We start from the raw sequence: 72,089 nt of genomic DNA, 5'->3' as shown, positions 1-72,089 counted from the left end.
TCCACTTTGAATATGACCTTGTCTAAACAAGATAAGAGTCAGTGAACTCAAAAGGCTTCCATAGCCTTGGAAACTCATGACTGGTGCATAGGGAGATTACTGATGCCATAAACAGGAGTGTCAATTTGTAAAGTCAACAACAGGAGTCACTGTGCACTTACTCCTCATGTAGGATCTCTGTCCTTAATGTGCTGTACATTGAGACTTAATGCTATAATGAGTACTCAAACAGTATATTTCGCTTTGTGTTTCTATGGGGGTGCAAACTGTTGAAATCTTTACTTAATGTATACTAAACTGATCTTCTGAAAAAAAAAAAAAAAGAAGAAGAAATTATCAATTCCCAACTTGACTCTCACTGGGATTAAACATGACAATAGGTCTGATCTGATTTCGTCATCATTTAAAAAATCATCTATTATTTTTCACTGTATGTTTGTGTGGGAGCAAACTGTTGAAATCTTTACTTAATGTATGCTAAACTGATCTTCTGTATATAAAGAGAATCGAAAATGAATCCTCATGTGAATGGAAGGGGAGAGGGAGTGGGAAAGGGGAGGGATGCGGGTGGGAGAGACGATATGGGGGGGAAGCCATTGTAATCCATAAGCCGTACTTTGGAAATTTATATTCATTAAATAAAAGTTAAAAAAAATAGTGAAAAAAAAAAAAAGAAGAACGGGCCATCAAAAACAAAGGTACCTTTCTCTGAAGGGAGGAGAGAACTTCCACTTTGACTATGGCCTTGTCAAAATAAGATCAAATTCGGTGTGTTCAGAGGGCTTACATGGCCTTGGTAACTCATGACTAGGGCCTGGGGAGATTTTTGACACCTTAAACAAGAGTGTCAATTTGTTAAGTCAACAACAGGAGTCACTGTGCGCTTACTCCTCATGTAGGATCTCTGTCCTTATGGGTAGTTCAATGTGAATTAATGAAATGACTAGTGTTCAAACAGTAGTTGGCAATTTGTGTTCTGTGTGGGGGCAAACTGATGAAATCTTTACTTAATATGTACTAAATTGATCTTCTGTATATAAAGATAATCGAAAATGAATCTTGATGTGAATGGAATGGGAGAGGGAGCGGGAGATGGGAGGGTTGTGGGTAAGTGGGAAGATATGGGGGGGGGAGCCATTGCAATCCATAAACTGTATTTTGGAAATTTATATCTACTAAATAAAAGTTTTTTTTAAAAAAGAAAAAAATACATAGAATCTGCACTTCATAGGAGTATTCGTCTGCTGGATGAAGCTCCATGGGATCACACAAGTTTAACTTTAGTGAGTAATCAGTGGGACAAATATTTACATGGTTAGGAAAGGTAATGGCTTTTAAACAGTCAAGAAACAGATATATTAATATTTATAACAGTGAAAATTATAAAAATAAAAATATAGATTTAAGCAATGATGTACACATCAATCATTATTTCAGAATTGTTATCTATTTGTCTTTAATTTTGTTAGTCATAATGACATATTCAAAAGGTTAGCACCAGCTGAGGACTGTTAGAATTTTTAATCACCCTTTTTGGTTGTGTATAGAATTTTAAACATTGTATGTAGACTGTAATTCTTTGCTCATCAGCTTCAGTCATAGCTGTTCGACTTACTACTGTTTCAGTATGGTATTAGTGTCCCTATGTTACTTCTAAAACCCCTTTCTCAATTGGCAATTAAGTCTTCTTCATGTTATCTACTTATTAATTCTGAATATGCGAAATTCGATTCCACAATTATATCCTTTTATGAATATTATTAACAGGAGAATTGAATTAATAATTGCATGTGTATAAAAGAAACAATTGATAGAAAACTTTTTAAATGTCAAGTTCAAATGAATTTTAATATTTAGAATTTCATTACACTTATGAGAATCATGCTACCAAGGACCATAGTTTACTTTAAAAGGCTATATTCTCTGAATTTTAATGGATTCTTGTTTTTTTTCTAGTGAGAGAATGTCAGAAGACTGACTTCAGCTGACTACCAGTTAATGACACAATTTCTAATAAATCCTAACATGACATACTGTTTTGCAGGTACCTCATGCTCACCATGACAAAAACAAAACCAAATCAAAGCAAAACACACAAATGCAAGTTTATTTCGCATATGTAATTTCAATCTGCACTTTCTTAGAACTTTGTCTTTCTCTTGTGTTTGTACATTTCTCAAGCTAAAAAAGACTAATAATTTGGAAGTGGACAATTTCTTTGTGTCTTCAATATATGCATCTGAAAATGTCATTAGTTTTCCTCACTCTTAACTGATAGTTTTGTTGGTGGTAATTATTTTAAGCTTAAAATTATTTTCTTTCACTTTTAAATTTATAATTACATTTTCATTTTTATTATTTTTTGCTTACTTATGAAAAGACTATGCCTTATTAGTTCTCTCATATATTCTCATTGTTATACTTTCTTTTCTGAAGTTTCATAAATGATAGTTTTTTTCTCTGATGGCATTAGGTTCATATGCTTTCCTTTAAATCTAAATACTCATGTCTTCAGTTCAAATATTTTTTTTTCTTTTTATTTCACAATTTATGCCTCTAGATATTCTTGGTTCTTATTTTCTGGAGCAATTATTAGATAGTAAGTATGAAAGAATGTAATTTTTAATTAATTTAATTCTGACAAATTATGGTATGCTGCATTGCTGGCAATGTTAACTTTAGGGTGAGAGAAAAGAAGCTAGCAGACAGAATGAACCAACTTTAAATGTGCCAGGAGTAGTTGGTAGATGCACTGGAACACATGGTCTCACATTAGTGTCTTAGTTTCCTAGGCTGTCACAGCCAATTACTTTGAAATAATTGGCTTAAAATAGTAGAAATGTATTTTGCTTTTTTTCTGTAGGTCAGAACGCTCTGCTTTCTCTGAAGTTTCAAGATGTGAGTGCTTCTTTGCCTCTTCCAGGGTTTGCTGGCTCCAGGCATTACTTTGAGGCATAACTCCAATCTCAGCCTTAGTTTTTACATGGCTTCTCTCTGTGTCCCTCTATATGTTAAATCTCTCTCCTTTCTTATCATAGAGATTTCAGTCACTAAATGTAAAACCCACCCTACTCCAGGATGATCTCATTCTGCAATCCTTAATTACAGTTTTAAAAACCATGTTCCAAGAAAGGTCATTGTCACAGGTACTGAGTTAGGACTTAACTTCTGTTTTTCAAGGAAGGAATTCAGGTAACCGCATGCATACCCTGCATCCAGATAGGCAGATCACTCAAAATCTTGAGAAGTGCCCCAGTGTCAGCCCGAGGAACACCAGTGCCTTTGTCAGTGGTACAATCATTATAACTCCTATATTAGACCCATGAATTGATACCCCTAGTACTTTTTGTGTGGGTCTTTCAACAGCCTTTGGCAGTTTAATCACCTGTAATGTGCTATATTCTACTGAACACAGAAAAGGTCCTTTAAGGGTCTCCAAAAATTCACTTTTGCACATCATTCCACTAGCTGGTACCCAGCCCTATAAGCTCATGCTAACTTCTTAGCAGAATCTAAGCGCTAATTTTTCTAGATAGAAATACTTTCACATTTTGTTTAGGTTCCCCTTCCTGGTCCTGCATTCTACAATTCTGTAATGTAGAAAAATAATAGGATTTATCTTACCATTTTTCTACCATGCATAATTCTTGCCTGATATCCAGTTCCTTGGTATCATAAATATTGACTCTCTCAGTCAATCTTGGCTGAAATAAATTTTGTATTTTTAAGTATTTTACTGTAATAGAAAAAGACTGAAAATCAATGATATGATAATTAATTTCAGGAATGTAAGAAAATTATAAGAAATAAAAAATCTTTCCCAAAAAATAACTAGCAACATAAATAAGATAGTGATGTAAAGAAATGAAATAAACAAATGCTAAATAAATAAAGCCAAAAGTTAGTACTTTACAATCTATAACAGAATGTATAAATAACATAATAAAGTTCTTATATGGCAATGGCAAATGAAACATAATTTTTAGATCTGAAATTTCTGAAAAATTAACAGAAAAATGAATTAATTCTACAATTGAAATTATACATAAATATTATGAAACTACAGAAAAAGAAGTCTCTCAAACACAGAAATAAGAAGAAAATGAGACTATGATATCTCCTACAGCTGCTCAATCAGTGCTTTAAAACTTCCCTTTAAAGACATCTCTAGGGCAGAGATTGTGGTGCAGGGGATTAAGCCGCCGCATGTGACATCCACGGCCTCTATTGGAGTGCCTGGGTTCTAGTTCCTCCTCTGGTTATGACCCAGCTTCCTGCTAATGCACACCCAGCAAGGCAAGAGATGAGGACTCAAATAGTTGGGTCCCAGCACCCATGTGAAACCCAGAAGAAATTCTTGTAGCTGTCTGTGGCCTGATCCAGCCCTGGCTGTTGTAATGCATTTCGGCAGTGGACCAGAAGATGGAAAACCTCTCTCTTATCTCTCTTTCTGGGTGTGATTTTGTGTGTATGACTTTTCCTTTTAAACAACTAATAAATAATCATTGTTTAAAAAGACATCTCCAGGCTTAAATGCCTCTTTTGCAAATGGCATACAAAGAAATTTCAGGACTAAAAATCACGTATCTTTCTAAAAATTAGTTCATTCAACATTTTTGATTAATATATAATACTTGTACATTTTAATGGGGTACAATGCAATATTGCAAGCATGTATTACCATGTGAACTTGTCAACTAGTTTTCCACTTGCTTATCTTTTCTTTGTGTTTAAAGCCTACCAGTCCCTATTGTCTAGTGTTTCATTAAGTACACAGCAGATAATTGTGAACTATACATGATTTGAACTTAGAACAATGATGATTATAGACTCAAAGAGTGATGTGAGGAAGGAAAGAAGATTGGAAAATGGGTACCAAAACATACTCAGATAGAGGTAATAATACTGTGACTACAGTCCACAGTAACAAACTACATAATGTGAAAAAAGCTGGAAGAGAGGATGAGGAAGAATCCAATACAAAAAATAAAACTTGATTTTTATGAACTCTTTCAAGGATTAAAAGGAAACTTGCCTCTCCTAAGTTTTTAGTGAGTTTAATAATTGGGAATGAAGTTTAAATCCTTATCCAATAGATGTACATAGTTTAACAATATAATAATGTGTAAAAAAGATAATATATTATAATTAATTTGGCTTTATTTCAGAAATACAAGATTGATTTTGCTTTAAAATATCAAGCATTATGGTCCAACATTAAAAAATTGAACAATGTTTACATTTATTGATTTTTATTTACTTGAAAGACAGACAGATATGGAGTGTTCTTTTATCCAGCAATTCACTTCCCAAATGCTTGGAACAAGTGAAGCTGAGCCTTCTTGACATCAGAAATCCGGAACTCATTCCAGAGTTGCAGGGACTCAAGTACTTGAGTCATCACCTATTGACTCTCTGGGTGCTTCTTTTTCTCTCTCTCTCTCTTTCTCTGTAAGGCAGTAATAGAGGGAGAGAAAAAGAGAGAGGGAGAGAATATTCTATTCACTGGTTTACTCCCCAAATGGCCACACAGCTGAGGTTGGGCCAGGTTGAAGCCAGGAGCCAAAAACTTCATTGGGGTATTCAGTGTGGATGCCAGGAATTCAAGTGCTTGACCCATAATCTGCTACTTCCTGGAAACAGCTGGGATTCCAAATGCTGGCATGGTAAGTGTCAGTTTAGCCCACTGCACCACAATGCTGGCCATTAGCCCCTGCTGTTGTAGGCATTTGGGAAGTAAACTGGTATAAAGGTGGGATCTCTGTTTGACTTATCTCTCTTTTTCAAATAAACAACCTTTTGTAGCTCAGGAACTTTATATAAACTGGAAGTCAGTGGTGAAATCATGGTGGTGGTTAGAAAATATTTGAAATGTTCCTCCCTATTTTTTTCCTTTATTTTTTTTAGTAAAAAGAAAATACATCATCAAATATGAAGTTTAACATGTAAAAAGCAAAATAACCTTAGTATAGTGGGAATATACACAAGAGATATAAATAATAATTTAATGAAAAAGTGACAATTTCACCTCTAAACAGTAAATTTTGAAGTAATCACAGATCATTAAAACTATAGTATTATAACATTCTTTCCTTAAAAAATAAAATTTGAAAAGCAGAGTTACACACAGAGAGAGATGGACACTTTGCTTCCAATTTTTGGGCTATTGTGAACAATGCTGCTATTAATATAATGGTGCAGGTACCTCTTTGATACATTGAATATCATTACGTTCTTAGAATTATGTCTGCAAATCACATTGAACCTTTTAAACTAATTAAATTTTAAAAATCAAAAAGGAAAAAATATTTGAAATCTAGCAATAAGAAAGCATTTATATTTTGAAGACTATAACTGAAGTAATACTTGGAGGGAAATTTGGAGCTTTCAATAAATACCTCAAAAAGATAAAAATTGAACATTAATATTTAAATGTTTATTTCATGAAGCCAGAGAAAAATAACAACTTAAATATAAAGAATATCATCCTTTTAACTTCTTTTCAATATTTCATAATGGATGGCTTCCAAATTTCACAAAAAGCATAAACTTTCAATTATTCTGAAAACTAGTTCTATGGTTAAGATATTAGATGTGAATTTATTGTTCAGTCTAAAATCTATTACAAAAAATGACAAGTTTAAAAGACATGGTTTATGAAATGAAGAATAATAAGAAGTGTGTTTATTTACACAAAAAGAATTGGGAGGAATGCATACAATGATCACAAAATAAAAGTTATTTCAAACAAAGAAACAATTAGAAACTATTTCAACAAAAGAAACAATTAGAGCCAGGTGTTTTACCTAACAGTTAAAATGCTGTTTGGGACCAACAACCCATATCAGAGCGCCTGGGTTGTAGTCCCAGCTCTGCTCTGGATTTCAGAGTCCTGTTAGTGTGCACCCTGGGCAGTAGCAGGTGGCTGGGTCCCTAATACCCAAATGGAAAACCTGGATTGGTTTCTTGGTTCTTGGTTTCATCCTGGTCAACCTCCAAGCTTTTGCAGGCATTTGGCAAGTGAACCAAAGAATAGAAATGTTCTCTCTCTCTCTGTATCCCTCTTTCTCTACATGTTAAGTAATTAAAAATAAGTAAATACATTTTTAAAAATGTGAATTTGTTAAAATTAAAATGAGGGAAACAATTTGAATGTTTCCTTATTTATTTAGTATCCATAATTATCGCAAAATATGGACATTTCAGTGAGTGATTATATTTACTTGAAGTATAGGTTTTTGCTATATATTTCCAATAACTCATCAATATCTTACTTTGAGTTATGTGATTACCAGTTTCTTTGATTTTTTTCCTATGGCATTTTCCATGCTATTATTATCATATACATTAGCAATTTTAAAATAAAATTCCACTGAGGACATATTAATTATCAGTTATGTATATTTTCTTAATTCTCTTAAGAACGATGGACAGAGATAATGTTCATACATTGTTTATCAGATGTAAAAAAGGAATTTTCTATGGAAATGTTAAGAAATATTGATTCAATTATTATTCAGGCTAACTTTTTCCTCCATCTATAGTTTTTCATTAATTTCTAAATAATTGGTAAAAGATAAAAAAATCCTGTAATAAGTTGTGAAAGGAGTAAAATGTTATCATTTGAAGACATTCTAAAAGTTGCTCATTAAGTAAGGTAGGTGCATTCCCAAATGCCATTTATGAAAAGGAGATATACAGAAATGTGTTAGGAATACAGTTGACATACATTGTCTCAAATTGTTGGTAGTAAACTTTAATAACACGTGGACACAGATTTGAAGTGAAATCAAAAAAGAAAATGTTAATATATATAAAATATTTTATCAGTCAATAATGCACCTTAGCAAATGAACCAAATATATTTATTTCAGAATTTACTGAGTTGAATATTTGTGATTTAAATATATTTACTTTTAAAATAATTTTAATTATACCCTGGACTATATAATTGGAGCTTATGAATTATTTCATTATATTTTATAATGATTTATTAGTATTCTTTGAAAGGCAGTTACTGAGAGAAAACTAGACGTGAGAGAATGAGAGAAAGAAAGAAATCTTACATATGCTGGCTTGCTCCCCAAATCACCTTAGGCGGCTTGGGCAAAGCTGAAACCAAGAGCCTGGAGCTCCATCAGGTTCTTAAGTGGGTGTCAGGGGCCTTTTCAGGCACCTTAGCAGGGAGCTCAATTGGTGATCCTATTTGGGATATTGTCACTACCACTTGGGGCTTAACATGCTGGGCCCCTGAAGCTTGTTAATATTTTAAAAACACATGTATATAATTTAAAAACTGAAATGTCTCTTCATATTGTTCCATCCTAAACTTGTCAGAATTCTAAAATACATTGTTATACACATTATTCTTTACACAATGACACTTCAAGCATGGTTTTTCAAAACAAAAAAAGCATTAAACATTACTATAACTTGGAATTACAGTTTCATTCTTTGCAACTTCAAAATGTACTCTGAAGTTTGGAACGATTTGGAAAGCCTTGTGAACATTATATCTTTTTTACATAGTTCAACTGTTTTAAAATACTTACTAATGGGTTTGGAACCAAGCGTCAACAAACACAAAGTGCAAATTAAGTCTTATCATTAATAGGAGTAAATATCCACAAATCTGAACAGAAAGGCTCCTTATATTCTAAACTTTGAAGTTTATATGAGAAATAAATTAACCATAAAATTAGAGTGCAGGCAGCTTTCTGAAGAAAAAGTCTTAAAGGTATTCTAAAATACTTTAAAGGCAATATTTTCTTAACGAATTTAGGCAGACACATATGTTGAATGATGCAAATTGAAAATTGGCAAGATTTAGATTCCCATTAAAATTAACCTTTGCTTATGTCGCTCCCCCTCTTCGTGGAGGAACGACACAGGACCCTGCGCTGTTCTTTCCTGTTCTTTCGTCTGCTCGGCCCTCCCCGGGTTTGCTGCTGGTTCTTCCCAGGTTGGCTACTGTCCCTTCCACCTCCGTGGAAGGGCAGTTCCCCCTGGCCGCATTCCCCACTTCCGCAGGGGAGCGGCACACCGCCGGCCGGCTCTCTGGGGGCTGCACGGGTTCCCTTAGATGTTCCCCATAGATGTTCCTCGTGCATGCCGTCTCTCTCCTCCCTTATAGTCCTCTTCTGCCAATCCTAACTCGGCTGCCCACACGCCGAGTACGCTGCTCTCCAATCAGGAGCAAGTCCTACAGTTTATTGGTTGAACTGGAGGCAGCTGGGTAGAAGCTGTTTTCTCCTCTCCCAGCGCCATATTGTAGGAGAGCAGATGCATAGAATAAGTCTTAATTCCAGCAACTTAGTCTAGTCCGAGCTGCTCCCCACAGAGGAGAGCAGATGCATAGAATAAGTCTTAATTCCAGTAACTTAGCCTAGTCCGAGCTGCTCCCCACAGATCCCCCTTTCTTTTTATTTTTTTGGCGTTGATACGCGCCTGTCTTCGGTGTCCCGCAGCACACACTCTGCTCTACTTGCTAGAGTTGCCACAGGTTCTTACAAGTCCTATCAATCAGGAAAACCGAATCCGGGTCCTCTCTTCGCCATGTTGTGAGGAGGTTTTTAGGCGCTGATGCGTGCCTGTGTTCGGTGCCCTGCAGCGCATGCTCTGCTCTGCCTGCAGGGGACTTACAAGACCTATCAGGCAAACCGAATCCAAGCCTTCTCATTGCCTTATTGTGGGGGAGACTTATTAGTGTTGGTTCGTGCCTATCTTCGGTGACCTGCAGCTCATACTCTGGTCGAGCTTTGCTGGCGCTTACCGCCTTAAATCAGGCAGACCGAATCCAAGCCTCCTAATTGTTGCATTGTGGGGAAGCTTTACTGATGTTAATTCGTGCCTGTCTTCGGTGACCTGCGGCTAGCCGCCCAGGTGCTCATCGCCTCACTAATCGGGCAGACCGAATCCAAGCCTTCTAATTGGCATGTTGAGGGGAGGCCTTTCTATTTCTCTATTTCTCTATCTCCGGGCATTCCTATTTCTCCCATTTTACTTCTATCTTCCAGCATTCCTATTTCTCTCACTTTACTTCTAAAACTTCTGTTTCTCTTATCCCTGCGGCTTTCCGGCGCCCGCCCCGAGACTGCTTCTCGGCGGCTTCCCGGCTCTGAGCCGCTTCAGCCCGCGCTTCTCCGATCTGCGCGGCTTCCCGGCTTTGCGCGGCTTCCCGGCGCCTCGCCCCGCGGCAGCTTCACGGCTCTGCGCGGCTTCCCGGCGCCTCGCCCCGCCGGCGGGTTCCCGGCTCTGCGCGCACGCTCCGCGGTCTCCACGCACTTCGCGCCCGCACCACGGCCTCGCGCCAGCCCCGGCGTTCCCCATCTATTCACGCCCCGTGCTCTCTCTGCACGCGGCGGCTTCCGCGAATGTTTCCGCCACCACCGGCATTCAGTCCAAGTTCCCCGGACTAACCTGGCAAATTCCAACCTGGCGGCCCACGTCTCTGCCTCTGGTTCCAGATCTTCGCCTCTTGCTCCCCGGGGTGACTTGAAGAATTCCAAGGTGGCTTAAGTCTTCGCCTCGGCCTGCACTCGCGGCTTCATCCTCCCTAACATTTTTCTCTACCCGGTACGTTTCCCTAAGTTTTCTTCCAACAATATTCCTCTCATTTCTCCTGGCTTCTCCCCACAGTCCGTATCCGAGTCCAAGCCTCCTCCAGGTTTCACTTTCGCTTTCAATCTCCTAGCTTCCCCGCCATAGTCCGCATCCGAGTCTATGAAAGCTTTCACTTTCGCTTTCAATCCTAACTTCTTTCCCACAGTCCATATCCGAGTCTATGCCTAGGCTTTCAATAGCTTCTTCTGGCACCTTTCTCGTCCGGCTTTCCCCTAGGCTCTTCGCTAGTCTCTCTCTCCGGTATTTTCCTGCTTCTTGCCGTTTCTTCCCTCCTAGGTTTCCTATCCGTCCTAGGTTTCCTATCCGAGCTAGGTTTCCTATCCGAGTCACGTTTCCTATCCGAGTCACGGCACCATTATGTCGCTCCCCCTCTTCGTGGAGGAACGACACAGGACCCTGCGCTGTTCTTTCGTCTGCTCGGCCCTCCCCGGGTTTGCTGCTGGTTCTTCCCGGGTTGGCTACTGTCCCTTCCACCTCCGTGGAAGGGCAGTTCCCCCTGGCCGCATTCCCCACTTCCGCAGGGGAGCGGCACACCGCCGGCCGGCTCTCTGGGGGCTGCACGGGTTCCCTTAGATGTTCCCCATAGATGTTCCTCGTGCATGCCGTCTCTCTCCTCCCTTATAGTCCTCTTCTGCCAATCCTAACTCGGCTGCCCACACGCCGAGTACGCTGCTCTCCAATCAGGAGCAAGTCCTACAGTTTATTGGTTGAACTGGAGGCAGCTGGGTAGAAGCTGTTTTCTCCTCTCCCAGCGCCATATTGTAGGAGAGCAGATGCATAGAATAAGTCTTAATTCCAGCAACTTAGTCTAGTCCGAGCTGCTCCCCACAGAGGAGAGCAGATGCATAGAATAAGTCTTAATTCCAGTAACTTAGCCTAGTCCGAGCTGCTCCCCACAGCTTAAATCTGTTGGAGAGCGGTTGGCCTTGATGTAAGCTTCTGCTACACTATAATTATTGAAACAGATAAGATGTTCCCTAGCCTCCCTGCTCCCTTAAGCCTAGCTGTTCACAGAAGACTCAACAAAATGATTACCACAGTCATGATTCCTTCCCCAGAGATGAGGAGAACAATTATTTTGTGGAAATCTGAAGGACTACAAAGAACAGATTAAAAGTGGAGACAAATGAGGATGTTTAAAGTTATATTTTTTAATCACAAGGAATTTGTATTGGTTTTTATAAAGCCCTCTTTTTAAGCTTTCAATTTTTAGATAAATATGTATAAGAATATATGTTTGGATAGCTTTTCTATAACATAATCAGAAACAAGGGAAATGTCTTAAATACATGGACACTAATCCTTTTTGGGGTGACAATATATAAACAGGAATCTTTTAAATATAAGCCATGAAGCAGTCTCATCAAGATTTGGCTACATAATATGAGACCATGTTGTGAGAGTCTAATCATGTTAAACATGTTAATGCCTAACTTAACCTAGCACTATTAAAATTTACAAAATATTGAAATTTCTTCTGTATTTTAATTTTATCTAAGAAAGCAAGACATATTTTATAAATCCAAACAAGATGTTGCTAGATGTCCAGTTCTCTAATGAATTCGAACCACTTAGCTTAACAATGTACCACTTTTTAAACCTGTTTTATTAATGAATTTTCAACTGAACAACTCAGACAAGGTTTTGCTTTGTTTTGTTTAACATTTTTGTTTTGTCGAAAAGAAAAGTTTATTTTGGTGCAATACTATTTTGAGATATATGCATAGTCTTTTCTTTTTCTTTTTTTCCCAAAGAAACCATTGAAGAATCAAAGATGGATGTCTTTTACTTAGATTGAGTTACTCAAAGAGGATTCAGTTAAATTCATTTATATAAAGTTCCTCTTTTAATATGTTGATATTTATTTCAAAAACAAAATGGTCACTATTCAGATTCCTATTTAAAATAATGTTTAATTATTTTTATTGATCTCTAGCCTATATTTCCTAACGTCTTTTCTTTAGAAACCCTACAGATGAAAAATGTAAAGTATACATATTTAAATATTCTAGACACATTTAAATTGGTAAAAATAATACTCATATAATCAGATTGTTTTTTCTATCATCAAGCTCAGATGGAATTAAACCTATTCCCATGTCCTAGCTCCTTTATTTTAGCTCAAATATTTGTTTCTACATCTATAGAGAGATCCTAAGTGATTTATGGTGTGTTACACATTTTTAAATGTGAAGCACAGATTTTCAAACAGTTTATATTCGTCTGTAGTTATCATTTAGGCTTAAACCTATGTTTGATATTTTCCACCATACTTTATATACTGATACACTTAATTTCAGATTGTTCACTTTAGCTTTTGTGTAATTTTCATTGTTCTAACATTTCTCCTTTTTGTATGATATTAAGCTACAACTATTTGTTGCCAGAACAGAATCTAGTGTAAAGATTCATAACAGCTGTATCTCTAGATTCATCCACATGTGGGAGAACTGTTGTTTTTCTGAGAAAATTCATTAGAGCTCTAGCTGTTGGCTTCTCAGCTCTCCTATCATTGCTAAATTGCATTCCACTGAGACCTGGGCCAAGAGCTCCTGTTGCTCCACATCTGCAATTGTAATCTTTGGCCAACGGAAGGGTGTAAATTGCTGTATTCTTGTTGCTTTGATTTGCTTTTCCATGGTTACAAGAGAGATTGAGTATCTCTCCCTGTAGACACTAGCCATTTTGGTTTCTTCATCTACAAGTTGCCTAATCACATCTTTAACCAAATTTTACTTTGTTATGACAGATTGCCTGTCTTTTGCGTTCTCCATATAGCAGAGATCATGAACATAACTGATCCTTCGAAACTTAGAAGGTTTATGGGATAACATTTTATAGTGAGATGTGAGAGAAAAATTGAAGCCATATTCCTGTTTTTGCACAAGCTGTGGACAGATGTATGGGCTTTGGCTGAGTTAAACTCTTTTCCTCCAGTTGTTTTCTTACAAGTCATAATTTTGGGGATGCCATATACAATATAGCTATCATCAGTGGTTTCCTGTAAAAAATTTTTGTGAATGACTGCCAACTCACAACACAAATGAGATGATATGGTGGTGGCCTTGCCTGTCATTCCTCCAGTCCAATTCTTCTTATTAACACCATTATACTTAAATATATCAATAGTATCTTCTCTCCTGACCAAAACATGGTTAAAAAATTGAGTCTTTTTGCTTTATAGACTTTTTTGGATTCATGTATGTATTTGTTTAAGGTTTATTGTATTACAATATGTTCTCCAGTCTGTTTTATCTTTACTTCTTTTATTGGTGATGCTTTTAAATTAATCAGTGTTTGGCATTTTAATTAAGATATAGCAATATTTTATTTTTAATTTTGATTATGCAAAACACCTCTTATTTACACTGACTTTATAAAAATGCTCTCCTAAATTTTCATTAAAATGGTTCAAAGTTTTGATGTCATAGTCATGTATTTTTAAAAAGTTACCTATATAACATTTAATTAATTCAATTAGTAAAATGTTATATTTTTCCAAGCAGGTCATATACATACTTATTTGACACAAAGTTAGACATTTTAGTTATGTTTTTTACATATGACACATCTTAATTTGAAGGTCTATTTACTGATGTTATGTAGAACATATTTTCATTGATTAAAACTATTTATAAAAGAGGGTTTCAAATAGTTTATGGAAAATGAAATAAAAAGATAATTACATTTTCTGTGAAGTTTTTGAATACTTATAACATCCAGTAAACTTACTTACATTATTAAAGTGATTTGTTTACAATCATTGGAAATTTATAATATTTATACATATGACAGTTTATTTTTAAGCTTAGAGTCATCTTCTAAATTTTCACTTTTTACTCTGTCACCTTGGAACTTCAATGCTCTGATGCACACAGAAACAAATACTTAGAACCTTGTATCTTTTACAATATTAAAGATAATATGTTTTGGTTAGATAATCTTGTTCAAGAGTTAATTTCCTTTCTAGTCTTAAGAAGTACCATTTAGTTGTGAGAATCAAATATTGATAGCAATACATTTCAATTAAAGTATAATTTTTTTTAACTTGTATTTAATGAATATAAATTTCCAAAGTACAGCTTATGGATTACAATGGCTTACCCCACCATAACTTCCCTCCCACCCACAACCATCCCCTTTCCCGCTCTATCTCCCCTTCCATTCACATCAAGATTCATTTTCAATTCTCTTTATATACAGAAGATCAGTTTAGTATATATTAAGTAAAGATTTCAACAGTTTGCACCCACATAGAAACACAAAGTGAAAAATACTGTTTGAGTACTAGTTTTACTGTTAATTCACATAGTACAACACATTAAGGATAGAGATCCTACATGAGAGTAAGTGCACAGTGACTCCTGTTGTTGACTTAAAAAATTGACACTCTTGTTGATGGCATCAGTAATCACCCTAGGCTCTTGTCATGAGTTGCCAAGGGTATGGAGGCCTTTTGAGTTTACCAACTCTGATCATATTTAGACAAGGTCACAGTCAAAGCAGAAGTTCTCTCCTCCCTTCAGAGAAAGGTACCTCCTTCTTTGATGACCTGTTCTTTTCACTGGGATCTCACGAGTGGAGATCTTTCATTTAGGTAATTTTCTTTTTGACAGAGTGTCTTGGCTTTCCATGCCTGAAAGACTCTAATGGGCTTTTCAGCCAGATCTGATTGCCTTAAGGGATGATTCTGAGGCCAGAGTGCTGTTTAGGACGTCCTTCATTCTAAGTCCGCTGTGTATCCTGCTTCCCATGTTGGATCGTTCTCTCCCTTTTTTATTCTATCAGTTAGTATTTTCAGACACTAGTCTTATTTATGTGATCCCTTTGACTCTAAGTCCTATCATTATGATCAATTGTGAACAGAAATTGATCACTTGGACTAGTGAGATGGCATTGGTACATGCCACCTTGATGGGATTGAATTGGAATCCACTGGTATGTTTCTAACTCTACCGTTTGGGGCTAGTCAGCTTGAGCATGCCCCAAATTGTACATCTCTTATCTCTCTTATTCCCACTCTTATACTTAACAGGGATCATTTTTTCAGTTAAGTATCAACACTTAAGAATAACTGTGTATTAATTACAGAATTCAAACAATGGTATTAAGTAAAACAAACAAAAAATATATTAGGAGGGATAAAGTATTACGTTGTTCATCAACAGTCAGGGCAAGGGCTGATCAAGTCATGGTTTCTTATAGTGTCCATTTCAGTTCAACAGGTTTCTTTTTTGGTTCACAGTTAGTTGCAACAATCAGGGAGAACATATGATATTTGCCCCTTTGAGACTGGCTTAATTCACTCAGCATGATGTTTTCCAGATTCCTCCATTTTGTTGCAAATGACCGGATTTCATTGTTGTTGACCGCTGTATAGTATTCTATAGAGTACATATCCCATAATTTCTTTATCCAGTCTACCGTTGATGGGCATTTAGGTTGATTCCAGGTCTTAGCTCTTGTGAACTGAGCTGCAATAAACATTAAGGTGCAGATTGCTTTTTTGTTTGCCAATTTAAATTCCTTTGGGTAAATTCCAAGGAGTGGGATGGCTGGGTTGTATGGTAGGGTTATATTCAGGTTTCTGAGGAACCTCCAGACTGACTTCCATAGTTGCTTTACCAGTTCACATTCCCACCAACAGTGGATTAGTGTCCCTTTTTACCTGCATCCTCACCAGCATCTATTGTTGGCAGGTTTCTGAATGTAAGCCATTTTAACTGGGGTGAGGTGAAACCTCATTGTGGTTTTGATTTGCATTTCCCTGATTGCTAGTGATCTTGAACATTTTTTCATGTGCCTGTTGGCCCTTTGGATTTGTTCTTTTGAAAAATGTCTATTGAGGTCCTTGGGTCATCTCTTAAGTGGGTTGTTAGTTTTGTTGTGGAGTTTCTTGATCTCTTTGTAGATTCTGGTTATTAATCCTTTATCTGTATCATAGTTTGCAAATATTTTTCCCATTCTGTCGGCTGCCTCTTCACTTGTCTGACTGTTTCTTTTGTAGTACAGAAATTTCTCAATTTGATGCAATCCCAAATGTTAATTTAGGCTTTGACTGCCTGCGCCTCTAGGGTCTTTTCCAGGAAGTCTTTGCCGGTGCCAATATCTTGCAAGGTTTCTCCAATGTTCTCTAACAATTTGATGGTGTCAGGTCGTACATTTAGATCTTTAATCCCTGCTGAGTGGATTTTTGTATAAGGTGTAAGGTAGGGGTCTTGCTTCATGCTTCTGCATGTGGAGATCCAGTTTTCCCAACACAATTTATTGAATAGACTGTCCTTGCTCCAGGAATTGGTTTTAGATCCTTGATCAACTATAAGTTGGCTGTAGATGTTTGGGTTGATTTCTGGTGTTTCAATTCTGTTCCATTGGTCTATCCATCTGTGTCTGTACCAGTACCATGCCAAGATGGCGGAATAGTGAGGGCGCGCACAGATAGTCCAGGAAAAGATAGTTCAATAAAAGTGGAGTTACTGAAGTCTCAGGAAAAGGCTTGGGAAAAAATTACAGAGAAAATTTTTCCGGATCTAGTGGATGTGACACAGAAGACCTACGGGGAGTGCAAGGACGCCCACAGCGCGGAAGCCCAGGTGCAGAAGCCGAGACGTGGATGCCGAGGCACAGAAGCCGAGCCACAGAGTCTGCGCGCCATCGCTGGAAGGGGAGGTGAGACAAAAAGCTCAGTAACCCAAGTCATTGGCGGGGAAAGGCAGAAAGAGCCTAGAGGGCCAAAGCAGAGTGCAGGACTGGAAGAGGAACAAACAGGACTAGAACCCAGTGCACATATGGGATGTTGGCACCGCAAGGTGGAGGATTAACCTAGTGCACCACGGCACCAGCCCCTCCCACTGTTATATTTAACAGGGATCACTTTTCAGTTAAATAAGAATAATTGTGTGTTAATAGAAGAGTTCAACCAATGGCATTAAGTAGAACAAAAAAAATACTAAAAAGAATAAAGTATTAAGTTGTTCCTCAACAACCAGGACAAGGGCTGATCAAGTCATTGTTTCTCATAGTGTCCATTTCAATTCACATATTTCCTTTTAACTGCTCAGGTAGTTGTCACTAATCAGGGAGAACATATGATATTTGTCCCTTTGGGACTGGCTTATTTCACTCAGCATGATGTTTTCCAGATTCCTCCATTTTTTGCAATTGCAATCCCATCAAGGTGATATGCACCAATGCTATCTCATTAGTCAAAGTAATCAGTTTCAGTTCATAATTGATCATAATGATAGGATTAAGAGTCAAATGATCACATAAACAAGACTAGTGTCTGCTAATACTAACTGAAGAACTAAAGAAGAGAGAAAAATACAACATGTGAAGTGGGGTATACAGCAGACTCATAGAATAGCAGATGTCCTAAACAACACTCTAGCCTCAGAATCAAACCTTAAGGCATTTGAATCTGGCTAAAAAGCCCATGAGAGTATTTCAGGCATGGAAAGCCAAGACACTCTGGCAAAAAAAAAAATAAAATAAAATAAAACCTAAATGAAAGATCTCTATGAGTGCGATCCCAGTGGAAAGAATGGGACATCAAAGGAGGTACTTTTCTCTGAAGGGAGGAGAGAACTTCCACTTTGGCTATGACCTTGTCTAAATAATATCAGAGTTTGTGAACTCAACAGGCTTCCATAGCCTTGGCAGCTCATGACAAGAGCCTTGGATGATTACTGACGTCATAAATACAAGTGTCAATTGTTAAATCAACAACAGTAGTCACTATGCACTTACTCCTTATGTAGGATCTCTATCCTTAATGTGTTGTACTATGTGAATTAACGGTACAACCAGTACTCAGATAGTACTTTGTACTTTGTGTTTCTGTGTGGGTGCAATCTGTTACTTAGTATGTACTAAACTGATCTTCTGTATATAAAGATAATTAAAAATGAATTTCAATGAAGAATGAGATGGGAGAGGGATTGGGAGATGGGATGGTTGCATGTGGCAGGGTGGTTATGGGGGGGAAAAGCCACTATAATCCAAAAGTTGTACTTTGGAAATTTATCTTTATTAAATAAAAGTTAAAAAACAAGAATTCAAACAGAAACCAAAATATGAATGAAATAAAAATCAGGATGTCTCTCAGTTACATATGTAGATGAATAAAATATTAATATGTATCAGCAAATTCAATATATAAATATATTAATTAAATCATGCTTCTCAAAAAGCATATTCTAGAAATATTAGAATGATAGTTTTTAGTGCTGAATTGCAACTTCTACAAATTACTTTTTATAAAGAAAACTCCTGCTTCTTTTTGTTAATGTAGTGTGCCCTTTAGCACACAATTTATCAGTAATCTTTTATCCAGAGTTAATTTAATTTTCATTATCAAGAAAAAATGTTGAAATTCTTGGGACCAAGAGTATCATATTTCAGATTTTGAAATATTTTCTTTTTCTTTTTCCTGGCAGAGTTAGATAGTGAGAGAGAGAGGGAGAGAGAGAGTTATAGACAGTGAAAGAGAGACAGAGAGAAAGGTCTTCCTTCTGTTGGCTCACTCCCCTAATGGCTGCTACGGCTGGTGTTGCGGTGATCCGAAGGCAGGAACTGGGTACTTCATTATTATTATCCTTATTATCATTGGTAGGTTTCACAACTAAAGCCCATGCGGGTGCAGGGACCCAAGCACCTGGGCCATCCTCCGCTGCATTCCACAGCAGAGAGCTAGACTGGAAGAGGAGCAACTGAGACTAATACCTGGCACCCCAACCAGGACTAAAACCCAGGGTGCCGGCGCCTCAGGCGGCAGATTAACCAAGTGAGCCATGGCGCTGGCCTGGAATATTTTCATATGCATAATGAGATGTATTGATTTTAGGGACAAGACATGTCAATTTTTTTAACTTTTATTTAGTAAATATAAATTTCAAAGTACAGTTTATGGATTACAATGGCTCCCCCCCCCATAACTTCCCTCCCACTTGCACCCCTCCCATCTCCTGCTCCCTCTCCCATTCCATTCACATCAAGATTCATTTTCAATTCTCTTTATATACAGAAGATCGATTTAGTATATATTAAATAAAGATGTTATCAGTTTGCACCCACACAGAAACACAAAGTGTAAAATACTGTTTCAGTACTAGTTATAGCATTACTTCACATTGGGCAACACACTAAGGACAGATCCCACATGAGAAGTAAGTACACAGTGACTCCTGTTGTTGACTTAACAATTTGACACTCTTGTTTATGGCATCAGTAATCTCCTTAGGCTCTAGTCATGAGTTGCCAAGGCTATGGAAAACTTTATATGCATCTTATAATATTCAAATATAAATTTTGTATGATTATATTTAATGCATCTGTGTTTTTTAAGATTTTTAAACATCGAATTGTCAAGTTAATTTATTTATTTTCTTTTGAATGGCGGAGAAAGAGAAATAGAGACAAATCTACAGAGATCTTCCATCTACTGATTCACTAACCAAATGTTTACAACAGCTGGGATTGGGACAGGTTGAGGCCAGGAGCTAGAACTCAATCTGGAAGTCCCTTGTGGGTGGCACTGTCTCAAATACTGGCATTAGAAGCAAATCTGATACTTGAATCCAGGCGCTCAGTTATGGAATGCAGGTATCCCCAATGGCATTTTAATCACTGTGCCAATTCTCCACCCCTGCATCTGCATTTTGACTGTTATCTGTCTCCTGAGGTTAGATGTGAAATTTTCCACAAATTTTGAATTTCAGAAACTTGGATTAAGACTGTTCGATTACATTAAACAATACCAGTTACAGATTATATAAAAATTATCTTTAAATTTTTTAAGCTTATTTACAGTGGACAGGGATACAATAAATACAATTATTGTTAATTTTTTTTCAGATTTTCATTGTTTTGGATTACCAAAATAAATAAAAAGGCAAGTAAATAATTTCAGAAATTATCGCTTTCTGATTACATGATTACTTTGAAGATGTTCATTTTGCAGACATAAGCAACATTGAGCTATATTTGTTAATACTTTAAAACTATGACAAAAAACAGCCAAATCAATGGAATAAAATGAACATAAATATGAGGACCTCAAATTAATTATCTAAAATGGCTTTTTCTATAATGTTCAGAAAATGTATGAACTTGCGGAACCATGTGTGTTTGGATGGTTAATTTTTAATGGCAAGTCTTTGGTTATTATCATTAGTAGATTTCACAACTAAAGCCTACAGATATGAATATTTTATTTTCAAAGATAGATCAATAAAAACCAGGTCTACAAACTCTTTCCTCAATACTAGTTATGAGGCTGAAGTTTCAAATAGTGGTAAAATGGAAGAGATTAATATAAATTCTGCAAAATAAAGTATACAGAGGAAAAGACAATAGGAAAAAAAAGAGAACTAGAGAGATATAGAAGACAGGGAAGAGTGCTAGTTCAGAGAATGGGGCAGAAGAAACATTTGATAAGGTAATTCCAAGGAATTTGTCAAAACTGCTGAAAGATATCAATTCAAAGAATAAAAAAGAAACCCTGAGATCACCAAACAAAAAACAAACTATACTGCAATACAGTTGTTCTCAATGTTTGATTCCAGGTCCACCATTATCAGTATTACCTGTGACTTGGTTAGTGTTACAATTTCTATCTTCCTTTCCTTCCTTCCTTCCTTCCTTCCTTCCTTCCTTTCTTCCTTCCTTCCTTCCTTCTTTCCTTTCTTTCTTTCTTTCTTTCTTTCTTTCTTTCTTTCTTTCTTTCTTTCTTTCTTTCTTTCTTTCTTTCTCTCTCCTTCCTTCCTTCCTTCCTTCCTTCCTTCCTTCCTTCCTTCCTTCCTTCCTTCCTTCCTCTTTCTTCTTTCTTCTTTCTTCTTTCTTCTTTGTATCTCTCTCCCTCCTTCCCTCCCTCTGACACTCCCTCTCCCCCATTCACTTTCTTCTTGCTTTCTTTCTTTTTCCCTTTTTTAAAAGAAAATTATAGTAACTCCCACAAATAACAGATGACATGTAATATTTATTTTTCTGGGTCTGGCTTATGTCACTTAGCATAATGATTTCCAGTTCCAACAACTTTGTTACATATCTCAGAATTTCTTCCTCTTCATGGCTGAATAATATTCCATCATGTGTGTATATATATATATATATATATATATCATTTTCTTTATCTAATCATCAGTTGATGGACACCTAAATTGATTCCACATTACTGCTATTGAATTGCGCTACTATGAACATGGAATTTCAGTTACCTCTTTCATATGCTGATGGGGTATTTCCAAATGCTATTTCCGTATGCTATCTGAATATTTAGATATTTGCTTTGGATATTTCCAGGATTTGGATATGGGTCAAGAGAGGATCTATTTTTAGCTTTCTGAGGAATCTCCATACAGTTTTTCAGGGTGGTTGTAACAATGTATAACAGTACATGTTCTCCACAGTCTCACCAACATTCATTTTTTTTTTTTTCAATTTTTGGATGATAGCCATTCTAACTGGGTTTATGTGAAACATTGTGGCTTTTATTTGTGTTTCCCTGGTGGCTAGTGATCTTGAGCATTTTTTTCATGTGAATGTTGACATTTGATTTCTTTGAGCAATGTCTGCTCATATCATTGCCCATTCCTTAACTTGGTTGTTTGCTTTGTTGCTTTTGAGTTTCTAGATCTACTTACATATTCTGGATACTAATCTTTTACTGGATGCAGTTTGCAAATATTACCACTCATTCTGTCTGTTGTCTTTTCATTTTGTTAATTGTTTGCTTTGCTGTGCAGAAGCTTCTTAGCTTGATGTAAAGATATGAATTGCCTATTTTTGCTTTTATTGCCAGTAGTTCTGGGATCTTACCCAGGAAGTCTTTGCTAGGCTAATACATTGTAGAGTTACTGTACAATTCTTAAACTCCACTGAAGGTCTGCTGAATCAGAAACTCTAGAGATGGGGTGGGGCACAACAATCTGGATGTATTGAAGCCTCTCCAAGGGAATGCTTCCTAGCCACCACTGATACAACCTGACAAAAGTGGAAAACATAAAACACAACAAATCTTAGTATATCGAAAACATTGGAAAATTTGACCAATTTTATAACACAACTCTAACCTAACACATAGGCAAATATTTTATCAAACAATAACAACTTTAATGTATAATATTTTCTAATTGCTAAGCATGAGGGTGGTCAGGAAAATAGCCGGATATGACAAATGCATCAACGATGTTGTCAAAGTTCATAGATGAAGTATTTTATATATGATCAATGTTAGCTTTTATTTTTCATGACCACTTTTCACTTCACAGAATAATATATATTTACTTGGCTGTGAAATCTTCTTTAAAACATTTTTGTTAAATGTTTCTTTGATTACAAACTCCTTAGTAGTTTTAGGATGGAGGGTTCATGTAAACCAATATCTCCTTTAAATCACATGTGAATAATTCTCCTACATTCCATAAGTTACTTATTTTACAGAGATATTTTGAACTATCTAAATTAAGTGCATTCTTTGCCAAAATTAAGAGAATGTTGATCACTAACTGATTTGATTTTTTAAGGTAAAGAAAGCTGATCATGTTATGCTTTAAACCGATCTTCACATAAACAAAGAATCAACGGCAGTTTATCTTTTTTCAAACATTTCACGAGGTAGTTGAGAGCCGACCATCCAAAGAACATTGACATGGATGACATTTAATTTATCCAAATTCAATAATGTTGTCCTTTCAAGAAGATAGAATTTTTTTCCTAAGGAAAATCTTGAAAGTTATTCAAAGTTTGAAGTAGTGTATGTGTATGTTTGTGTGCAAGCTTGTGTGCAATAGGCATAGCTGTCAAAAGATCAAAGTGAAATATAAAAATGTAGAAGTATTCTAACTAGATATATTTCATATCCTACCTATTAAATGAAAATAGTCAGCAAAACAGATGCCTTAAGTCATAAAAAGTGGAAATAATAAATATTTTAGACAGATCATGAATACAACTGTGCTGTGTGTTAGCCATCATGATACATGAATCACAATCATTTTTGATAACAATATTTTCAAAGTAGCATAGTCCTTTTAAAAAAAGTACAAATTTAGTTGATGATGCTGTAGTACTGTACATAATACATAATCAATGACATAAATTTGGAAATGAAAAGCATCATTTAAAAATCCTCTGCCTGTGGCGCCAGCACACTGGGTTCTAATCCCGGTCAGGGCACCGTATTCTGTTACGGTCGCTCCTCTTCCTGTCCAGCTCTCTGCTGTGGCCTGGGAGTGCAGTGGGGGATGGCCCAAGTCCTTGGGCCCTGCACCTGCATGGGAGACCAGGAGAAGCACCTGGCTCCTGGCTTCGGATCAGCATGGTGCGCCAGCCGCAGCAGCCATTGGGGGGTGAACCAACAGAAAAGGAAGACCTTTCTCTCTCTCTCTCTCTCTCTCTCTCACTGTCCACTATGCCTGTCAAAAAAAAAAAATGATAGTTTTTATAAGAGAGAAAAAAAATGGGAGGTTTTCAAAGCATCACATTTTTTAGGTCAAACAAGGAGAAGTAGAAAGGAAACAAAAATTGAAAAAAAAAAAAGTAGTATCAGTTGTCGCTCCCCCTCTTCGTGGAGGAACGACACAGGACCCTGCGCTGTTCTTTCGCCTGCTCGGCCCTTCCCAGGTTTCCTGCTGGTTCTTCCCGGGTTGGCTGCCAATCCTTCCACCTCCGTGGAAGGGCGGTGCCCCCTGCCACTTTCCCCACTTCCGCGGGGGAGTGGCACACCACCGGCCGGCTCTCTTGGGGGCTGCTCAGATGTTATCCGGATGTTCCCTTTAGATGTTCCTGGTGCATGTTGTCTCTCTCCTCCTTTATAGTCCTCTTCCACCAATCCCAACTCTGCTACCCACATGCCGAGTACGCTGCTCTCCTCCAATCAGGAGCAGGATCAGCTCCTGCAGGTTGTTGGTCGAACTGGAGGCAGCTGTGTAAAAGTTGTTTACTCCTCTCCCAGCGCCATATTGTGGGAGAGCAGATGCATAGAATAAGTCTTAATTCCAGTAACTTAGTCTAGTCTGAGTTGCTCCCCACATCAATAAATAAATGAAATATAATAAATATATATAAATATAAAATATATAAATAAGTAAATATAAATATATTTCCTATCTGTTAGGTTTATATATAAATGTGTTAGGATAATTTATAGTTCTCTATGTTAATTTGGAACAAGAATAGAAATTAATCAGGTATTTTCCCAACTTTCCTATTCAATATCTGATACTATGGAAAAGTGATAATCACCTGAAGGCATGGAATATCGGATATAAGGATATTATTAACTCATAGGTTAAGTTCTGATAAGAAAAAATTATATGTTCTTCCTTACTGATATAAAGTAATGCAATGGATAATAATACTGGAAGACTGTATTGCACAGAGATTCCGTAAGTTATCTTGGGAATAAAGAATGTCTGGATCATGAGTCTGTGATGAACATCTTCCTCTCCAAAAAAGACCTAAATGATAGTTTCTATGTTTAAATAAATAAAAATATAAAATATGATAATCAATATACAGCACTTAGAACACTGTCAGGCATATATTAACACTCAACATATGATATTATTATGTTTTTTTAAAGATTTTATTTACTGATTTATTTGAGAAGTAGAGTTACAGACAGAGAGAGGGAGAGACAGAAAGGTCTTTTATCCACTGGTTCACAACTCAAATGACTGCAATGGCCAGAGCTGGGCCTTTCTGAAGCCACGAGCCAGGAGCTTCTTCCAGGACTCCCATACAGGTGCAGGGGCCAAGGAATTGGGCCATCCTCTACCACTTCCCAAGGACATAGCAGAGAGCTTGGTTGGAAGAATAGCTGGGACTGAACTAGTGCCCATATGGGATGCCAGTGCAGCAGATGGAGTCTTAGCCCACTACCCCACAACATTGGCGCTGATATTATTACTTTTTAATATGATTGAGCAGATAAGCTATGTGCTACCTCAAGGAACTCTTTATGTTAATATTTTAACTGATCTTCCTGAGAATTTTATGAATGCACATTATTTTCATCTGCATTTTACTGATAAAGAAACCTATGTATAGTAAACTTAAATATGTGGCTATGACAAGTAAATTTATGTATATATATAAGCTAAATAAAGCAAGGAAATTTAAGTATATATAAAATGATGTGGATGATAGCTCATTGTACAATTCAATTAATTGTACTTCAATATTCAACAGAAGTTGTTTATGCATACTTCAAGTTTTATTACACAGAATATTATAAACTATGTATACAATGGTCAGGCTTCAATAAAGTTAAAATTTTTAGTGCTTTATATAGGCATGCCATATGAAATCAGCTTTTTGTTTTCTTGGAGTAGATGCAAGTGATGGATATAGTGCTCATTAGTATAGGGTGTGCCATTGCTTTCATTCTATTTGTGTGCCAGAGGACTTACACACCATCACTTTTGTATCATCACTGTGCATGGAAAGGGACTACTTGCACATTGGCTTACAAATAGTTTCATATCATAGTCCTCCTGCTAAAGAATCAGTCTGTAGGTGCCTGAGAACTATGTTCTCAGATCCTCTCTACTCAACATTTCTGACAGAAATTCAAGTATCATAACTTATTAAATGCAGATCACCTCTCAGTCCTAAGTACATGTTGCAGCTGTTGCAGTCAAAAAATCAAGCAAACCGGTAGAGCCAACCCCAACTTCTTGGGCTACTTTGTTGCCAGAGTAAGCAGGGCAGTTAAGATTGTAGTATTTGTCATAGCCTGCTTTGTGCTGTTATAAGAGAATATAAGAAAGGGTAACTTATTATGAACAAAGATTTTAAGCTTTTGTTTTGATAGGATTGGAAGTTCAAATTATGGGAGTCACACCTGATGTGAGCCTTGTTGCTGCATCATACTGTGGTAGAAGACACCCAAGGGAAAGCCAGAAAGTAAGCAGAAGGGAGCTGAATTCACTTTCATATTGTACCCACTCTCATCCTAATGAACCTGTTCCCATACTAAGGACATTCATCTATTCAGGAGGGCAGAACCAGCATTATCTAATCACTGCTTCATGACTGATTCCAATACATACATTCCAGGGCACATGTTCAAACCATAGTAATATTCTTAGGAAAAGAAGCTTTACCTTTGGAATGCTCTGGCAAGTTCTTGGGGATTCTAAGTGGTCCTTGATCCATACCTTGAGATCTGCTGGCTGTGAGGATGCTGCATTCTCACACAGGCTATACGAATGGAATAAGTAGTGATGGGGTTAGTCCTGAGGAGATGATGCATTCCCAGCAATACAACTATTTCAATTGAGATTATTACAGGATCATCAGGCAATGGAAGCTAATTTCCTCAGGACAAAGAAAACAGAGCCACAGGTATTCCCAGAAGATCAAACTTCCCTACTGCATTTCATTTTTTAACATAAATTTCAGACTTCAAAAATTGTTTCATTTGTTTTTCTAAAGATGTATTCATTTCTTTGAAATTTAGAGTTATAGAAAGAGAGATCTTCCATTTGGTGGTTCACTCCCCAAGTGGACACAAAAACAGGGCTGGGCTGCCCCCAACCCAGGAGCTAGGAGGTTCTCCTGGATTTTCCTAGTAGGTGGCAGTGCCCAAGGACTTGGGCCATCTTCCACTGACTTTTCCAGGCCACCAACAGGGAGCCAGCTTGGAAGTGGAGCAGCAGAGACTCGAACCAGCAACCATATGGTATGCTGGCATCAGAGGCAGTGGCCTAAGCTACTGTGCAACAGGGCCAGCCCTCAAGTTTGTTTCATTTGTTTATAGAAAATTTAAGTTATCTAATTATCTGTTGATTTATACTTACTGTAGCCTATTTTAGCCTTATAATTCTACATTGTGAATTTAAATATTTTCTTATCAACATTTTTGCACATAATAAAGGATACTCTGTCCACTTAGGATCTACTCTGAAAGTTAATAAAAATGAATTTCTCTCTAGTTTAGTTAAGAAACAAAAAAGTAAAAATATATCATTGTCTGCTTATCTGTGCTTTTAGTAAATATTGAAAATGAATACTATTAAGGATACTTGCTAACAGTGTAAGAAAATTTTAAATCATTAAAATCATTGAACAAATATAATGGGTGTTCATTGACATATGGATCAATACAAACAAATGTTCTATTGATTGGAACCAGTTAGGTTTCCATTATTGATAATTGTGATTCATTATTAACCAGTTTATTATGTTGCATTGTCATGGAATGTTGTGATTTTAAATATTAATAAGGAAAGTAGATTTAATTAGCTCTGATTGAATTTTCATGTTCTTAATACAGCTACACTGTGAAATGTTTTATTTCAGATAACAAATATTAATCATTTATTCTACAAAGTCAACCATATATTTTCAAACATGTGTTTTATTATAATTAATAAATTTTCAATTCCTGAGTTTGTTATTTTAGCATAGTTTTTAAAATTTGAGTACTCCATTCTTCCAAATATAAATACAGTTAAATAATTTAATAAATATTTTCATGAAATAAATAGTTTTCTTCTGAATTTTTCCAGTGCTAAATCTTAATTTACATTGTACTTCCTTCCATTCATATGCATTAGATGTCATATCATTGAATTTTCTAATGAGTTGACAGTTTTTTCCTGGGAATGGTTGTCCACAGATCCCAATTCCAGTGATAAAATTGCTATTATTTGCTTTATCTCAAAAATACAGCAGTTGTCGAGGATGGTATGGGAGAGGTGCTGGCAGAACATAGATTTTCTTTCTTTTTTTTTTTTTTTTTTTAGAGGTAGAGTTACAGACAATGAGAGGGAGAGACAGAGAGAAAGTCTTCCTTCCATTGGTTCATTCCCCAGATGGCCGCAACAGCCAGAGCTGAGCCAGTCCGAAGCCAGGAGCCATGTGTTTCTTCCTGGTCTCCCATGCGCATGCAGGGGCCCAAGCACTTGGGCCATCTTCTACTGCTTTCCCAGGCCATAGCAGAGAGCTGGATTGGTAGGGGGCAGCCGGGACTAGAACCAGTTCCCATATGGGATGCTGTTGCCACAGATTGAGGATTAACCTACTGCGCCATGGCACTGGCCCCAGAACACAGACATTTGAGTAAGTTCAAGAGAGCTAATAATATTCTGGTGATTGTAGTTAACAATGAACTGTATAAAATTTCTAAGACAGTAGATTTTAAGTATTCTCTGTCACAAAGTTGCTTAAGTTTTTTATTACAAAGATGAAAAATGAGGTAATGCAAATCCTGAATAACTTGATTTAGTCACTCCACAATACATACATACACCAAAACATTATGTTTTATTTTCTGACTCTTAAAAATTTTTACTTGGCAGTTAAAAAATTCACTACATAGAAGAAATCTTAAAATAATTAGAACCATTTATATGTGCATATTACATTTCATAATTATTTTTAATTATACATAAATATAAAACATAAAAGTGCTCAGTTAGCCAATATTTCAGTGTATAGTTTGGGGGTATTTATGCTTTTGCATTATTTTGCAATCATCACCACTTTCCATTTCCAAAACATTTTTATCTTGCAGAATTGGAACTTGGTGGCAGGTTTTTTGGCAAAATAGTTAAGATGCAAATTGGAATAACCACATCCCACATCAGGGTACCTGACTTTGAGTCCAGGATCTGTTTCATGTTGCAGCTTGCTGCAGATGTGCACCCGGTAAAGCACGAGATGATGTTTTAAGCAGTTGGGTCCCTGCCATCATTTGGATACTGGATTAAATTCTGGGCTCTTAGTGGGCTGGTCCAGGCCCTGGCTCTTGCAGGCATTTCAGAAGTGAACCGACAGGTGGAAGATCTTTTTTTTTTTTTTTTTTTTTTTTTTTTTTTTTTTTTTTTTTGACAGAGTTAGTGAGAGAGAGAGAGAGAGAGGTTTTCCTTCCGTTGGTTCACTCTCCAAATGGCTGCTACGGCTGGCCGGCGCTGCACCGATCCGAAGCCAGGAGCCAGGTGCTTTTTCGTCTCCTATGCGGGTTCAGGGACCCAAGCACTTGGGCCATCCTCCACTGCCTTCCCGGGCCACAGCAGAGAGCTGGACTGGAAGAGGAGCAACTGGGACTAGAACCGGTTCCCATATGGGATGCTGGCGCTGCAGGCAGAGGATTAGCCAAGTGAGCCATGGCGCCAGCCTGGAAAATCTTTTTATGTCTGTTTTTGCTTCCTTCTATCTGTCTACCTTTTAAATAAAATAAAACAAACTATTTTTAAAAGCTTGAAACTTCTACTAATAACTCAACATTCTTACTTCTCTCAAACCCCTGACAGCCATTATTTTATTTTTTGTCTGTGGACATGACAATTCAGCATAGTCCACCACTAGAATTACTATTTGTACTTTGTGACTGACTCAAGATCAATTGTTATGAAGTCTTTAAGGTTCATCCATGTTGTGTCAGGTGTTGAAATACATTTCCTTTAAAAATTTGATACATAAGTTCATTGATTCTCTCTTATGCTTATCCAACTCTGCTTTTGTATCCCTTTAATGAAATTTTTATTTCAGTTATTATACTTTTTGTTTCTGGATATGTTTTAGTCATGCTTTATGTGTTCTCTTTATTATATTTCTATTTCTTATTTATTTGTATTTGTGCACAATTTTTAACTCTTTCAATATCTTCAAGATAGTTGTTTTAAAGTCTCTATGTAGTAAATCTATCATTTACTCTTTCTCAGAAATAATTTATGTTCATCTTTTTCTTTGAATGGACCCACATACCTGTTTCTCATTTGTTATTTTTGTTGCTGTGTTAGCAATTCAATGTTTGAATCTTATAACGTGTCAAAGCTGGAGATGAAATTTTCTCCATTCTGTTGAGTTTGCTGCTTTGTGTTTTATTTTTAAAAATTTTTAAAAGATCATCTGATCTTTATATTAGAAACCACACACAGGTGTAAACTTAGAATCTTCTGTGGTCTTTTCTGAGCTTGTGTAGATATTTCAATGTCCACATTATGTACCTTTGTATTTGAATGTCATTATATTTATTTTAAAATATTTATTTATTTATTTGAAAGGTGGAGTGAGTAGAGACAGAGGGAGAGCTCTTCTATCCACTGGTTCACTACCCAAATGTCTGAAAAAACCGGGGTTGTGCCAGACCAAAGTCAATGGCCAGGAACTTAATCCAGGGCTCCCACATTGGTGGCAGAAACATAAATACTCAGGCCACAATGTGCTGCCTCCAATGTATATTAATGGGAAGCTGGGTAATGAAAGGTGGGACTTGATCCTAGACACTTCAATAGCTGGGTGTCCCAAGCTATGACAACCTGCTGGAGCACATTAGCCACTTCAAAGTTTACATAATCTTTGGGTGTCCAGGTTTCCAAATGAGGAAATGTTGGGGAAAATGGTTAGAACCTTTACATTCTTTAGAGATTTCTTCAACTAGAGGGAGAGAGACTTGAGATAATGAGGGGCCACTTATTTGTCTATACCTCTAAGAACAGAAAAAGCAACCATGATCAGAGCACAGATCCTTGATATTTGGAGGACAGGCTATTTATGCTTCACCCAAGCTCAAACAAGATGGGTGCACACTGTTGTTGGAATGAGTGCACATCAACCTGAAATGTGGTGAGAGAACGGAGATGAATAGCTATCATCACAAAATGATATTAAATTAATCACAATTCATCATCCTGGCCTTCTCATTGAAGTTGAAGGCGTTCAATAGACTCTTTTTTTATTATTTAATAAATGTGAATTTACAAAGTGCAACTTTTGTATTGTTGTGGCTTCCCCCCACAACCTCCCTCCCTCCCACAGCCCTTCCCTCTCCCACTCCCTCTCCCGTCCCGCCCTTCATCGAGTTTCATTTTCAATTACCTTCATATACAGAAGATCAATTTAGTATAAACTAAGGAAGGATTTCAACAGGCTGCCCTCACACAACCACACAAGGTTTAGGGTATTGTTCGACTAGTAGTGTTGTTTTTAAGTTTCATAGTAAAATACATTAAGGACAGAGATCCTACTTGGGGAGCCTGTACCCAGTGAAAACCATTGTTGATTTAACAATTGGCATTCTTATTTATGACGTCAGCAATCACCCGAGGCTCTTGCCATGAGCTGTCTAGGCTATGGAAGCCCCTTGAGTTCACCAACTGTGAACTTATTTAGTCAAGGCCATATCACAGTGGAGGTTCCTTCCTCCATTCAGAGAAAGGTGCCTCCCTCCTTGATGGCCTGTTCCTTCTGCTGGGGTCTTGTTCACCAGGATCTTTCATTTAGATTGTTTTTGCCATTGTTCCATGCCTGTGAGACTCTCATGGGCCTTTTAGCCAGATCTGAATGCCCCAAGGGTTGATTCTGAGGCCGTAGTGCTGTTTTGGGCGTTTGCCATTCTATGAGTCTTCTGTATGTCCTGCTTCCCCTGCAGGATCATTCTCTCCCTTATAATTCTATCCTTCATTATTTGCTTACACTGGTCTTGTTTGTAAAATCTCTTTGACACTTTCCCTATGTTTTTGATCGGTTGTGTACTTATACTTATCACTTTACCAAGTGTGCTGGCATTGGTACATGCCTCCTTGATAAGATTGAGTTGAAATCCCTTGGCACATTTCTAGTTCCACCATTGGAGGTAAGTCAGAGTGAGCCTGTGCCAACCTATATATCTCCTCCCTCTCTTATTCCCACTCCTATGTTTAACATAGATCACTTTTCTGTTAATTTTTAAACACCTAAGAATGATTGTGCATTGATTACAAAGTTCAACAAGTGGTATTAAGTAAGAACAAACAAAGCAACAACAACAACAACAACAAAAATACTAAAAGGAATAAAATAGTCAGTTGTTCCTCAACAGTCTAGACAAGGGCTGATCAAGTCATTCTCTAATAATGTCCATTTCACTTCAATGGGTATCATTTTAGATGCTCGTTTAGTTGCCATCGATCAGGGAGAACATATGATATTTGTCCCTTTTGGACTGGCTTACATCACTCAGGATGATATTTTCCAGCTTCCTCCATTTTTTTGTAAATGCCCGTATTTCATTGTTTTTTACTGCTGTATAGTGTTCCAGAGAGTACATATCCCATAGTTTCTTTATCCAGTCATCCATTGATGGACATTTAGGTTGCTTCCATGTCTTAGCTATTGTGAATTGAGCTGCAACAAATATGGAGGTGCAAATGGCTCTTTTTTTCTCCCCTTTAATTCCATTTGGGTAAATTCCAAGGAGTGGGATGGCTGGGTCCTGTGCTAATGTTACATTCAGATTTCTGAGGACTCTCCAAACTGTTATCCATAGTGGCTTTACCAGTTTGCATTCCCACCAACAGTGGATTAATGTCCCTTTTTCCCCACATCCTCACCAGCATATGTTGGTGGTTGATTTCTGTATGTAAGCCAATCTAACTGGAGTGAGGTGAAACCTCATTGTGGTTTTGATCTGCATTTCCCTTATGGCTAGTGATCCTGAGCATTTTTTCATGTGTTTGTTGGCCATTTGGATTTCCTCTTTTGAAAAATGTCTGTTAAGGTCCTTGGCCCATCTTTTATTGGGTTGTTTGTTTTGATTCTGTGGTGTTTCTTGATCATTTTATAGATTTTAGTTGTTAATACTTTATCTGTTGTGTAGTTTGCGAATAACGCCTCCCATTTTGTTGGTTGCCTCTTCACTTTCCTGACTGTTTCCTTTGCTGTAAAGAAGACTTTTCAATTTGAGGTAATCCCATTTGTTTATTTTATCTTTGATTACCGGTGCCTCTGGGGTCTTCTCCAGGAATTCTTTGCCTGTTCCAGTATCTTGGAGGGTTTCCCCTATGCTATCAATTAGTTTCACGGTGTTGTGGCGCAACTCTAGTTCTTTGATCCATGTTCAATGGATTTTTGTATAAGGTGTAAGGTAGGGGTCTTGCTTCATACTTTGACATGTGGACATCCAGTTTTCCCAGCACCATTTGTTGAAGAGGCTGTCCTTGTTCCAGGGGTTGGTTTTAGGTCCTTTGTCGAATATGAGTTGGTTATAGATGTTTGGATTGATCTCCGGTGTTTTTATTCTGTTCCATTGGTCTATCCATCTGTTTTTGTACCAGTACCAGGCTGTTTTGATTATAACTGCCCTGCAGTATTTCTTAAAGTCTGGAATTGTGATGCCTCCAGCTTTGTTTTTATTATAAAGTATTGCTTTAGCTATTCGAGGTCTCCTGTGTCTCCATATGAATTTCAGCATTGTTTTTTCTAGGTCTTTGAAGAATGACTTTGGTATTTTGATTGGTATTGCATTAAACTTGTAGGGGGAATGGACATTTTGATGATATTGATTCTTCCAATCCATAAGCATGGCAGGTTTTTCCATTTTTTTGTGTCGTCTTCTATTTCTTTCTTTAGTGTTTGTAATTTTCATCATAGAGGTCTTTGACATCCTTGGTCAAATTTATTCCAAGGTACTTTATTGTTTTTGTGGATATTGTGAATGGGATTGATCTTAGAAGTTCTTCCTCAGCCACAGCATTATCTGTATATACAAAGGCTGTTGATTTCTGAGCGTTGACTTTGTATCCTGCTACTTTACCAAACTCCTCTATGAGTTCCAATAGTCTCATTTTTTCTTTTTTTTACTTTTATTTAATGAATCTAAATTTCCAAAGTACAGCTTATGAATTACAATGGCTTCCCCCCCACATAACTTCCCTCCCACCCATGACCCTCCCCTCTCCCGCTCCCTCTCCCCTTCCATTCACATCAAGATTCATTTTCAATTCTCTTTATATACAGAAGATCAATTTAGCATATATTAAGTAAAGATTTCAGCAGTTTGCACCCACACAGAAACACAAAGTGTAAAATACTGTTTTAGTACTAGTTATAGCATTAATTCACAATGTACAGCACATTTAGGACAGAGATCCTACATGAGGAGTAAGTGCACAGTGACTCCTGTTGTTGACTTTACAAATTGACACTCTTGTTTATGGCTTCAGTAATCACCCTAGGCTCTTGTCATGAGCTGCTAAGGGTATGGAGGCCTTTTGAGTTCGCCGACTTCAATCTTATTTAGACAAGGTCATAGTCAAAGTGGAAGTTCTCTCCTCCTTTCAGAGAAAGGTACTTCCTTCTTTGATGACCTGTTCTTTCCACTGGGGATCTATCTTTCTTTTTTTTTTTTTTTTTTAGTAAATATAAATTTCCAAAGTACAGTTTATGGATTACAATGGCTTCCCCGCCATAACTTCCCTCCCACTTGCACCCCTACCATCTCCTGCTCCCTCTCCCATTCCATTCACATCAAGATTCATTTTCAATTCTCTTTATATACAGAAGATAAGTTTAGTATATATTAAGTAAAGATTTCATAAGTTTGCACCCACACAGAACACAAAGTGTAAAATATTGTTTCAGTACTAGTTATAGCATTACTTCACATTGGACTACACATTAAGGACAGATCCCACATGAGAAGTAAGTACACAGTGACTCCTGTTGTTGACTTAACAATTTGACACTCTTGTTTATGGTGAATAAGTTAGTATTCTTTTTTTTGACTTTTTATAACTTTTATTTAATGAATATAAATTTCTAAAGTACAGCTTATGGATTACAATGACTTCCCCCCCATAACGTCCCTCCCACCCGCAACCCCCCCCCTTTCCCACTCCCTCTCCCGTTCCATTCACATCAAGATTCATTTTCGATTCTCTTTATATACAGAAGATCAGTTTAGCATACATTAAGTAAAGATTTCAACATGTTGCCTCCACACAGAAACATAAAGTGAAAAATACTGTTTGAGTATTAGCTATAGCATTAAATCACAATGTACAGCACACTAAGGACAGAGATCCTACATGAGGAGTAAGTGCACAGTGACTCCTGTTGTTGACTTAACAAATTGACACTCTTGTTTATGGCATCAGTAATCACCCTAGGCTCTTGTCATGAGCTGCCAAGGCTATGGAAGCCCCCTGAGTTCACCGACTCTGATCATATTTAAACAAGGCTAAGGTCAAAGTGGAAGTTCTCTCCTCCCTTCAGAGAAAGGTACCTCCTTCTTTCCACTGGGATCTCCCTCGCGGAGATCTTTCATTTAGTTTTTTTTTTTTTTTTTTTCCCCAGAGTGTCTTGGCTTTCCATGCCTGAAATACTCTCATGGGCATTTCAGCCGGATCCGCATGCCTTAAGGGCTGATTCTGAGGCCAGAGTGCTGTTTACTGAATTGAGACTGTGAAAAAAGAGATGGTGGGGGAGAGAACTCACGGAATTCACGTGAGTACTCTCCAGAGACACTACAATTCCGTAACTTTGGCAACCCAGTGGGAGACTGAAGGAGAATTTGAGCCCACTCTGAGGGCAGAACAGATTCCCTGTGTGGTCCTTGGGAAAGAGCTTCCAATCTCTGGCTCCTGTGGGTATATCATTTGCCTGCTAACTACCTCCAATAGTCCCTTATATGAATATATTGGGTTGCCTATATATAGTATCATGTCTTCTGCAAATAGGGATAGTTTAACTTCCTCCTTCCTCATTTGTATCCCTTTGATTTCTTTTTCTTCCCTGATGGCCCTGGCTAACACTTCTAGGACTATATTTAATAGCAATGGTGAGAGTGGGAATCCCTGTCTGGTGCCAGTTTCCAACAGACTCTTGAATTCCAAATTAGTTACATCAGAGTTATTGCCAATGTAGCTGCTGTCAAGTTCCTACTTCACAATCTTGACTCTCCTTCATGGTAAATACTATATTTTAATAAAGATTTCATTTAAAACATCATAAGAAATCTTTTAGAATAGATCACACTTAATCTAGAATAGGGATACAGTGATTAGGAATTAACCAGATAAATGATGTGAAGAATATTCAACTAAAAAATCATTGTGCAAAATAATAGAAGATATAAAAGCTGAAAAAAGTAAAGAACAGTCGGGTTTAGTTTTAGGGAAAAGAGAAGCCTTGTAACTGATTCTAAAGTATTTGAATAATAGGATAAGGACTTATCAGTGATTGAAGTTTGTGTTTTCAAGTTGACTGGCAGAAAGCAAAGGTATGTGTTCTATTATAAATATAGGAAAGAAATAACAAAAAATAGCTGTGAGTATTTAGATAGTTGTATTATTCAAGAGATATTCATTCTTGATTAGCATTTAAAACAAATGATTACAAAAATAAGACTTATTGTGCAGATTTCTGGCTTGGGAAAATAAATAAGCCTTTTGAAGACAAGAACACTAGCTTAGGGGAAAAATGGTACTCCAGGTTTGAAAATGCTGCAAAGCCTACTGACATGGAAGATTTAACATATAAAGTGATGGGAGAAGACTGCCTTGGATGAAAGTTGAAGGATATGACTTTTCTGTGGTATGAACCTCAGGAAATCACACGAAGAAAACTGCAGAAATGATTGATGGATACTGAGGAAGCCAGGAAAGTGAGGGAAATTTGAATAACAGATATTATGGGCACAATTAAGTTCAAAATGCTGTCAAACAGAGAAAAGAAAGGAGTTGAATAATCTAGAAACTGGCCCCCTGCCACACATTCAGTCTGCATGCACACTGGCAGTTGGTTGAACACTGCAAGTTTATTTTCTCTGAATAACTTCTACTGACTGTGAGTTTGTATTCTGTCTCCTCTCTGTTTTGCACCCTGTATCTTACATTTGGTGCACCGAGTGAGAAGGTGAGTGGAGGATCCAACCTCTAGGTAAGAGTTGTGACTCCCTTCTCCCCTTCTTCTGAACTCTTTGCAAACTCTTTCTGTCTCTGTGGCAACTGGAGTGAGGAACACGAGTGACTGTTGAGTGTCAGGCACTCATTGGCTACCTGTGCAACCGGGGGCTGATCTGTTCCTGACACACTGAATCCCTGCCCGCTTTTACTTGCTCTTTCCTATCATCTCCATTTTCCTTTCAAGAGAGAGACCGTGGATGTGTGGGACTGAGAATAACCTGTCAGAAGACTCAGAGCTTCTGGCCAGGGCCACTCTCTTCCTTAGATGAAGATCGGACCCCAATATCCTGACAGGATATCCAAGAGTCTATCTCCCTTTCTACTTTCATTGCTGACCTGGCTTCTCCTGGGTAGCAGGGGGGGTGCAACTTCCAAGTATCCCCGGGCTGTTCTTGGAGTGACCCAGGCAGGCCTGGGATATACTTCTCCAAAACCTCCCAAACAAGTGAGATCCACCTTTGTCACTCACTTTTTCTCACTATCACTTGTACTTTCTCATTTCCCTATGAATTTACAGCCAGAGCCCTTTGCCAGATCTCATTGCTGCATTCAATATGTCCTTCCAAGTTCGCATAGAGGAAGGAGGCCTGGACCCTCCTCTTAAATTTTCTACTTCCACACCCCTCCTTTTCCCCCCTCCAGCTGAGAAGCCTGCATCTCAGGAACACCACCTTTGCTTACTCCATCCCCCTCTCTCTAGTCTCTCCTCCTTTTCCAGCCCACCAGTGGAGGTAGAGGCAGTTGCACCCCTCCATCCTCTTCTTGCTAAAAGTCTCTATGCAGTTCACCTCGAGGAAGAAAAAACTCTCTGTTAGCCTTCCATCCTGCTGTTCCCTCCTTCATTGCATACTCTCTGTGACCCTGACCTTGCAGAAGACCTTCTGTCCTACCCACCTTGGTACCTTCCTGAGCCTCAGTCTCCTCTCTGACTGACCCACCTAATTCCCCATCTGATCCCAACCCGCCTCCTTCCAACCTGCCTCCTCCTGATACCTGTATCCTCCTCACACACACTCCCGAGCTTTACAACCCAAATCCCTCCTCCCCTTGAGGGAAGTGGCTGGAGTGGAAGGTCTGGTTAGGGTCTTTGTGCCCTTCTTTCTATCAGACCTCAGTGAGATTGAGGAACAACTGAGCTCATTTTCAGAGAATCCCTCCAAATATCATAAGGGATTTCTTCGCTTGATTCAGTCCTATAGCTTAACCTGGAATGATCTCTATTTTGTTCTGTCCTTTACCCTAACTGCAGATGAATTTGAATGAATCAGGCCTGCTGCTGAGCAGCATGCAGATGAGATGCACCACCAGACCCCAGACAGATACCCAGAGGCTGCTTGAGTCATCCCCAGAGCCAACGCTAACCCAAATTGGACTTACCAACCCAGGGACCCAGGGCTACAGGCCTGAGAACACATGATCTCATGTGTGTTGGTGGCTATGAATAAGAACAACCATAAACAAGTTAATTATGAAAAGATCTGAGAGTTCAACAAGGACTCCAATGGCAACCTACTGTATTTATGGCCCACTTAACAGAGGCAATGACAAAGTATACTAACACTGATCTCAATTCCTCAGAGGGATGGCTGTTTTTTAAATACCCACTTTATGTCCCAGTTAGATCCAGATATCTGTCACAAACTAAAAACCTAAAGATGGGCCACAAGCCCCCCAGAGGGACCTCATAGATGAGGCTGTTCATGTTTTCAACAATAGAGATGACGAATTAAGGACTCAGAAGGAAACAAATAGAAAACTACAGTTTCAAATGCTTGCCTCTGTAATCCACCAAGACCCCAGTCCCAAGCCAAGTCCCACCCTCAGGGGCTCTGTTATCGATGTGGCAATACTGGGAAATGAGCCAAGGCCTGCTCCAACTCGAAGTCCACCTCAGTTCCAGGCTCTAGCTATCCTGGAGCCTGTATTAAATGTGGCAATACTGGACATTGAGCCAGGAGCTGCCCCTACCTGAGGCCTCCCCCCGCCTTGTGTCTCAAGTGCAGACAATGTGGTCACTGGAGGCTGGACTGTACCAGGGAGGGAAACCCCCTTTCTGGAATAGCTGTGTACTCAAACCCCTCTATCACAGGACATCTCATCTCTGTTAAACTTAACAGAACGAGGAGGCACAGGTTCCAAGTCCCCATCACAGATGAGCCCACGGACCTGAGAGTAATAGGGACAGTGTCAGGTAACTGAGTTTCTTTCTTGGTGGACACGAGGGCTCGTTTATCCATTTTAAATGAATATTGTGTCCACTCCTCCCTTCCTCAGTCTCTCTTGGTGTGAAATGTCTTATGAAATGCTTAATAAGACCCCTCCCTTATATTGCTCTTTCACAGATATTACTCTGCTTTCTTATCTCATTCTTCCTAACTGGCCCACCACTCTCTAGGAAGGGAGCTTCCTCATCACTTGGGGGCATCTATCTCCATTCTCACCAGGGATAAAACACAAACCTTTATACTTCACATTATGATCCTTCTTCTTTCCACCTCTCCACCCCAGACTCCCCCACTTCCCTTAGTTAACCCTGTAGTTTGGGATACATCCCACCTGTAATCACCACTTAACATACTCTTGTTCACATCTCCCTAAAAGATCCTACAAAAACTATTGCTGTTCCTCAATATCTTTTAAGCCCAGAAGGCCATAGAGGTCTAAAACGTATTATAGACCACCTCCTCCTAGCTAACATATTCATTCCTACCCACTCTCCCCATAACACATCAGTACTTCCTGTCAAAAAACAAGTTGGCTCTTATCACTTAGTACAGACCTCTGGTGTTTTAATACCACTGTTGATCCCAGTTACCCCTAAACTCTCCTCTCCCGGATACCCCTTACAACTTATTTTCTTTCTGTCATGGACCTAAAAGATGCCTTCTTCACAATTCTTCTTGACACATCTTCCCAACCACTCTTTGCCTTTACCTGGTCTGACCTCGATACTTATCTTACTTGACAGTCAGCTGGACAGTGTTACCCCAAGGTTTCTGGGTCAGTGTGCACTTCTTTGGACAAGCCCTCCAGGCAGATATGATTTCTAGTTAATTTTTCACCCAGCAACCTTCTTTGATGTGTGATGATCTTCTACTCTGTAGCCCCTCTGAGAGATCTCTCTCTCTAACATACCACTAATCTTTTGAACTTTCTAGCTCAAAGCTACCAAGGACAATCTAGATGAGCCCTTGCAAGAGACCTCCCCCATAGAGACTCCATCCCAAATTCTTAAGCTCTTCTACAAGTATCCACCCTGAGCCTTTCTAACCCACTTAAACCACCAATCCTCTATATCTATAGCTCTAAGGCACAAGCACTTTGTCTCCTGGCTCAAAAGACGAGGCTCTAGTACACCTGTGACTGTTTTCTCCAAACAGTTGGATGGGGTTTATCAAGGTTGGCCCCAATGCCTAATGGTGCTGGCCATAGCAGCCCTTCTCATACCTGAGGCCCAAAAGCTAACCCTTTATCAGCACTTACAAATTTGGTCCTTCTATGTGTTGCAAGACCTCCTTTAGCCACTGGTATTTTCAATCTATATTGAAATCTCATCTCAAACCTAAGTTCTTCAGTCTACCCTTCTCCAACCCACTGTTACTTTTCATCATTGCTCCTCTCTTAATCCAGCTACAATCCCCCACTACCCTCTCTGATCCCCTCGAACCCCATTTCTGTCCTAACATTCTTGATTTTTCCCTGACTACATGTTACCACCTCACAGATACACCTATTCCCAAAGCCTCTGATTGGTTCATTGATAGCAGTGCTTCTAGAACTCCCCTTCTTTCTGCTGGAATACACAATAATTGAGAGGTACTATGATGATAGCCCCTCTTCTTCTCCCTGTAGGGTCACAGAGCTGGGCCCCTACCTTGAGGCACTACCTCCCAACAGGCTGAATTGTTAGCCTTGATTTGAGCCTTCACTTTAGCCAAAAGACAGTTTATATACACACATAATCCTGATATGCCTATAATATCATCCACTCCAATGCACAGATACGACAATAAAGGGGCTTTCTGACAGCCCGGGGGCCCCAATAATAAATGGCAAGCTATTTAAAGCTCTTCTTGATGCTGCCCAGCTGCCAAAAAAAGCTGCTATTATTCACTGCAAAGCCCACCAGAAAGATAAAAAATACCTATCTGAAGTTACCAACCAAGTTGATCTGACAACTAAAGCGGGGGCTCATGAAGAAACAATCCCATCTTTTCTCTTTAATTTAGCTCCTGTATACTCAGAAATCTCTCAGTTCCAACAAGGGGCATCTAGGAAGAACTCAATGTGGTTTCTGTAAGAAAAACCAATACTCTTCTTTTCTCAAAGTTACCTTTCTAAAAAACCTCTACTTTCTCTATTACTCAAACTCAAACTCTCCTTTTCACTTCCTGAGATCAGACATACACCTAACTCCTGCCGTATGAGAAACATTGCATAACTTATCTCAGGCATGTAGTATCTGCCAAACCGCTAACCCCAATTCTAATATTTGGTCACCCCCATATCCCACTCAACAGGCCTACAGATCATTTTCAGAGGAGCACTGGTAAATTCACCTATATGCCACCAGTTAGGTGAACACGTTACCTTTTGCTTATGGTGGACACCTTCTTGGGTTGGGTGAAAGCTTTCACTACTACTAATAAAGGAGCTTCCACCTTTTCCTCTATACTATTAAATGATATTATCTGAAGATTTTGATTACCAGCTTCCTTTCAATCAGATAATAGACTGGAGTTTTCCTCTCAAATTATTCAAATAGTATCTGCCTCTCTTCATATCTCATGGCATTTTCACATTTCCTATCAACCCCCTCTTCAGGAAAAGTATAACAGATGAATATAATTTTAAAACAGGCTGTGACTACACTCTCCACCCAGATCCACTTAGACTGGGTAAAGCTTCTTCCTTTAGATCTGTTAAGAACTAGATCTCTTCCCCAGAAAACATTAATGCTTAGCTTGTTCAAAATTCTCAGTGGAAGACTTCTTGCATCTAACTTTCCTCCCCTCTAAAATTCTTTTTTTAAAAAAATATTTATTTATTTATTTATTTGAAAGGCAGAGTTACAGAGGCAAAGGCAGAGAGACGGAGAAGTCTTCCATCACTGGTTCTCTCCCCAAATGGCCACATCAGCCAGAGCTGGGCTGATCTGAAGCCGGGAGCCAGGAGCTTATTCCAGTTCTCCCAGGCAAGTGCAGGGGCCTAAGTACTTGGGCCGTCTTCTACTGCTATGATATTCAATTATATTGATTACTCTCATCACCACCAAACTCAGGGGACAACCCCCACCCCGAGTACTTTTTACCTCATCAAAACTATTACCATCTCCCTAATATAAGTCTGTTCCCACAGGACCCACCACTCTGAGGTTGACGTGGCTCCCCACAGTACCAGAAGAACCATCTTACAGTCATGAATTTCATAGATTTCTCCATATAATTCTAACTCTGCCTTGTTTTGTCTCCTGTCTCTACCATGTATAATTAACTAATTCCAAAGGTTCTTGCAGGAAGGAATGACTGCTATGTCACAAGCCATCACACAGGGGCAACCAAGACTGCTTGCTCTCCCTCTTCAATCAATTCAATCATGAGTATAGATTCTCACTCAGATCCTCGCCCCATATCTATGCTTAATATCAGCAGGAAGTAGCCAGAAAGAAATCTGTGCCCCACCTTCTTATCTATACTCAGAGTCAGATTCAATGGAACAAGGACATAAGCCTCAGCCATTCTAGCTCATTGCCCAAAAGATAAATAAAATCAAAATTTATCGCTCGTCAGTCTCATACTCTATTGTTCCCACCTCACCCCCTACAATCTTCCCCAGGTTTGGAAGCCAGTGGGCTAAACTCAAGAACCTGTATGCAGGAATTCACCTCTGTCCACTGCCCCCCACCCCTGGCCCACCTAAGATTAAAAAAAAAAAAAAATCCCTGGGATCTGGGTCTGCTCCATGTGAATTTATTTTCTTTGAATAAATTTGGTCTGGCTGCAGATTTGGGGATGGGGGGAGTTAGAATCTGCAGCTGGATAGGAACAGATGATTAAATCACCAGTGATGATCTTGACCTTTAGGAGTAACTGTAGAAGAGAGAGGGGCTAGGGGGACAGTATGCTGAGAAGCAGAAAAATTGAATAAAACATTATATTAATGGGTAACTATAAAATAGATTTCCGATCTCTGCTAAGTGGAGACAAGAGTGAATGTTGGGTACTCAAAGTTTGTAGCAATCAGACTTATAAAACTGCCGTTGAAAACTTTTGTCAATTCTTAGTATATTATTTTTGGCCTAACAATGTGATGTACATATTAGGATACTTCATACAGTTTATGAAAATAGAATTAAAATTTATTTTAGAAAAAGTTAAGTTCATGAAAAAATACTACATAAATGGGTTTCTTGGACTTTTTGAGAAGCCCTCACCCCATTAATTCCAACATAAGGGAATCCTGTGAATTTTATTATTATATTTATCAGATGTGACTATGTCCTGGTGGGATTAATATTATTTTTTAGTGTTTACATCTTAAATTGGGGAAGAACCAATTGATCTCCAAGGGTTTATGATTTCGAATATGTGGAACAAATGTAAAGGTATTCCAGAATATAATAGAATCAGGAATATAAAATAAAATTTTTGTGGTGTATCGTGTTAAGCCACTACTTTTGATGCTGGCATTCCATATCAGAGTGCTGGTTTCAGTCCCAGCTACTCCACTTCTGTTCCAGCTTCCTGCTAATGTGCCTGGGAAGGTAGCTGACAATGGCTGACATGCTTAGGCCCCTGCCACCCATATGGGAGGCCAGAATGGAATTCCTGGCTCTTGGCATCAGCCTGGCTCAACATCAACTGTTGCAGTCGTTTATTGAATGAACTAGTAGACGGAATATCTCCTCTCTCTGTAACACTACCTGTTAAATAAGTAAATAAAATCTTTTTAAAAAGTCGAATTCTGTACTCATTTCCATGAGCCAGAAGTAACTAATTGTAGTGAACAGGACTCTACATTTTAATAATATTGATTAATTATTGATAATGTTACAATAAATTTTCAATCTTCTGAGCTATCAAAGATAAGAATCTTTGTTTTGGAATTTTAATTTGGCACTAGAATTTGTTAACAACTCTTCTATTTTCGAGAATTTACTTTAGAGAATCACATTTCTTGATGTTCTAAATAGTGAAATAAGTTTAATTAAAAGAAGAGACTCAAAAAACTTAGGTAACTTTAAGTATCAGATGCCACAAGTATTGAGGAATGTGCTTTAAAAGAGGATTATATGAAATGCATTTTAATACAACTTCTAAAGATATTCATCATGACTTCTTATTCACCTAAATCAGTATTTATGCAGTGTTTTATTCAATTATTTTAAAAATCATGGCCCCTCAATTGTCTTGGTTAGATTCAATTTTTTCAACAAAAGATAGTCATGATTGAACCATGCCAACAATTTTTAAAGGTATTCTATACAGTTGAAATTTTAGTTTTAACAGTTTTTGCAGAATGTTATATGCTTATATCCAAATCTATCTCAGAAAAGTTTTCATTAACAATAACCACTGTCTAGCCTTCGATACTTTACAATATAATGTTGAAATGTTGTTTTCCCAGAATGACCAGAGAACAATGCATCTTTTCCACTCAAGAACATCTTTAGAGAACTGAGCACATATTCACAAAGACATTCTTACTGTTAGTATCAGTTAAGAGTTAACAAAACTACTTCTATTTCACTGCTTTTACACTATACCAAAGAAGTTTTGAAATTTTTTTTACAAATAAACCAACATTTGTATTTATAATGATAACACCAGGATAAAAATTTGTAGTCTTTGTCCAAAGTTTGAGACAATATGGGGCAGGTGTTCAGTGCAGCATTTAAGACACTGTTCTGGATACCTGTGTCCCATTATTAGAGTGCCTGGGTTCAAGTCCTGGCTCTGCTTCCAATTTTTTAAAAGACCTTCATACTGTTTTCATTAATTAAAATTTACACAAACAACATACAACGGTTTACCTTATTTCTACATCTTGCCAACACTTACCTTTCACTTTTTTAATCGCCATTCTAATAGGTTAAATTTTGTTGTGATTTGATTTTATGTTTTCCTGATGATTAGTCACTTTGAAATATATATACGCATGCACATATATGCATATTACATATATATTTTTTCAAATATATGTTGACTATGTAAGTATTCATTTAATAAATATTTACTTAGTTCTTTCTGTTTGCTGAAAAATTTTAGTTATTCATTTCTATTTGAAAGGCAGAGAGAGAGAGAGAGACAGATAAAGAGATCTTTCATCCAATGGTTCACTCCCCAAATGGCCGCAATGGCCTGAGCTGGGCCGATCTGAAGGCAGGAGCTAGGAGCTTCAAGGTCTCCCATGTGGGTGCAGGGGCACAAGCACCTGGGCTATCTTCCTCTGCTTTCTCGGGTGCATTAGTAGGGAGCTGGTTCAGAAATGGAACAGTCTGGAATCCAACCAGTGCCCAAGTGGGTTGCTGGGACTGCAGACAGCAGCTTAACCCACTGCACCACAGCACTGGACTTTGTTTATTTTCTTACTGGTGAATTCTTATGTGCTTTACTTATGAACTCTTGTGAGGTATGGTTTGCAAAAGAATTTTCCCAATTCGTGGTTGTCTCTAACAATGTTGATTATTCCATTAACTATCCAAAAGCTTTTTAGTATGATGTAATCCTATTTGCCTAATTCTGTTTTTGTTGCCTGTGCTTTTAGTCATAACCAAAAAAATCATTGCCTGGAGTTTCATGTCATAGAGTTTTCCTTCTTGTATTTTCTTCCAGTAGATTTACACTTTCAGGTTGTTAATTCTTTTTAAGTTGATTTGTTTATATCATGTGAGATGTGATTCTGTTTAATTTTTCTGACTGTGAAGACCCAGTTTTCTCTGTACCATTTTTTTTTAACTTTTATTTAATGAATATAAATTTCCAAAGTACAGCTTATGGATTACAATGGCTTCCCCCGCCATGACTTCCCTCCCACCCGCAACCCTCCCCTTTCCCTCTCCCTCCCCACTTCCATTCACATCCAGATTCATTTTCAATTCTCTTTATATACAGAAGATTGTTTAGCATATATTAAGTAAAGATTTCAACAGTTTGCACCCACATAGAGACACAAAGTGAAAAATACTGTTTGAGTACTAGTTATAGCATTAAATCACAATTCTGTACCATTTTTTGAAGAGACTGTCCTTCCTCATTAATTGGAAATGTATGTGTTTATTTCTGGATTCTCTATGTGGTTCCATTGACCTTTATGTTTTCATGCCATTACCATGCTCTTTGAATTAGTATGGTTTTAGACAACAGTTAGAAATCAGGTTTTCTGGTGTCCTGGGAGTGTTCTTTCTGCACAAGATTGCTTTGGCTTTTCAGAGTTCATATGAATACAATGCTTATTTTTCAGCTCCATATGAATATTAATTTAAGATATTTTTGTGAAAAATACTATATTAATTTTGATAGGCATTACATTAAAGCCATAAATTGCTGTGGGCAGTATGATCATTTAAAAATATTTCTTTTATATTTCCCAGTCAATTCACATGAACTAATTTATTTTTGTCTTCTTAATTTCTATCATCAATGTTTTACAATTTTATTATACAAGTCATAAGTGTTTTACCACCAAGTGAAATAATTTTTACTGTGGTGAATACTTTCCTAGGATGGCTGAACATTCTGTAAACTTAACTAAAAGAACAACTCCTGTAATTTTGAGATTCTTTTGTGAAACATATATAATTATTTTACAAATACATCTGTATAGATTGTTCATTTCAGTGAGGATTGTGACAAGACATCTGTAGAACAATACACATTCACCAAAAAGCTAAGGCTAAATATATCACAATAAAGTATTATAAATATCAAAATAATTTGGGTGGCTCTTTAAATACCAAGATTGAAAACTTTGGATATTATACTATACTTGATCTTAGCCAAAAGACCAAGAAGTGATACATTTTGGATATTATAAAGAAGAAAACAAGATTCAACATAAGCAAGATGTATAAAAACTGATGAAAATGTTAAGTGTGTCTATGCCTCTGTTTATGTGTGCATATATATTGCTTGTGTGTGTACACAAATTGCTTCCTAGGAGGATCATCAGTTGTTAGCTAGAGATGAGGAATTTGAGACAGACTATATATTTTCTATATACCCATCTTTTACTTTTAAAGATTTATTTATCTGAAAGAGAGAGTTATGGAGAGTGAGAGAGAGAAAGGTTGAGAGAGAGAGAGAGAGAGAGAGAGATCCTCCATATGTTGGTTCACTCTCCAAATGGCTACAGTGGATGACAGGGACTGGGTCATGCTGGAACCAGGAGCCTGGAAATCCATCCCAGTCTTCCATGTGTGTGCCAGGGGCCCAAGCACATCTTCCATTGCCCTGTCAGTTGCTTTAGCAAGGAGCTTGATTGGAAGTGGAGCAGCTGAGACACAAACTTGCACTTATGTGAGGTGTTAGCCCTGCAAGCAGTGGCCATAATGCCAACCCTATATATATTCACTCTTTTTAAAAATTGAGATGCTTATAAATGAGTTAAATAAAAATAGCAATATAATATGGCTTGATCTATATATGTATAACTGCATAGGAATTTTGCATATATGAGAATTTCTCACTCAGCCATGTGTGTATACAGGGTAATTATATATATATATATATATATATATATATAAATACATACATATCTATGTTTTAAAATATTTATTTTTTTTGGACAGAATGACAGACAGAGAAGGAGAGACATAGTGATATATCATCTACCTGCTGTTTCACTTCCCAAATGTCTACAATAGCCAAGGTCAAAGCAGGAGCCAGGAACTCCATCTGGGTCTCCCATTCTGGTGGAAGAGTCCAAAGACTTGGGTCATCACCTTCTGCCTCTCAAGCCCACTAGCAGCAAAAGTGAAGAGTAGCAAGGACTCCAGCTGACACTCTAGTATCAGATGTGGCTGTCTTAAATGACCCCTTACCTGCTGAGCCTCAATACATGCTCTATGAGTAGTAAATATCTTTTACACTGCAAAATAAAATGATACAATGGCTATTTGCACATTATTAAATATTTTAAGTATTAAATACCATCAATTAATGCAGATATTCATTCCCATATACATTGTGAAAAATATTCATTTATAGAACATGTGCTAAATATTATGTAAAATATATATAAACATACAAATTTACAAATAACATGTATTAGATGAGTTTATTGCTTTTGAAACAAATTTCTGATTTATTTTATTTAATTAAGCTAGTTTTTATTGTTTTCTCTGAATATAAATATGATTTAAATATTTCATAAAGACAGTATAATTCAAAAATATAGAAAGGAGAAAAAGCTGCACCTTTTACATGCTATTGATCTGCTGATTATTGGATCAAATTGTCAGATATCATTTCTTGCATACACACACACAAATATTGCAAATGTAAACATTCATTCCATTTGATACTCTCTTTAACTAATATTAATGTAATGTAAAATTATTTGTTAATAAATTCAGATAATTTTTAATATTTATTTATTCATTTGAAAGGCAGAGTTACAGAGAGGTAGAGGCAGGGGCAGAGAGAGAGAGAGATATCTTCCATTCACTGGTTCACTCCCCAAATGTCCGCAACAGACAGGGCTAAGTCAGGCTGAGGCCAGGAGCAAAGAGTTTCTTCTGGATCTCCCTTGTGGTATAGTGGCCCAAGTACTTGGGCCATCTTGTGCTGCATTTCCAAGCACATTAGCAGTGAGCCGGATCAGAAGAGGAGCAGCTGGGACTGGAACCAGTGCCCATATAGGATGCTGGCACTGCAGGTGGCAGCTTTACCCACTATGCCACAGTGCTGGCCTCATAGGTAAGCATTATTTTATTGAACTTTCTTTTCTATTTTAATGTTTACATATTTGAATACCCATTCCTAAATTATGAACTCAATTTTTTCACCTATTTCCACTGTTATAAAAATAAAATATAAATATCCTGTTATTACCTACTTTTTTAGATTTATTCATTTATTTGAAAGGCAGGGCGGGGAGAAAGAGAGAGAGAGAGAGAGAGAGAGAGAGAGAGAGAGAGAGAATCTTCTATCTGTTGGTTCACTCCCCAGATGGCTTCAACAGCCAGACTGGAGAGGCTAAAGCCAGGATGCTGGAGCTTCTTCCGGGTCTCCCACAAGGTTGCAGAAGCTCAAACACATAAGCAGGGAGCTGGATAGGAAGTGGAACAGCTGGAACTCCAACCAGCACACATATGGGATTCTGGTGCTGCAATCCACGGCTTTAACCTGCTGAGGCACAATGCCAGCCCCAACATGACCTACTTTTTTGATGACTATGATAATAAACATAGTGCAAGACAAGCTATATCAAATTATAGTCTCCTTCATTACCAGAGCAAAGTTTTGAAATTTTAGATTAGAGGTACTCAGTATTCTAGGAATAATGTAGTAGACTGCATTCATTTGGAAATTATTGTTCCATAGTAACATTTTGTTGTTAATTTATAATTTCATTTTGGTATCATAACTATTTTTGTAGGAAAAGAAAAGACTAACTTTGGGAAATTTTTCATGAATACAGTAAATATGCATATGCTTTAAATATAAAAATGTTCATTTTTATTTACATGATTTTGTGTTACTGAAATTCTCTACCTCCATACTTTCAGTGCATGGGCATTTAATAAAAAATGTATTAAGCCAATAAATACACATAATAAATATTTTGGCATTTTATTATTTATATATACACTAATTGAATGTATGAAGGCTTTTTTATAAAAGTTTGAGCATTGTATGATCCCATTTTTTAATCCATACTCAAAGTGAATCAGACAATAAATGGCTATATAGACCAGACAAGAAGTGATACTGGGAAAATACTGCCCTTCACCTGTTCTATGAATAGTTAATTTAGTAGAGTAATGAGGTGCACTTAAGGTGCATATAGGAAACTTACTTAGCCTACAAAGAAAACTAACTGAAAGAATTAGGAGAAAAATTATTCTTCATTCACACTGGATGGGTAAAATTACCTATACAAAGAAAATTTGGATAACAAGTAATTCAAAGGCATTCGATATTAAGCTCAGATAGGTTTAGCCTTAATTTTGGAGAATAGAGAGTTCTAAGATAAGCACTTCTCTGGATTCCTATAATAAGTCTTGAAAATAAGACATTGAAACAGTGATATTTTTTGTGTTACTGAACTCATCCAGAATAAAGCTCAATAATTATACATATATATACATATATCCCAACAAATTGGTAAAATGCATCCTATAAAAAATTACTAGTCATATAAAGGAGAAAATATTACCATAAAAAGCAACTATGTCAATAAACTTAACGGCATTTCTCTTAAGTTATACTTCCACCATTTACCTTTTTTGTGTCATCTTTCTTGTTGTGCACCATGCCTTCTTTCAGAGCCTTCATATTTTAGATAAAAAGTGATGTGACATGCTTCCAATCATTCGTGTGTAAGGGTAAGTCAGTTTTATTTTAAAATGTTCCATGTCATATTAAGTTTGCTAGATTAAGAAAGATGATTGTTAACTTTTGACAGGCCAGAATTCTTGGAGAAAAATTTTCTGCTTTAAATGACTAATTAAATTAATGTCTATGTCACTGTACATACATTTTAGGAAAATGTCTATCAGCAGTTCTATTTGCATTGCGGGTGCTCAATTTGTTATATGTCTTGGTGTAATGTAATTTGGAGTTGGTTAACTCCACACTTTTTCTAAGCTTCTTATGCTAATGATTGACCCTACAGTATGAACATTCCACGTTTTTTATCTATATCTGAAAAATCTTCTAGGTGAGTCTCCTGCTACTGTTTCTCTAAGAGAAAGCCTGTATCATTTTCTTAGAATAGCTATAGAAAATATTCTTGTCTTTGATCCAAAACAGAAGTTAATATTAGTCATGTCAGTGGCATTGAATTGATTGATCTAATTTTTTTAAGGATTTCATTTATTTATTTGAGAGATAAAGTTACAGACAGAGGGAGAGACAGAGAGAAAGGTCTTCCTTCCGTTGGTTCACTCCCCAAATGGCCGCAATGGCTGGAGCTGCGCTGATCTGAACCCAGGAGCCAGGAGCTTGGAGCTTCTTCTGGGTCTCCCACGTGGATGCAGGGGCCCAAGCATTTGGGCCATCTTCTACTGCTTTCCTAGGCCACAGTAGAGAGCTGCATTGGAATAGGAGCAGCCAGCACTAAAACCAGCACCCAAATGAGATGCTGGTGCTGCAGGTAGAAGATTAACCTACTGCGAAACGGCACTGTCCCCAATCTAATTATTTTTGACATACTCTTGTTGGAAACATCTGACCACAAGTTGTTATGACTGATTTTTAAAAGACATATAATTATATTTTTAATCACTTATCAACACAGGATTGTATTTATTTTCTCCTTCTTGCTCTCTCACTCTGTCTGTCTCTGAGTGTCTCTCCATACACACGCACATGCACACACAATTTGAGGCAGCTTCAGCTTAAATCAGAATAAAAACATTCTAAAATTCTATGGGCATGAAACATACTTTTATATTTCATGTAATGAAATGTTTTTGGAGAGTATAATTTACAATTTCCAATTCTACTTAAATAACTACATAATAGTCTGAATGACCAAAGTAATATTTTGACAGTTTTCAAATTAAGTAAATAAAACATGAAAGAAAAACAACTGAATGTTCTTATAAGACTCATGACCAACATTTATTGAATATTTCTTACCTTAAACACTGTTACTTGCATTAACTCTTCTAGAAGTTTTGATACTCAGAGCAGCCTCAAACATGGTCAAGTTGTAACAGTCACTATTGATCCTATAGAATAATCACTGCAGTTAGCCTTGCTATCAAAGCTTCATTTTTTTTTTTACTCTGTCACTTCCTTTCCTTAAAAAAAACATGGCATTTACCAATAACTTTTTTTTTTCAGTGACAGACTGAACATCTGCTTGACCTAGAAAGTGTGACCATGGTTCCATTTCCATCCTTCTCCCTGTCTCCCTTTTCCCCACAAAGACAGTGAATATTTGGACTAACTTCTGAGGGTAATTCATCCTCAGTTCTTCCTATGTAATGAGGACTTTCTCCTGCTGACTTTGTAAATTGGTTTTGCTGCTTATTTTCTTGTATGTACTAGGACGGCAATTAATGTTAAGGCTTCCAATATGCCTAGTATAATATACAGATCCATGAATATTCAAATCAGCTTTGTGAAATGGTGTAATGAACTAACTAGAGTTTGCATTCCAAAATATCAAATAATCAAATTTTTCTGAAAACATATTACTTATAACAGCGTACTGTGCGTGGATATAAGTATTAGATTGACAATATTTCTGTATATTTCTCACTGAGTATATTTTAATACCCCAGTCCAAAATATGAACTATATATTTCATATGTGATATATATTTATCTTTTATATTTTAAATGCATTTTATTTTATATTTTACATTTGTTATTGACACGATGTACATGATATTGGACACCACATGATGTTTCAATACATTTATTATAAAATGTTCAAATCAGGGTAAGCATCTCTACCTTCTCAAATTTTTAGCATTTCTTTGTGGTAAACCATTCATAATCTTTCTTCCAACTTTTTTTGGAAATATATCCTTTGGTCATAGTGCTACTATCCTCCTGCCAATATATATGTTATATATATTTATGCTATATATATATATAGTATGTTAGTGTTTTCATGTTGCAAATATCATTTTTCATGCTTATTCACCACAGTTTTAGATAACAACTGCTTTCATCTCAGAATTATTTTTATTTATTCCAAAGTCAGAGTGACAGAGCCAAAGAGAGGGAGAGACTGTGTGAGAGGGAGAGAGAATGAACAAGAGAGAGAGGGGTATATTCATTGTTTTCACCCTGTGGGTCACTCTCCAAATCTCAATATCTTCAAAAGCCTAGGCTGATCTGGAATAGGCCAAACCAGGAGCCAGGAACTCCATCCTGGTATCCCACATTGGACGCAGTGACACAAGTACTTGGACCATCATTCACTGCTTTCCAAGGCACATTAGTAGCAAGTGGGATTACACGCAAAGCAACCAGAACTCAACCATCACTCTGATATGAGATGTGGTGTCACAAACAACAATTTAACCTAACTTGCCAAAGCTCCACCCCCCAAAAAATATTTTTCTTGGGAAACTTCTTACCCACAGAGTTTTATTTAATAATGACATTGAGTGGAAAGAAAAGGGCTCAGTGAAGTCTAAAGGGTAAGTTGAATGCTCAGAATTACAGATTGAAATGCTGGGTTAGAAACAGAACTCCTTTTAAAAATATGAGTGGATTTTTATCTTTTTAATTACCTTGAACTTCTTGTAATATGTATATATAATTCTTTTCACTGTAGAGGTCAGTCCATATAACCTTTAATCAATTATCTTATTGTGTTAAAAATGTATCTCTGATTAAAATTATAAATAAAATTTGAACAGAAACATGAGAAATGTTGAAAAGAGCAAGAATTCTGTACTGAGACACTTTCTGAATGAAAATGTTCTAAGTGAATATTCACACTCTTCAGCAAATAAACGAAGTAAACAGTATGCATGAAGCTAAATTATTTGAGCCTGTTGGCATTCCATATATAGTTACTGAATTTGGTGGAGGAGAAGTAAAACAATCCATGATATACAACTTCTCTACAAGAATGATGCTCATCAATTTCCAAACACTCCTTTCTTTTCTTATTCTTATCCTTATTTCTTCACTCAGTTATTTCCCGTAAGTTTTTCAGTACAAGTTTATTGATCTTAGTTTATGCTACACAGTGTGCTTCCTTTTAAGAATTTTATCAAGCCGGCGCCGTGGCTCAATAGGCTAATCCTCCACCTTGCGGCGCCGGCACACCGGGTTCTAGTCCCGGTTGGGGCGCCGGATTCTGTCCCGGTTGCCCCTCTTCCAGGCCAGCTCTCTGCTATGGCCAGGGAGTGCAGTGGAGGATGGCCCAGGTGCTTGGGCCCTGCACCCCATGGGAGACCAGGAAAAGCACCTGGCTCCTGGCTCCTGCCAGGATCAGCGCGGTGCGCCGGCTGCAGCGGCGGCCATTGGAGGGTGAACCAGCGGCAAAGGAAGACCTTTCTCTCTGTCTCTCTCTCTCACTGTCCACTCTGCCTGTCAAAAAAAAAAAAAAAAAAAAAAAAAAAAAAAAAAAAAAAAAGAATTTTATCACTACACTAAATAAACATATAAATCGTCCAGGTTTTGAAAATTCTCTGAAAATTATAAAATGCAAATAAACATGGTACTATAATCACAATGGTGACTTTTTTACTATAATCCTCATTCAATTACTGATAACTAAAAACCTCAAATCTCTCTTATTTTGAAATGACAACAGCTGGAAAAACCAATTAATTAACATACACTGTATTTAGCAACAAAATAACATTTTTTCATTCATATATAACATTTAGCATGTTTCCTCCATGTTTCCTCAGCTAGAGTGCAGATTATTTGAATGAAGAAAATCAACCTGCTCATGATACTAGATGATCCAAAGTGTTGAAAATATACCTTGTACACATAAGACATGTTTGGTACATCTCTCTTCTGTAACTAACATAAATAGATTCACTAGTTTTTGTTTGTTTGTTTGTTTTTTTCTAGAGCTGGTACTGTGGCGTACTGGGTAAAGTCGCTGCTTGAGGTGCCAACATCCCATATGGCTGCTCCACTTCTGATCCAGATCCAGCTCTCTGCTAATGCACCTGAGAAAGCAGTGGAAGACAGCACAATACCTGGATCCCTGCACCTGCGTGGATGACCCTGAGGGAGTTCCTCGCTCCTGGCTTTGGACGCAGCTCTGGATGTTGGGGCCATTTGGGGAGTGAATCAGCTCATGGGAGGTCTCTCCCTCATTCTCTCTCCCTCCCTCCCCTTCTTTCTATCTGTGTCTGTGATTCTGCCTTTCACATAAATAAATATTAAAAATATTTTATGTGTTTCTAACAATGATTTTTACTATATCCAGCATTCATACACACATACAATCACATATGCACACACATGCATTTTTCAAAGTAAAAAATGCTAATAGTAGAATTTCATGTGTCTAATTAATTTTTAATTGATGATTGAGGAGTTTTTTCATAAACTTTATAATCTTCCATTAAATATGACATAAGAAAAATATCTATTTGCTCAAACTTTTTATATGTTGGTGAACACATTAAAATTTTTTCTGTGTTTTAAAATTTATATTGTGCATTACTGTTATTTATGTTGTTCCCCAAAAGAACAAAAATTTGGATAACTCATAAAAGCATATATAAATGATCAAGAAGTTATAAGATAAAACATCATTAGTCATCAGGATAATAAAAATTAAAATCAACCAAATATATGACTGTATACTCATTAGAATGACTAAGATAAAAGAAAACTGCCAAAAGTAAATGTTGGCAAAGAGAAGGTGGGACTGAAATGCTTGTATTTATGCTAGAGGAACTATAAACACTATTTAGAAATTTTTGTATTTTCTTGTTCAGTTAAACATATACACATTCTAACTCCACAATTCTTTTGATCAGCACTACCCAAGAGAAAATTCAAAGCACCTGTCCTCAAAAGACCTGAGCTTGTTCCAAAAATCTTATATATGATGCCTCAAACATAATTATGTCAGATACTCATCAGCAGATGAAAGAATTAACATATTGTGATATACTGATAAAGTAGAGCACAGTCATCTCTCCAGATTAAAACTACAAATCAAAAATAACTGAAAAGAAAAATATACCTTGAGCACATAAAGACTTCTTTAAAAATTATTCCTTAAACAATACAGTACAACAACCATGCATTTGTGTGTCATGTACATTGTGTTATTAAGTAATTTAGAGATGATTCAAAGTATGCAGGAGAATGTAGGAAACTGATATGTAATGTTACACCATTTTACAGAGCTGATTTGAATATTCATGGATTTTGGCAATCACAGGTAAGAGTGTCCTGGAACCAATCCCCCATAGTTGGTCAGGTATTGTTGTACTACTCAGCAAGAGGAAAAGAAGAAAGACACCGATGCAAATAATAAAATGGGCTGGCGCCACAGCTCACTAGGCTAATCCTCCACCTGCAGTGCCAGCACACTAGGTTCTAGTCCCGGTCAGGTCTCTGGATTCTGTCCCAGTCGCTCCTCTTCCTGTCCAGCTCTCTGCTGTGGCCCAGGAGTGCAGTAGAGGATGGCTCAAGTGCTTGGGCCCTGCACCAGCATGGGAGACCAGGAGAAGCACCGGGCTGCTAGCTTCGCATCAGCCCAGTGCGCTGACCGCAGTGCGCCGGCTGCAGTGGACATTGGGGGGGTGAACCAACGGAAAAGAAAGACCTTTCTCACTGTTCACTCTGCCTGTCAAAAAAATAAATAACAAAATGAATTCATCTCAAAAAAAAAGAAATAAAAAAATAGCCTATTATATAATTCTGTCTGGCATGTAAATGCAGGCAAAGCTAATCTATGGTGATAGAAATCAGAATAGCAATTGCCTACAGGAGAGAAGGATGACAAATGGCCATAAGTGGACAGGAATAAACTTTCTTAGGAGCTTCAGATGTGTTGGGTATTGGTCGGGATGTTAGTTTCAGTGGTGCACACATTTATTAAAGCTCATTCAATTATAGAGTTTATATCTGAGCATTTCACAAAATGCAAAGTATTTTCCTCATTAAAAATATTAAATAACCATGTATTTGACCAAATTAATAATTTAATATAAAAGCCATATTATCTCGAGATATAAACTGAAATATTAATCAATTTAATCAAAATATATGATTAATTTTTATGTTTATTAGAATAATACTGATTTAGTCTCATGAAGATATTGATAATAAACATCTTATTTAATGGTGAAATTTGGAAAAATTTTCCTTAGAGATCAAGAATGAGCCAAGATATCATAATTTATAATTTGACATGTATAGTGTAGCCCAGTCTGGTAAAGAAAAAGGGGGGGTTGAGAGTGCAGTGCTGTGGCACAGCAGTGAAAGCCGCTGCCTGCAGTGCCGGCACCCCATACAGGTGCCTGTTCAAGTTCTGGATTCTCTGCTTCCAATCCAGCTCTCTGCTGTGGCCTGGGAAAGCAGTAGAAAATGGCCCATGTCGTTGGTCCCCTGCACTCTCATGGGAGACCTGGAAGAAGCTCCTGGCTCCTGGCTTCAGATCAGTGCACTTCTGGCCTTTGTGGCCATTGGAGAGTGAACCATCAGATGGAAGACCTCTGTCTGTCTGTCTGTCTCTCTCTCTGCTTCTCTCTGCTTCTGCCTCTCTGTAACTCTGCCTTCCAAATAAATAACTAAATAAATCTTTAAAAATAGAAAAAATAAGGGGAGAAATATATAAACTTTCAGAATAATAAATGTACTAATTATGAACATTACTTTGTATAGAACATATAAAAATACTATTCAAAGATGATAGAATTAAAAAGGAGAGAACAATCCAACATGGGAAGTGGGATACACAGCGGACTCATAGAATGGCAGATGTCCTAAACAGCACTCTGGCCTCAGAATCAGCTCTTAAGGCATTCGGGTCTGGCTGAAGAGCCCATGAGAGTATTTTAGGCATGGAAAGCCAAGACACTCTGGCAAAAAACAAACAAAAACAAAACAAAACAAACAAAAACAACAAAACTTAAATGAAAGATCTCTGTGAGTGAGATCACAGCGGAAAGAACAGGCCATCAAAGAAGGAGGTACCTTTCTCTGGAGGGAAGAGAAAACTTCCACTTTGACTATGGCCTTGTCTAAATAAGATCGAAGTTGGCGAACTCAAATGGCTTCCACAGCCTTGGCAGCTCATGACAAGAGCCTAGGGTGATTACTGATGCCATAAACAAGAGTGTCAATTTGTTAAGTCAACAACAGGAGTCACTGTGCACTTACTCCTCATGTGGGATCTGTCCTTAATGTGTTGTACTATGCGAATTAACAGTAAAACCAGTACTCAAACAGTATTTTACACTTTGTGTTTCTGTGTGGTTGCAAACTGTTGAAATCTTTACTTAGTATATACCAAATTAATCTCCTGAATATAAAGATAATTGAAAATGAATTTTGATGTGAATGGGATGGGAGAGGGAGCTGGAGATGGGAGGGCTATGGGTGGGAGGGAGGTTATGGCGGGAAAAAGCCACTGTAATCCAAAAGATGTACTTTGGAAATTTATATTTATTAAATAAAAGTTAAAAAAAGAACCAACAAATTATTGTTGCTGAACACAGTGTTAATATAAAAGCTCAATTATATATTTGTATTTCAGTAACAAATGTATTGAAACAAAATTATGATTTAAATAACATCTAAATAACAAATACTAAAAATAATTGTAGCAAAATTTATGACTTTTAGTCATACAATTCTATATGTACTGAAGTAAAATGAATATATGCCAATTAAATAAAATACGTAATATATATAAATAATTTTACAGGCACATATTATACACAATCTGTGTCTATATCCCACATTTTTTTTTTTTTGACAGGCAGAGTGGACAGTGAGAGAGAGAGACAGAGAGAAAGGTCTTCCTTTGCTGTTGGTTCACCCTCCAATGGACGCCTCGGGACCGCGCTGATGCGAAGCCAGAAGCCAGGTGCTTCTCCTGGTCTCCCATGTGGGTGCAGGGCCCAAGCACTTGGGCCATCCTCCACTGCACTCCCTGGCCACAGCAGAGAGCTGGCGTGGAAGAGGGGCAACAGGGACAGAATCCGGAGCTCTGACCGGGACTAGAACCCAGTGTGCCAGCGCCACAAGGCGGAGGATTATCCTATTGAGCTGCGGCACTGGCTATCCCACATTATTTTATATAAGTAGTACAAACCTACATGTTTACCTACAGACTGCTATTTGTTTAGAAAAATACATGAAACTTAAAATGACATGAATAGCCAAAATATCATTGGTGAAGAAGATGAAAGAATCCCTGGGTTTATTAGATATCAAAATTTATTATAATGTGAATCATTATGGGCACAGTAGATTTCGCTACATTAAGAAACAAGAAACAATGATTCTCAACTAGAGGTGAATTTGATATTCAGATAACATTTTGAAATAACAGGAAGTATGCTGATTACTTTTTTTTAAATTTTCAACATAATTTATCACAGGCCTCTGAAGTGTATATAAAATGTTTTAGTGCAACATCTTACAAAGAGTTTTTCCTTTAAAAAACCAAACAGTTCAACAGCTCTCTACATCATGCACAGGTAGTTTTTCTTATCCCATCTTTATTTTCTTTCAACAATTAATGCAGAGAAACTGTTGTTTGAAAGTAATATGAAAACTTGCTTCATAAACACCCTGAGTCAAAGAGGGTGTGGTCATATACATATCCTGTAGTTTTCCATAAATGTAGGATTGTAGAGGGAGATATAGTTGGATTTAATGGGTATAGGCCAGCTATGCTGCCAAATATCTTGTGATACACAAGTCAATCTGTCCTGTCATCAAAAATTATACAGTCCAAAATGATACAGTTCTGCTTTTGTAAAATTCGGTGTAAAGTGTCCAAAAGAGTATAATGCACATTAGCATTATTAGCTAATGTCAAAGGGAGAAACGAGAAGCTATAAAGAAAAGAATGCTCTTTCCTGTAATGGTGTTGGGAAAATTACTCACCAGATAAATGGATTGATGAGAATGTGACCCTGACTCACATCTTATAAAGCAATTAAATCAGGTAACTTGAAAAGCTAAATGGAACACAAAACCAGTAGCATTTTGAAGGTTTTATATGGGGGTCGTCTTTATATTCTTGGAGCATAAAAAGACATTATAGGCCTAATACAAAAGTGCTAATTGTAGGTGAGAAGAAAGATAAGTGGATGTACATTACAACTATGAAATCCATCAATAAGACATACCTGTGGATAAGTGAGTTGATCAGCACATTTTGGGAAAGGGAATAGGAGAAATGCTCGAGGCAGGTGGACATAGAGTGTACATGTCCTGGTGGATACTTGCCTAACGGATATGAGGAATCATTGAAAGGCATGAGAAAGATGCGTTTTTACCATTACTAGTAGGAGTAATAGAAAATGAAGTTAGAAAACTTATAGAGGGCTAGATCAAGAAATCCAATTTTAGGTCATTTTGTAAAGATGTTGGATTTTATTTTGAAAGATGAGACTAGAAACTGTGTCTTTAGATGTAGTGTTCTTTATGTGTGTGGGACATTGGAAATAGTATGCTGGGCTGCGTGGGTGGGAGGAGAGGCGAGGGGAATCAGGAATGCCGGAAAAGCCTCACTGAAGATTCAGGAAAGAATGAAATAAATTTAGACAGTGGGTATTTGTGACTCCTCAAAGAGACACAAACTTGGAGCTATCTTAACTCTGCCTTTCAAATAAATAAATAAACCTTAAAAAAAATAGCTGCCATGTTCAATGCCAGCATCCCATATGAGAGATGTTCAAGTTCAAGCTGCTCCACTTCCAATCCAGCTCCCTGCTAATGTAAGTGGGAAGGCAGTGGAAGATGGCCCAAGTGCTTGGACTCCTGCACGCATGTGGTAGACAAAGAAGACATTCCTGGTTCCTGGCTTCAGCCTGGCAAAGGCCCAACCATGGTGGCTATTTGTTTAGTGAACTAGAGGGTGGAAGATTCTCTCTCTCTCTCTCCTCTCTCTCTAATTTTGTCTTTCAAATAAAATAAAATAAGTCTTAAAAAAAGAGTTTACAACTTAAGGCAAGTGGAGAATTAGAGTCCTGGCTGAAGTTGTTTGTTTGTGCTAATGGTAGAAAAAACAGTAAGGTCAGTTAATACGGTAATGTTTTTTTCATTTATATTCAGCTTCAATAGTAAGTACGTAGGGAAAATAAAGCTAGAATTAATGAGATCTTTTATTTATCCCAGTATTTTAAGTAAATTAATAAAAGTGCAAAGAACTTTAGGATGTGTAGAATAGAAGGAAGTAAGCTTTTAAGACACACTGGAAAATTGGACAGGCTCAATGGATTGATTAGATATCCTATTGAAAAAGTGCCCTGGGTATGCTTGTAATGGTTGTTACCAGCTAGAAACATAGGAAGTGGTCAATGGAGGTGCTTGAGTTTGACACTGCGTTGGATTCACCATTATTAGTAATGGCAAAGTCCTTTGCATAACCACAGGGAAACCATGTAGGAGATGTGAATAAAGGAAAGATCATTGTCAGAGAGGAACAATTATCCTCTATCATTGCGTGTTAGGATCACCTGTGAGTGGCTCACAATGGGGTTACATTTTAATAAGCTCATTGTTTAAAGACTATTACTTATTTGAAAGAGAGAAAAGGAGAAAAGAGAGAGACACAGATGAGAGAGAAATAGAGAGGGAGAGAGAGAGAGAGAAAGAAAGAGAGAGGGAGGGAGGGAGAAAGAGGGAGAGGAGAGAGAGCATTTTCATCCACTGGTTCACTCCTCACATGGCCCCAACAGCCAGGGCTGCCATAACACTGGCCCCTCCGATTAAAATACAGTAAGTGAAATTGTGTTTACTACATCTAACCTGAAGAGCCTCGCAGTTTACCAACGCAGCAGACATTGAAGAATTACCTGTTTTCCCCTGTGATTGTGTTGCTGACACTGAGGTCCAGCATCACATCATACAAGACTATTTATGGCACGTAGCAAGCCTGAGAAAAGATCAAAAATCTGAAATGGAAGTACATCTTCTGCTGAATCTGTATTGCATTTGCATCAACCTAAAGCAGATAACTCAGAAACACAGTAAATTGAGGACCATCTACTGTAATCACTAAACTTATGACAGATGTGGTGTTGCTTTAGTAACTGCCCAAGAAAGAAAATCTCCAAGGAATAGAGGGGAATGGCCTGGTGCTTCAAAGATAGCTACAAAAAGATGACTCAAGAAGAATTAAATATAATGTAGATATTTATCATTATTATTCATCATATTTATCACTTAAGGAAGTCCTAATTGACAGATATAAGCTTTGATAATAGTTTTGACTAGGAAATAATGTCAGCATTAATTAATGGGCAGTGAGTAGTCATATAAATATGAAGTACAATGAGCATTCGATAGTTTTGATTTTCCCAACCATGGGTAAACAACAGACCGCTGTCTAAAAGGTAATTCCGTAGCAAAGAGCAGCTTCATTAAATACATAAGGAGGAAAGAAACCAAAGTAGAGGAGCAGAGTCCATGAATGGGAGTACAATTACATTTGGAAAAACTATATAACTTCCATTATGATTGGTTAAATTTGCTATGCCTAAGTATGGGAGAAATTGATATCTAAAAGTATTACAGGATCTTCATTGTTTTTAATTCAATGAATGCACTCACTTTACTAACATTACTTCATATCCATTTTTGCCTTCACAATATTCAACATTGTCAAATTGTTCTTCAGAAGTACGGCTTCAGCCGGGGCTGCGGCTCACTAGGCTAATCCTCTGCCTGAGGTGCCGGCACTCCAGGTTCTAGTCCCAGTCAGGGCGCCGGATTCTGTCCCAGTTGCTCCTCTTCCAGTCCAGCTCTCTGCTGTGGCCCGGGAAGGCAGTGGAGGATGTCCCAAGTCCTTGGACCCTGCACCCACATGGGAGACCAGGAGAAGCACCTGGCTCCTGGCTTCGGATCAGCGTGGTGGGTCGGCCACAACACGCCGGCCGCAACAGCCATTGGGGGGTGAACCAATGGAAAAGGAAGACCTTTCTCTCTGTCTCTCTCTCTCTCACTGTCCACTCTGCCTGTCAAGAAACAAACAAACAAACAAAACCAGAAGTATGGCTTCAAATCTAAATTAAAAAGCTGAAAATGGTTTCTATTTACTATCTATATCTTACCTGAACTAAACCATAAAGGAGTAGTGAAGCAAATGACAGTTTTACATAGAAAAAAATCTTAAAGCTACTCTGAATAAGCCAAAGAATTTGCTCAGATGCTTAAGGTGATTGAGATTAATGCCCTTAATACACATTACAAACTCTGTCTAGTGGTCTATGCTTGAGTCCGCAGTAATCTAATGAATCAATCAGAGTCTATGTTTCAACTCAGCTGGTGGAAGGATAACAATAAAATGTGTGGAACAGAATTGTCCTATTGATCGCTCCTTAATCTAATCTCCTCCCTGGTATCTCCTGATCACTACATTTCTACCTCTGCAGGACTCAGGCCCTAAAGCAATGACATCTTGGATGCTATTATGTCACAATGTTCCCTAGTCCTCTCATTAAGGCCTGCCATTCATGATCACAATACAGCAATAAAAAAAATGCCATCAAGCTCTTCTCATGACTTTGAACAATTCTGTGGGAATAACACAACCAAATGCACACACCCATACACAGCAAACACACATTTCTCATCTCAGCCTAGATTTATTGACAAGAAAAGAGGAGTCCTGGTAACATATCAGGGAAAAAAAAAACACCTTGTTTTCCTCTCTCCCATCAATCAAATTAGAATTGCAGGAGTGAGAATTTGGAAATGCAGGTGCTCTATTACTTTCACGTCAGAAAATAGTCGTGTTCAAGACATTGATTATCATTTTTAAAAGGAAGAAGTTCATTTCACTGACAGTATGACCTTCAATAATGCCTGAACTCCTGCTGTCTCTAAACTGACTTTCATGTTTCAAGAAGATCTTTTTGTTCTTCAGTTATGCTTTAAAAAATGCAGTGGTGAGGTCTGGGGTCTTGCAGAAATACAAACACAGAGATCCATCCAAGGAGGAATAATAACTCCAGGTAGCAACTTTGAGAAGTAAAAGCCTATTATTTTCATGTTAAATCAATGTGGAAATACAATTATTGCATCCTTTTAATAAAAGGAATTAGTTATCTAAATTAGGGCAAATAAAGCCATTATTTGATTATTTACATAATGTATAATATGTATAGATAAATATTAATAGTGTGGCATTTTACACAATAAAGATTACCTATGATTAATAGAGGCTTGGAATAATCCATTGTTTCTTTGGAAGCTGTAAAACAATGTAAAAATCTTAAAGAGGATGTTAGTCCTGCAATCTTTGAAAATTTCAAAACTCCTTTAAACATTCTCTTACCTTTTTGTATCTAGTTATAAAATGTGTAATAAATATGCTGAAAAGGGGATAATGGCATCCAGGCATTTAACATCCTCATTTTATGACTTTTATGAACTACAATTAGATAATTACTACTAATTAGTATGTTAGAATAGCAGAATTATTAGAGTATAGAAGAGAATTAGCAATATGTTCAATGTATGGCATTCATCCAGAGATCAGTGGGGCTGACGTTTTCTTTGCTCTTTTTTGTTAACATTGAATAGAAAACTGCTCTTGCTCTTTATTAACTCCAAATGCAATGATGCCTAAAATTTTCACCAGTTTATATTTACACTATTCATGTTAGTGTCTTTGATATATTATTCTTTTCTGTAGCACAAGGTAATTCAACAATTTATTCACTGAGAACTGAAACTGAAAGCCAAAATGGCAAACTGAGCTAGGAGAACTTGTAACACTTTCAAAGTTCTTCTCTCTTTGTTTTTAAAGGAAGGTCTATTTTTGAATAATTATTGTAACAAAATTATGCTTAAAATCACAAATCTTTTCTAAGATTTTGACCATTATGTTAATGCTGTCATTACCTCAAATGTAAGGACAGCTTCGTTTTTGTATAAAATAAGGAATGAAGAGAAATAGCTGTTCTAAATAGATCAATGGAAAGAAAAAGTTAAAGATGAGGGAAGATCTAGACCAGTAATAGTAAACTGTTAATAAAGAAAATTAAAATGCCAAGTAATTTAGTGTCATAGAATATTTTTAGTGTAAGATGCTACTTATGCTACTTACATCATTTAGAGAAAGAGTTAAATAAGACAGATGAGCACTTTCCTATGGGCCTTGATTTGCAGCTGCATAGCTAGAACACTGCTTTAACAACTGGGAAAAAATGCAAATGTGTCTACTGCAGATATTCCAAGATATAGGATCCACTATCCTAGGGACAAAGCAAATGGAGCAAATTAGTCAGTAAAGGCAGTAGTGAGAACTGTTAGATATTATCTGCCATCTGAGGAACATTAAACAATATGCTGTCTGTGGGAAGGCTCACTTCAGTTATTCCTGCTCTCTCTCTTTCTCTTGCTTTTTCAAGAAGGAAAAAAGTAGAATTCCATGACATAATTTTTCATGTATCTCAATACTTTATAGCAATTCTTTATTTCAATGTTAAAGAATTCCTGTCTTTGTGTCCTTACACCCACCTTCTTCAGCTTTGGCTTTCTTTGGATTCCATATAGTTGCTTGTTAATGGAGAATCAAATGGACCTGAAACTAGTTCCAATTCTTACTTTTCCAATCAATTGCTAAATCCTGACTATTTTTATTTTTTATGTATACTTATTCATTTTAACTTATTTTAGAAAGTATATTTATTAATTTTAACTTATTTTAGAAAGCATATTTATGCTTTCATTTGCTGCTTCACTCATCAAATGCCTGCAGTAAGTAGAGCTAGGCAAGGTCAAAGGCAGGAGCCCAGAATTCCATCCGTCTCTCCTGTATGGGTGGTAAGAAGCCAACTACTTGAGCCATCTCCCCAGAACATTAGCAGGAAGCTGGATGAGAAGCAGGGTAGCCTGGCCTTGGGCTGGGCACTTCAGTATAGGATGTTGGAGCCCCAATTAATAGCTTAACCAGCTGCTACACAACACCCACCCCAATCGTAACAATTTCACTTCTTAAATATATTTTTAAAAATTTTGACCTGCTTTGCACTCTCATCAGTTAACTGTGGGTCTTCTCTTGCTTTGTTCATTGCATAGTTTCACCAGTGATCAGCCTAATTTGCCCATCTTTAATATTTTTCCATTTAGCAATATGTTTACTTAAAATTCATATACAGTGACCAGGTACTTACTTAAAGCTTAATCAAATCATTACTTTCTAATTGCCTAGAGCCCCCTGAAGTCACTTAAGAGGGCTTGAAAATCTCTTTTACTTGAAGCCCTGCTCTCTCCTTAGTTCCTCTTACCTTACCTTTAAAAACTATTTATAGTTATTCAAATGGCATCCTAAGCTTTCTCTCACACATTTCTGTTTAGATCCTCCTTATAAGCATTCTACACTTCCTTAAACCCTTCCTATCCTTAAGTTCAACGTCTAATTTTTATATGAATCAGAAGACTTTCACGGAACCTCAAGGTGAATGGAGATTATCTTCCCATTCCTATAGCTCTCTACCTGTTGATAATCCAGCCATTCTGTGTCTATTTCAGCTAATAGCAAAATATCCCAACAAATCGCCTGTGTCTTACATATATGTTTACTTGCAGAGTTTGGTGCCAATGGTAATCTAGTAATTATTTAATAAATATATGCACAAATTAATACAAATTCAATATTTGATATACTATGATATGACTTATATCATAGATTTTTTAAAATTATAACAATTACAGAAATGATTATGGTGACAGACTATAAAGCTAAATGTAGCATGATTGGAATATATTGATGTTTCAGCCAAGTTCTATAGGATACTCTAATATCCTTCTTTAATACGATTTTGTCTCCTTTTTAAAATATCATCTATTTATGTATTTGTATTTATTTGAGAAACAGACACACACACACATTCACACACAGGAGAGAGACAGAGACAGAGAAAGAGATCTGGAGGCAAGTTTTATTTGCTAGTTCATGCCTTAAATGTCTGCAACAACTGACATGGCCAGCCTGGAGACAGTAGCCCAGAACTCAATCTGGGTCTTCCACACAGGGAACAGGATCCCAACTACATGAGCCATCACTTCCTTCCTTCCAGGTACCATACTACCAGGAAGCTGGAAACCGTAGCACTTGAATCTAGAGGCTCCAATATCCAATGCAAGTTTGCCAAGTGGTAGGTTAATCATATGCCAAACATCTACCTTTCCTTTTTGTTTTATTTGCACACATAACAGGCATAGACTCTTTTTTTTTTTTTTTTTTTTTGGACAGGCAGAGTGGACAGTGAGAGAGACAGACAGAAAGAAAGGTCTTCCTTTTCCGTTGGTTCACCCCGCAATGGCTGCTGTGGCCGGTGCACCACGCTGATCTGAAGCCAGGAGCCAGGTGCTTATCCTGGTCTTCCACACGGGTGCAGGGCCTAAGGACTTGGGCCATCCTGCACTGCACTCCTGGGCCACAGCAGAGAGCTGGACAGGAAGAGGAGCGATGCTGACAGAATCCAGTGCCCTGGCTGGTACTAGAACCCAGGGTGCCAGCACCGCAGGCTGAGGATTACCCTATTGAGCCGCGGCGCCAGCCAACAGTCATAGACTCTTCAGAGTTAACAGTACATTCTGTTTGCAACAATAATTGCAGTCTGCTTATAGAATAAGACCTGCTCTAAGAGAATAATTTATAGCAGAATCTCAATAGCCAAGTAGTCTAAATTTGAATGTGATCATTATTACAAACCAACAGCAAATTGCTTGACATTACACAATTTCAGTTGCGTATGTATAAAATGACGATGACAATGACTACTACATAAGTTTACTGTGTGGCATGGATAAAATACATATAAAGAAAAGTAATAATGGAGAGGATGGATAACACATTGTATAAAATAAGTGCCTGATCTTAAGGCTATTTCAACGTAGTGTGTGTGTGTGTGTGTGTGTATGCATGCATGTATTCAGAAAATGGTACATTGCCATAAAATAGAAGAAGCACAAATGAAGTGGGTATGAAATATATTCAAAACAAACCTTGAGTTTTCAGAAAAATAAGAGGCCACTTCTAATTGTGTCTAACTATGCCCAAGATAGCATTTAAGTCAGATCATGAACTCAATTGTGGGAGAAATAGACATGAAAATCATCTTGAAAGATTGAAGGGTCTATTTTGACAGTGGATTTGGTATATAGATGGGAGAAGCACAGGTTATCACACAAAAAGGTTTGAAACTAACTATTGGCTTTTGAAAGTCTGGTTTTGCAACTTGAATTTCAATATATGATAATAATTAATAGAAATATCAAGATTAGAACTGTTTCTTAGGGTTATTAAACTAGGTACAAGCATTGTTTGGATCAGAGGGCCAAAATAATCTGGAGGTATAACCAGTGATGAGATGTTTTAATACAAATTTGTTAAGTGATAAGGGCATGAATTTGGTGCCAAAAGCAATCAGAAGACAGATACTGTATTGAAAAGATTTGTCATACTTTTTCTAATTTATGTTGAAAGGGATTATTTGAGAATAATTTGATTAAATGCAGACATTCTCTCATTTTATGGAATTGCTTTAACATAAGAAAAATATAAAATTTATACTTTCTTAAAGCATTTTTTTCAGTCTCTCTGCCTAATTTTATTTTATTTATTCAGCAAAGGTATGTGAAACAAAATTTAGAAAGTTAAGTTGCATTAGGAAAACAAATGGAAGTATCAACTCTGCGAGCACCATTGCATGTTCACCTAGAGTGGACAATGAATAAAATGACACGGATCACCCTTGTTGGCCTTACAAGATACACTCAAATTGTCCAAACACATCAGTTTCTTTGTTGTTGTAAATGCTTTTTAATGAAATTGTTACTTCACTTACTACACCTGCTATGTTCTGACAGTAAATAGTGCTATCTACTTAGTAAAATCACTGACATTAGAAAGTTTAGCAGATGTTTTAGGGCACAGACACAATTCTCATCATGAGTGAATTCAGGAATAAATTTTAACACCAATTTGTCATTTAATTTTTTTCTTCCTGATCTGTCTTGTAATTAAAGGGCCAGAGTGCAATGCTTTGAATATGGAGTGGCTTCTGAAATATGACACTTTGGTAAGGGCATTTTGTAGGCTGTCTGATTCACAGTCACCCTTTCTTGTACTTCAGCTTTAGAAAATTTGTAATTTAAAAAGCCTCAGGAAAGAGCTCTTGGGCTGATATATTTTGAAACACATTATCTCCATAAAAATGTCTCCCCATTAGATTTTGCTGTGTCCAAAGCAATAATTAAACATAGCACTTTGCATTTCTGTGATCATTGATAGATATCATCCCTTAGAGTGAAAAGGCTAGAATTTGTTGTTTCTCTGAGACAGAGAAAAGAGTTTAAAATGTGAAAGTTTCTTCTTCTTTTTTTTTTTTTTTTTGACAGGCAGAGTGGACAGTGAGAGAGAGAGACAGAGAGAAAGGTCTTCCTTTGCCATGGGTTCACCCTCCAATGGCCGCTGCGGCCGGCGCACTGCGGCCGGCGCACTGCGCTGATTCGAAGGCAGGAGCCAGGTGCTTCTCCTGGTCTCCCATGCAGTGCAGGGCCCAAGCACTTGGGCCATCCTCCACTGCATTCCCTGGCCATAGCAGAGAGCTGTCCTGGAAGAGGGGCAACTGGGACAGAATCCGGCGCCCTGACTGGGACTAGAACCCGGTGTGCTGGCGCTGCAAGGCGGAGGATTAGCCTAGTGAGTTGTGGCACCGGCCTGAAAGTTTCTTACTACATATTTAATCACATTCTATGACTATCATGATCTCTCAGAAGTGATCACTTCATTAACGTCCAGAAATGGAAAAATAGGGCCTGGTGCTGTGGTGTAGTAAGCTAAGCCTCTGCCTTTGGCACCAGAATCCAGTATGGGTGTTGGTTTGTATCCCAGATGCTCCACTTCTGATCCAGCTCACTGCTGATGGCCTGGAAAGGCAGTGGAAGATGGCCTAAGTGCTTGGGCCTCTGCACTTGTGTGGGTGACCAAGAAAAGCTCATGTCTCCTGGCTTGGGGTCAGCCCAGCTCCAGCCATTGTGTCCATTTGGGGAGTGAACTAGCTGATGGACCTCTCTTTGTCCTCGCTTTCTCTGTCTGTAGCTCTGCATATCAAATAAATAAATAAATACATCTTTTAAAAAATGGAAAAATAAAAGCACACTAATATCTTTAGTTATTGCATGAAGCATCTAGCAAGAAGAGCATGGTGCTCCAAATTAGGAAATAAGAATTCAGTTCCAGTTCTACCACTTTCTAGTTAGGTTATCAATGTGGATTGTCTAACACTTCTGAATCTTATTTCCTCACGTATGAAAAATTCACAGAATGCTGTGTGAACTAAATAAGTAGAGTATAGCACATAGCCTGGCTAACTGCTTCTGAAACACATGATTCAGAAGTTGAGTGCTCAATCAAGGACTGATCCCATTCACTCTATAGATTTCAATATGTATAATCTTAAGGAATTTAGCACAAAATTGATAAATTTTAGTGATTTAACAGATGTACATTGAGTTGCTACTCTTTGTCATACACTTTTCTGGGCACTAAGTATAATGCAATGAATAAAATAAACTCCCAGCTTTTGCAGAGCATGGCTCTGTTGAACGCAGAACAGTAGGATGGTAGTAAAGGACTAAGCCTGCTGCTTCCTGTGGCAATAAGTTTTAGGGAGAAAGGTGAAGTAGCTTAGGGGCTTCAGAGTGACGTAAACGGAAGGCAGGTATTTCTTTAGGTAAAGTTGTGAGAGAAAGAAACCCAGATTAAGGGACATTTGAGCAGAGTCAATACAGCTCCCTTGCAAATTATGGAGTTCATTCTGCAACAAAGGAAATGAGTTTAGAAATGGGTCTGAGGTGGAATAAGCCCTGGGATGTCCATCCAACCGGAATTCTGTTAGGTACTACATTACTTGCCCTAAAAGATTTTAAATAAATTAATTAAATACATGCATGGGGATGTCCTAAACACTTAAAGGATGTGATCAATGAGGAACTTCCCGGGTAAGTAGCTGACGCACAGGATGAAAATACGTACACAGATGCAGGCATTTGGTGCAGTGGTTAGGACCCAGCTTGGAAACCTGCATCTGATGTCAGTGTGCCTGTGATTGACTGGTGACTCTGCTTTTGGTCAAACTTCCTGTTCATGTGCTCCCTGGGAGGCTGCAGTTGATGCCTTCTGCACTTGTGCCTCCAGCACACACATGGAAGATGTCAATGGAGTTTCTGAATCCTGGATTCAACATGGCCCACATCCGCAGTTCTGGGTCTCCTAGGTGGGCAGCAGTGACCCAAGTACTTGAAATATAATCTACTGATCCATGGGACATGGATTGGAATGAAAGTTAGACTTTAACCCAGGTACATTGATATGGATATAGGTGTCCCAGCAGGTGCTTTAACCTGCTGGGTCACAACATCAATATATAAAGACAGTTTTAATCCCCAAATTATAATTAATTCAATTGTCAAATATGTAATTAAGATTAATCTTTGTTAGATTTATTCATTTCGTATGTCATGATCACTGATATCAAGCATACTTACCTTCATGTTGTTTGTTTTTTTGTATCTTTTTTTGATTTTGGATAGTATTCTTTCATTTTGCTTTATTCTAAGCAATGGAGATATAATATGCATGATGAAATCTGAAAAAAAGGCACAATGTATATGTGAAATTTGTTAGAGATGAAACAGCACCTTTCTGGAATCCAATATTTTAAGATTCTTATTATTCTCAGCATAAAACATTTATTTCATAGAAGACAATCTTTCTGATCAGATTTTGCCTTAATTTGTTGATTTTTGATGTATTCTGAAAAATACATGAGAATTAGGCTGTAGTTATTAATATACAGCTCTGTATATATCGTCCCTCCTTCCTTTACATAACAACATTTTTCTTTTAGATATAAAATTTATGTCTGTTTTTTAATGTTATATAAGGTGAACAAATTCCATGTATTTCATTGATA

General features: G+C 37.4%; 1 long non-coding RNA gene across 2 annotated transcripts; it reads right to left on the bottom strand.

The window, feature by feature from the left end:
* Positions 1-21,621: 21,621 nt before the first annotated feature.
* Positions 21,622-41,140, bottom strand: LOC127491582 (uncharacterized). Of its 2 annotated transcripts, none has more exons than XR_007920329.2 (3): positions 40,782-41,140; positions 26,733-26,829; positions 21,622-22,605 (listed from the first exon to the last, which is right to left on the bottom strand). It is a non-coding gene; the product is annotated as an uncharacterized lncRNA (long non-coding RNA). The 2 variants fall into 2 exon arrangements; XR_007920328.2 differs by lacking the exon at positions 40,782-41,140 and adding an exon at positions 31,453-31,571.
* Between the last annotated feature and the right edge of the window lie 30,949 nt (positions 41,141-72,089).

This window comes from Oryctolagus cuniculus, chromosome 3, assembly GCF_964237555.1.
Source record: "Oryctolagus cuniculus chromosome 3, mOryCun1.1, whole genome shotgun sequence".
In the NCBI taxonomy this organism is placed as follows: Eukaryota; Metazoa; Chordata; class Mammalia; order Lagomorpha; family Leporidae; genus Oryctolagus; species Oryctolagus cuniculus.
This window is presented reverse-complemented; position numbering and strand designations above follow the sequence as displayed.